Below are 72,089 nucleotides of genomic sequence, written 5' to 3'. Positions count from 1 at the left end.
GAAGACACAAACATGACATGTGACACCTATGTCTCAAACAAAATGATCAATCTCTATATGCTTTGTGCGTTGATGATTCACTAGATTAAAGGACATGTAGACATCACTACCATTATCACAGTAAACAAGAGTTGCCTTAGCAAGTACAGAGTAAAGCTCAAGAAGTAAGTTATGAATCCAACATGTTTCCGCTATGACATTTGCAACACATTGGTATTCAGCTTCGGTACTCGACTGTGATATCGCGTTCTAGGGTTTGGCTGACCAAGAGAAAAGGTTGTGACCAACAAGGACACTATAGCTAGATATAGAACATCACGTAAAAGGACACCCATCCCGGTCGACATCGGAATAGGCAGTCAGAGTGTGACTGGGAGAGGTATACAACCGAAGGCCATGAGATGTAGTACCATGCAATATAACACAAAATGCGTTTAAGATAAGTAAAATGAGGATCTCGTGGGTCGTGCATGTATAGGCATATTTGTTTCACAACATAGGTGATATTCGGGTGAGTGAACGTCAGATACTGTAAGGCTCCAGCTAGGCTGTGATATGAAGTGTGATCATCAATAGGAGGACTAGTCCCATCAAATTTTGCAGATAGATCGGTTAGAGTAGATATTGGTTTGCAATTTCTCATAGAAACTCAGTCAAGAATCTCAGCCTCATATTTTTGTTGAGATAAGAACAATCCATAAACAGATCTACTAGTTGAAACATCCTGAAAAATAGTGAAGATCCTCAAGATCCGACTCAGAGAACTTAGTACTTAGTAAAGAAATAATGTGAGTTAATAACTAAGTAGAGGAACCAATGAGAGCAATATCATCCACATATAATAAAAGATTCTCCATATGAGTGTCGTTCCTATAGATAAACAAATAAGAATCACATCTGATATGAAGAAAACGAATGCAACTGATGAACATCGCAAAACACTGAAACCAAGCGTGAGGTGCTTGTTTGAGGCCATACATAGAGCTTTATAGCAGACATACATGATCTAGTCGATAGGGAACCTAGAAACATGGTGGCTGTTGCATGTAAACTGTTTCCTGCAAATATCCATAAAGAAAAACAATCTTCACATCAAGCTGCCTAATAGGCCACTTATGAGTGACTACAATTGAAAAAATCGTACGTATAGTAGTGGGCTTAACAAATGGACTAAGCGTCTCATCATAGTGAATACAAGGTCGTTGACTATAACCATTAGCAACAAGGCGCACTTTGTAGCGAGTTAAGGGCCTGTCTTCATTTAGTATCTTTTTTGAACAACCACATACAATTAATAATATTAGAATCTGGAGGTCATGATACAAGTACCTGTTGGATTAGGTGTCTAAGCTCATAACTATATTTGGTATGCATTTGACCCGGTTGTAGCATGGTCCTTTTGGGTTGCCTTCACTAGAGCAACTTGAATGGATAAATAATGGAGAAAGAACTTATTATGGTTTATTAATATATTATGTGAATACTATATTAAAAGAGAAATCATATTGGTTAATTAATATTGGTCAAGTATTAATTAAGAATTAATTTTGTGGTCAAAAGATATTATTGAACCTAGGGGACTAGAATTGCAATTATAAGATAATTGGATTTTGGGTTGTGAATCCTTTAGAAAGGGGTGGACGAAATCTAGGGGGAAGCCTACATTGAATTCATCTAAGCCTCGTTTCTGGAAGGTTCCTGTGGACTGCTTAAGGCCTAAGCAATCCAATTAGGGTTTTGACTGAAACCCTAGCAGCTCACCTATATAAAGAAACCTAGGCTTCACATTTTCGGCTACCACTTGAACCCTAGAGATCATAGAGACAATTTTGAGCCTCCTTCCCCTCTCTCCAAGATCATCCAACTTTCTTTGGTGTTTGTGATTCATTAGAGGCATCACATTTGAGTTGTTAGGTTCTTAAGAGCTCAAGATCTTCAAGCTACATTTGAAAGGTAATTTCATAACCTTGGTTTAGTTATGATTTTCGTTTTTTGTATGCTAGAATTAGGGTTTACAAGCTTTGGATGATTTGCATGTACACTTAGAGAAACCTAGATCCAAAGCTTTAGGGTTTCCATGTGCACCATAAGATTGATGTAATGCTAAACACCCATCAGTACTCATGTTTTGTTAGAGATAAGACTAGTATATTCTTCTGTCATTTCATTAAGCCAATAAGGATCGTTAAATGCATGTAAATAGTTTTTAGGGATAATAGCAGAAGTTTCAACATTATGGTTGAGTTTTCTAATTGTATTAAAAACACCTTGTTTTGTACAGGTGACCATTGGATGTTGAGATTGATAATATTAGGAAAAGTAGGAGTTTGAGGTGAAGAGACCGAGGAATTAGAGGACACAGGCGAGGAAGGACTGGAGGGAGATGAGATCGAGTTGAGTGGGCTCAAGGAAGAAGGAGTCTGCTGATGAGAGCTGCGAGGAAGCTGAGTTGGGCCTCTCGGCATAGATGGAGAGGCAGCAGAGATGGGGCTACCAAAGGAAAAGTTAGTACTAAAATTGGTGGAGTGAGGATACAAGGTGGTTTTTCAGAAGCACCATCCATCAATGAGGATGTTGGGGCTAGAGTAGTGAGGGTAGGGTGAAATAAATACTTTTTTTTTCAATGAGTAGGATGGAGCTCTATTTGGTGTCATGGATCCTAAAGGAAAGAACGTTTTGTCAAAAACCAAGTAGTATGATATAATTATTTTATTTCTATTGTGATCAATACAACAATAACCTTTATGATTTGTTGGATAACCGAGAAAAATGCATGGTGTTCATCTTGGAGAAAGTTTGTGTGGGGAATTAATGTGAGGAAAGCAAAGACAGCCAAACACATGAGGATGATCATATGATGGTGATTTATTATAATGTTTGTGGAACAGGGTGTCGTTGTTAAGAGCTTTGGTACAATAGATGGGAAAAAGCCTAGCATGAAACATAAAGTTCGACTAGCATTATTAAAAGTGTGTAACATGAATGCAGATTTACAATTCTGTTGAGACATGTATAGACATGAAAAACAAATTAGAATTTCGTCTTTGGAAAAAAAAAAAAAAAAAAGATGAAATTTGTTGTTTTCATATTCACCTCCATTATCACATCGGAAGGATTTAATGTTAGTATTAAATTATTTATTAACAAAAGATTGGAAATGCACAAACTTGTCAAAAACATCATATTTGGAATGGATTCGGTAGACCCAGACAAAATGAGTGAAATCATTTAAAAATATAACATAATATTTAATTACACTCAAACTTTCAATTGGAGATGTCCAAACATAAAAATGAATAAGTTCAAAAGGAAAACATGAAATACAAGTAACCAAACTAAAAGGAAACTTAACATGTTTGCACATTTCACATTCATGACATAAACTAGAGTCTCTAGCAGACGAACAAGAAATCAGATGATTATTGACTATATACTTTATTATATGATGAATGGGGTGACTAAGATGTTGATGCCAAATTGACGAAGCAGTAGAGATAAAGGCTTGAGCAGTCGGAGAAGTTATAGGGTAGAGGTCACTAGTACTATCACATCATATGAGTATTTTTTTTGTGTAAAAATCCTTCACATAAAATCCAAATGAGTCAAATTCAATGGAACAATCATTTTAACAAACAAAACAGCGAACATATAAATAAATTTTTAATAATGTAAGGCACAATTAAGACATTTCTTAGGGTCAAAGTACGATAAGGGTTAGAGAGCAGAATAGTGGTTTGTCCCATTTTAGTTACATGTGTTACAAATCCGTCACCAACTAATACAGATGAAGAAAATTTACTATTTTCTATTAGAAATGGACTTGAGAATACCTACATTCGGTAACACCCTAAATTTCAAGGCCATAAATTTCGTTTTTAAATAAACTATAACATAAGAACCATTGTTGTAAAAACATTCATAATGATATCTCATGTCACAACCAATGTCTCAATAATCCAAAACATGTCACCACAAAAACCATTTTCTCAAAAGTTAAATAAACCAGAGTACATTCACATGTAACTCCATGCAGAAAACACGTGTGTGTGTGTGATGCACTGCTACACTGCCGACTCATTCCCCTTAGACGAAGACGTACCTGAAACTGTAAGCACAAAGCTTAGTGAGTTCCCCCATCATACCCTTAATACATAATCATTGGTATCTTTCAACCGGTAACCAAGAGCTACCCTCCCCTTCGGTATCTTTCAACCGGTAGCTGGGAGCTACCCTCCCCTTCGGTATCTTTCAACCGGTAACCGAGAGAAATCCTCCCCTTCGGTATCTTTCAATCGGTATCCGGGAGCTACCCTCCCCTTCAGTATCTTTCAACCGGTATCTGGGGACTTTTTCACCCTTATCCCTATCACATATCATAGGTCATAAACATATTGGTTTCATACTAATATACATAGGCATACTGAGTCACATAATGCCATATCATAATCATACTACTATACATGCATGTGTTTTATCCACCCCTTCGATATCTTTCAACTGGTAATCATCCTCGGTATCTTTTAACCGGTAACCAAGGCTAGTGTGCCCTACTACTACTTAACAAATACTCATCACATATATAACAACCAGACAATTATCACATAGATAACCATCTTGAAAATAATCACCTACTTGTAGGCCGACATTGGTGCCTTAGACCCACCCTTACCAAAAGGTAACTCACCTCGTAAGGTTGACTGCTGAAAAGCTTATCGACAGATTTCTGACTGCTGCTCTGGTGATCCTTTGGCTATAATTCCCATAAAACACTTAGTCAGACACTAATAACCGTTCTTAGGGTAAAATGACTATTTTACCCATAACCAAGTCAAAGTCAAAGTCAAAGGCAACTTCCAGTTGACCTGACTTGTCAAGTTGGGCCTTCAACTCATCAAGTCCCTACCCTTCATCTGTCCTTCTTCAAGCCTCTACTCGTCAAGTTTAGCAATGAATCGACAAGTTCTCCTTCTAAAACAATATTGAATGAACCTTCATCCGACTCGCCGAGTTTCATGAACAACTCGTCGAGTTCATCCTTGTCCTACAAACAAGTCCTGACCTTGACTCGCCGAGTTGTATGAACAACTCATCGAGTTCATCTTCAATAGTTGAGAGATTGCCTTGGACTCGTCGAGTCTGCTCATGCACTCGTCGAGTCCTATGAACTGTAAGTCTATGGCTAATTCTAATGCATTGGGTCACTCCCCCAGACCCTTCTAAGGCGATTCTAACACTCACTGTGTTCCTTTGAACCCTAACAGAAAAGGGAAGTCAAGCCTCGGACTCGCCAAGTCGAGGTTGTCCAAGTCTCATTTCTTGATTTCTGATGTACAACACTTGTCCAAATGATAGATCTAGGCTCCTAAGATCGATCTCGCACGTAAAGTTACGAACTTTACGTGCATGCATGGCATTATGATCTAAAACGACACTAAAAGAAGCTCTTGAGTTGCATGAGGCTTTCCATGGGTGAAAATGCAGTCTCTTTCTGCCTTCTAACCCTTTAATGAGCCTAGATCCGAAACCTTAACCCCCACCATGCTTGCAATCATGGTTGGTCACCAAGAATGGCTTATAAAAGCCCTAAATCTCCCCAAAAAGGGATCTAATGCAAGAAATAGCAAAGTGACGATTTTATACCTTCCAAGGACTGTAGATGATGCACAAGTTTGACTCCTCTGGCCACCCTATTTATTCCTCAAGCTTCACCTTCCTTCTTGCGCCCACAAACCACCAAGAATCATCAAAAGGCCTTAGATCTTCACCAAGAACGATTAGGGTTTGATGTGAGGGAGTTCTGAGAGCATAAGGGATGAGGGAGGCTGAATAAGTTGTTTAAATAGGGTGAAAACCCTTGGATTAGTGTAACACCCCGAGTTTAGAAGAGCAAAGTTCAGGGTGTTTAGTGTAAATATGGAAGACGGACTCAGCGAGTCAATGGATGGACTCGGTGAGTCGGGTCGCGAATCTGGTCATGTGATAAGTGACAAACTCGGCGAGTCGGAGGAGTGACTTGGTGAGTTGGTGCTGGGTGGAGAGAACCCTAATTTTCGGGGTTGTGCCCTATATAAAGGACATTATAACCCACCCTCAGCCTCTTTGTTACCTTCCAATACCTAGAAAACCCTTAAATCGTGTATCACCTCCATTGATGAAGAACTAGAGCTTGGGAAGAGAAATTGAAAAGAAAAACATTGAAGATCAAGAAGCTAGCATCTGGATATCATTGTAGATCAGGGATCTACTCCTCCTTTGGATCATTTCTGAGGTAACAATCTGTTACCTTGAGTTCCTTCTTCTAGATTCATTCTTGGTTGCTATTTTGGGGATTATGGTTTGAGTGGAATCAATTTCGAGTTTAGAAGATAGATATGAAGTTGAAACTTCAGATCCAAGCTTGTAATGATCCTATTTGTTGTAAAGGTGTTGTCCTAGAGTGGTTGGTGAAGTCCCTTTGCCTTAAGCCTTAGCCCTAGAGTATTTTAGGCTTATTTCCCCATGCTTTCACATAAAGTTTGCACCTTTAGGTGTGGGGAAGGTGGTAGGAGGTTGGATCTTTGGATTGGAGTCACTGCATGGCTTGAAAGCCACTATATGGATTAAGAACTAGAGGTACATGGCAAGTCACATGGGTGTACTCGGCGAGTTGGATGAAGAAAGGCAGGAACTCGACAAGCTGGAAGAATAACTCGGCGAGTCTGTTGAAGATTGCCTTGGACTCGGTGAGAGTGTTCTTGGACTCGGCAAGTCTATTCGCGAAGTCCTAACCGTTTTGGTTGATGTAGCACCTGGTTTCCGGTATGTGAATTTTATTTGAGTATTTCCCTATTTTAGCCTTGGACTCGGCGAGTCATAGGTCCGACTCGCCGAGTAGGGACGAGACTCAGGACACGTTTAAGTTGGCGACTCGGCGAGTCCATATCTCGGACTCGGCGGGTCACCGCTGCTGGATGAAACCCTAAATTTCAAGGGTTTGCACCCTATTTAAACCCTCATTCCGCCCCAAACTCGTCCCCATTCACCCCCTAGAACTCCCAGCATCATTTATACCCTTATTTCCTTGAGAGATTGAAGTGTTTTGGTGTGTTCTTGAAGATTTTGAGGAGAAAGAAGAGTAGATCAAGAAGAGGAGAAGGAGGCCAGGCATCTTTGTGTTATCTCAATGTTTTCCTTGAGGTATAGCTCGTTTCCCCACTGTTTTCAAGCTTGTAATCTCTTTTAGCTTCATAGGAGTCCTTTTTGGGCTCTTCCCCAAGCTTGTTTGTGCTTTGTGGGTTGTAATAAGTTGTTAGCCTTTAGATCTAGGCATGATTTAGTCCCTGGAACTTGGATCTAATGCCTTTATGGGGTCATATTGCATGAAAGCCCTAGATCTACATCTTTTGGTGCACTTTGAGCCTTAAAATCAATATTGGTGAATATCTACACGTAAAGTTGGAAACTTTACGTGTGATTTGTGTCCTAGAAGCCCAGATCTGTGAATGGCATGGACTAGAATCGAGCAAATCGGTGTATTTGATGGATGCATGGCTGCGACTCGACGAGTCGTATATGTGACTCGCCGAGTCTGGTCGCGAGTCACTGAATTGGTCCCTTTATGATGTATCGAGTTGAGCCGTGAGTCACAGGGGGTGACTCGGTGAGTTGGAAGTTGAACTCACCCATGATAGGACTCGACGAGTCAATGCCCTGACTCGGCGAGTCCAAGGTAATCTTCATAGATCAAGAACAGACTCGGCGAGTTATTCATAGAACTCGGCGAGTCTTAGAATAAGTGTTCTTCGGATGAAGATGAACTCGACGAGTTGTTCATACAACTCGGCGAGTAGGATGAAGAGGTTGAACGTCAGTTTAGAAGATGAACTCGTCGAGTCATAGCCTAACTCAACGAGTAGAAACAGGGACTCAGGACAATCGTCTGATAGGGACTCGACGAGTTGGAGAGCCAACTCGGCGAGTCGGGTCAACTGAAAGTTGACTATGACTTTGACTTAGAGCTAGACCAGGGGTAAAATGGTCATTTTACCCAAAGGACAGTTAGCAGTGTTTGATTGAGTATGTTGTGGGAATTGCAGCCGGAGGATTTCCGGAGCAGCATCAGTCAGTTAGTTCCCGATCAGTTCAGCAGCTACTTTGAGGTGAGTTACCTTCCAGTAGTGGTGGGTTTAAGGCCACAATGTCGGCCCACCAGTAGGAGACGTATGATAGATGATTGTCTTTGTGATATCATCTAGGTTTGCTATTTCCTGATATGTTATATGCTATCATGATACGTTATATGCGATAGTAGTAGAGTTCGGTTGTTAGGACCGCAGGGTAGTCAGACACCCCAGAAACGTTTGACAGTATGTGATGATATGTTTGTATGTTGGCCTGTTAGGTTATGCAATAGAGGTAGCGGGAGGGGACCAGTCCCCGAGGATCGGTTGTTAGGACCGATGGGTAGTCAGCACCCCAGAATGGCTTGACATGGGTAGTCAGCACCCCAGAATGGCTTGACACGGGTAGGACGGCACCCCAGAATGGCCGTATGGGTAGGTCGGCACCCCAGAATGGCCGTACCGGGTAGTCAGGCGCCCCAGAATAGCCTGGCAGTACGTATGTTATGTGTTTGTATGGTATGTGGTACGTTGGGGGAACTCACTAAGCTTTGTGCTTACGTTTACAGTTTTGTTTTCAGGTACCTCTTCACCGAAGGGGAAGGAGCCGGCGCGGTAGCGGCACATCATGCACACACACTGGTTTCCGCATTTACGAGATTCACTAGGATTGTACTACGATATTTTGATGGGATGTATGGTTTGACTTTTTAAAACATGGTTTACGATGTGTTATGGTGTGATCAAACCATGTTTTTTATTTATTAATATTTTCTAAAGTAATATTTAAAACGAAATTTTCGGGCGTGAAAATTGGGTCGTTACAAGTTGGTATCAGAGCCCTGGTTTGAGGGATTCGGACTCACCTTCGGGGGTGTCTGAACTCAAATCTAGGGATTTAAAGAATTTTATTTGGAAATGATTCCGAACAATGAGAAAAGAGTTTAAGAAAGAACAAAAGTGTGTGTGATGTGCGCGACCGGCCAAGCTCAAGTAAGTACTCCCCAAAGTACCCATACCAGTTATGTTATGTTTATCAGCTTTTGTAGAACAGCATGCTAGAATAGGGCTAAGGATCTAGGAATGATGCCTTATGTGCCTGCCTTATGTGTACCACCTATATGTGAATTGCATGCTTGTATAGTGTAGATAGTGGTAGGGTAGCCTGTTAGGGTTTGCCTGGTAGTATAAGCTAACACGGTGTGCTAGTTCAGTTCCTCTCTATGAGAGCGGAATTGTTTGAAGTCGTTTCCCTTGTCCGAATGCTGCTTGCTTCGTGCTACGTGGGACTCCGAATAATGGGAATTAGCCATTAGGCGAATACGTCACACCACATGTGATCAGAGTTGAATAATCTTAGAGTACCGGATTTGATCCTACTGCGCAGCTCTTGTCTGAGTCCAACCGTTGTAGGGACGAGTTGGGTACTCGAAGGATTATCTGAGTCTCGTCGCATGTGATGGTGTTCGGGTGATGGCTAATTGGCATTACAAGGAGGCCTGCAGCATCTGAGGATTGAATCGAGTAGAGCCGAAGATTTCCCTAGGGCGAGCCTGGGATGAGTATAGTAGTAACTAGCCTTAGTGTAAGGGATCTGGTGGAGTCGAGGCAGTCCTTGAAGAAGGTACGGATAGATGTGGAAGGTAGTATGGGCCCGTACTACTGAAAGCAGAGGATCCGTACCTGAACCAAGGAAGGCCAAGACAAGACCAGGGAACTTGTAAGTAGCTATGATTCCTCAGGGAGCACCCGTATATCTAATGATTGTTGTGATGTATTGCAGAATGGTGGTACTTCGATCGAGGCCGGTGGACGGCGGTTGTAGAGAGGGATCAGGTTCGGAGCCGATAGATGAGGGACTACGCGAGTTCATCGCGTCAGAGATCACCAGGGGCATCCTTGAGTCGACTCCCATTATCTTCGGGTCGATCAAGGAAGGGATCATGGAGTTGATGGAGGATCGCCTGCGGGCATTCAGGATCGATTTGGCATCTGGCCAGTCGGGGTCACGCACACTGTCCTTCAAGGACTTCAGGGGCAGTGGTGCGCCGGATTTCCATGGGGTAAAGGACCCCATTGCTGCCAGGTGAGGGATTGAAGACATCGAGTCTACACAGCTGACTAGCTTCTGCCCCGAGGGGTCGAAGGTGAGATACGCAGCGGGGTGTTTACGGGACCGAGCCCGGGATTGGTGGGAGTCAGTGGGTGACTCGTTGGGAGCCTCAGCTATCGAGGCTATGACCTGGTCGGACTTTGTGACCAGGTTCAGGGTAGAGTTTGCGCTGGTTGTCGAGCTTCAGCAGCTGGCCAGGGAGTTTCTGGATATCAGACAGACGACGGAGACTGTGGCGGAGATCACCGCCAAGTTCTGGGAGAGGGCTTTGTTGGTGCCCCAGTATGCTGGTGACGAGGATATGAGGAGGACTCGTTATCACGATATGCTTCGAGCTGACATCCGGGAGCATGTTAGCTTTTCGGCTTGCCCTACCTTGGACTCTATGATCGCCAGGGCAAAGGAGAGGGAGATAGATTTGGAGCACATCCGGAAACGGAAATCTGAGGAGGGACAGGCAGGAGGGGCTTCAGGGAAGAAGCCCAAGGGATCAGATGGGAGGCCGCAAGGCCAGTCAGGACCGAGCCGCTGCAGGAAGTGCGGCAGGCCGCACGAGGGGGCGTGCAGGTTGGGATCGTCAAGCTGCTACAAGTGCGGCATGTTTGGGCACATCAGCAGGGATTGCACCGCTCCTACGACAGTTATTCAGACATTGGAGTTGCTGTGTTTCCACTGCAACCAGAGGGGCCACAAGAAGGCCAATTGCCCTATGTTGACAGTTTCAGCGCCAGTGAAGGCGCCAGCTCCAGCGACCCTGCGGATCACGGATGGCCGTCATGGCAAGGCAGAGGCTCCGGTGGTGAGGAGCCAAGCATTCCAGCTGACTACAGAGGAGGCACGTGCCGCGCCCGATGTGGTGACGAGTATGATTCTTTCCTTCTATCTTTTGTTTTATGTTGTTATGATATTGATATGTGCTCCGTGTGTATATATATGTGTTAGGATCGTTCCATGTGAACGGCATCCCAGTTCAGGTATTGTTCGACTCGGGTGCATCCCGATCGTTCGTTTCTCTTGCGCTTAGCAACAGGTTTCATGAGACTTCAGGCGAGTTAGATTGCCCGTTAGAGGTAGAGATTGCTGACGATCGATCGGTGCAAGCATCAATGGTGTTTCGAGATTGCGTTCTGCGAATGTTTGAGGAGCGTTACCTGGTAGACTTGGTTCCCATTCCATTGCGTGGGAACAAGGTGATTATTGGCATGGATTGGTTGAGCCCTAATGGGGCGGTGATAGACTACGCGTAGCAGCTAGTGCGAGTCAGGGCCCCTAGCGGGGGAGAGTTACTGATTCATGGCGAACGGCCGTAGTGTGGATCCATCGTATGTTCAGCAGCGAGGGCTAGGCGATATCTTCAGCAGGGATGCGCGGGATATGTCGCGTATGTGATGGATACCCGGGAGGCGGGTAAGGCGACCGTGAGCGAGGTCCCGGTGGTTCGAGATTTTGCAGATGTTTTCCCGGAGGAACTACCTGGGATACCTCCGGAGCGACAGGTGGAGTTCAGGATTGACCTTATTCCCGGTGCGGCTCCGATAGCCAAAGCACCGTATCGATTGGCTCCTCCCGAGATGCACCCGAGATGCAGGAGTTGTCTACGCAGCTGCAGGGGCTGCTGGACAAGGGATTTATTCGTCCGAGCAGTTCGCCTTGGGGAGCCCTGATTCTATTTGTGAAGAAGAAGGATGGGTCGCATCGGATGTGTATAGATTACCGAGAGTTGAATAAGGTGACGGTGAAGAACCGTTACCCACTCCCGAGGATTGATGACCTCTTTGACCAGCTTCAGGGAGCATCTTGGTTCTCCAAGATTGACTTGCGTTCGGGTTATCATCAGATGAGGGTCAGGGAGGAGGATACGCAGAAGACCGCGTTTCGGACACGTTATGGCCACTATGAGTTTGTGGTGATGCCGTTTGGGCTCACCAATGCTCCTGCCGCGTTCATGGATCTCATGAACCGCGTTTGCAGACCGATGCTGGATCGATCTGTGATAGTCTTTATCGATGACATCTTGGTTTATTCCAAGACCCAGGAGGAGCATGAGGAGCATCTGAGGGAGGTGTTGGAGACCCTGAGGAGGGAGAGCTTGTATGCCAAGTTCTCTAAGTGCGAGTTCTGGCTGCGCGAGTTGCAGTTTCTTGGGCACCTCGTCAACCAGAACGGGATTCTGGTCGATCCGGCCAAGGTTGAGGCCGTGATGAGATGGGAGGTTCCGAAGTCTCCATCAGAGATTCGGAGTTTCTTGGGATTAGCGGGCTACTATCGGAGATTTATCCAAGATTTCTCCAAGATAGTCGTACCCCTGACACGACTGACAAAGAAAGTCGTGGTCTTTCGGTGGGGACCTGAGCAGCAGGCTGCGTTTGAGATGCTGAGACAGAAATTGTGTGAGGCGCCGATCCTAGCCCTGCCTGAGGGCGTAGAGGATTTTATGGTTTATTGTGATGCGTCCATTTCGGGGTTGGGCGCAGTTCTGATGCAGAGGGGGCATGTTATTGCCTACGCTTCGAGGCAGCTCAAGCCCCACGAGGCGAACTACCCGACACACGATTTGGAGTTGGGGTCCGTGGTCTTCGACCTCAAGATTTGGCGACATTACCTCTACGGGGTTCGTTGTACCATCTACACGGACCACAAGAGTCTGAGGTATCTCATGGACCAGCCGAATCTGAACATGAGGCAGCATCGGTGGTTGGATGTGGTGAAGGATTATGATTGCGAGATCATTTACCACCCGGGGAAGGCCAACGTGGTGGCCAATACGCTTAGCCGCAAGACGGCACCGATCAGGGACGTATGCATGACGATGACCGTAGTGACTCCCCTATTGGAGCGAATTCGGGAGGCTCAACAGGAGGCTATCAAGGAGGAGCATCGGAAGAGCGAGCGCGTGGTGGGTCAGGTATCCTCCTTTGATTATGATAGCCGGGGTCAATAGACACTACACCATAGGGTGTGGGTGCTGTATCACGGGGGCGTCCGCCAGATTTTGATGGATGAGGCGCACAAGTCCCTATTCTTTATTCATCCTGGGGCGACGAAGATGTATAGGGATCTCCGTCTGAACTATTGGTGGCCCTGCATGAAGCCGGATGTGGCATGGCACGTAGAGCGGTGCTTGACCTGCAGGAAGGTCAAGGCCGAACATCAGAGACCGCATGGTAGGATGCAGTCGTTGGACATTCCACTGTGGAAATGGGAAGATATCACCATGGATTTTATTACAAAGCTTCCCAGGACCGCGCGTGGAGTGGATTCGATTTGGGTCATTGTGGACCGACTGACCAAGAGTGCTCACTTTATTCCGATTCAGGAGAGCATATCGGCTGAGAAGTTGGCTGATATCTATATCAGGGAAATCGTGGCGCGACACGGGGTGCCGGTATCGGTGATCTCGGATAGGGATGTACGTTTCACTTCCAGATTTTGGAAGAAGTTTCATGACGAGTTGGGCACTCGATTGCATTTTAGCACCGCCTTTCACCTGCAGACGGATGGTCAGAGTGAGCGGACCATCCAGACTTTGGAGGACATGTTGCGGGCGTGTGTGTTGGATTTCGGTGGTAGCTGGGTACCTATCTTCCCTTGGCTGAGTTCTCCTACAACAACAGCTACCACGCGAGCATTGACCGACCACCATTCGAGATGTTGTACGGGCGGAGGTGCAGAACCCCGATATGTTGGGGTGAAGTTGGCCAGAGAGTCATGGGAATCACCGAGGTGGTGCTAGAGACGAACGAGAGGATCCAGCAGGTTCGGAGCAGACTTCAGACTGCTCAGAGTCGGCAGAAAAGTTACGCCGATAAGCGTCGATCTGACTTGGAGTTCCAAGTCGGGGATATGGTTCTCCTGAAAGTGTCTCCTTGGAAAGGCGTCATTCGATTCAGGAAGCGGGGCAAGTTGGGCCCAAGATTCATCAGGCCGTTCAGGGTTGTAGCCCGGGTGGGCAAGGTGGCGTATAGGCTGGATCTGCCAGCCGAGCTCAGTTAGATCCACAACACTTTCCATGTTTCGCAGCTGCGGAAGTGCCTAGTGGACGATTCAGCGGTAGTACCGTTGGAGGATATTCAGGTTGATGACAGCTTGAATTACATTGAGCGCCCAGTCGCAATACTCGACAGAAAGCCGAAGGCTTTGAGGAACAAGAGGGTAGAACTAGTGAAGGTGCAATGGCAGCACCGCAAGGGTTCGGAATGGACTTGGGAGCCGATGGACGAGATGATGGAGCATTACCCCGAGCTGTTTCAGGATCGAGCAGCAGACTTCGAGGACGAAGTCTAAAATAAGTGGGGGAGATTTGTAGCACCTGGTTTCCGGTATGTGAATTTTATTTGAGTATTTCCCTATTTTAGCCTTGGACTCGGCGAGTCATAGGTCCGACTCGCCGAGTAGGGATGAGACTCAGGACACGTTTAAGTTGGCGACTCGGCGAGTCACCACTGCTGGATGAAACCCTATATTTCAAGGGTTTGCACCCTATTTAAACCCTCATTCCGCCCCAAACTCGTCCCCATTCACCCCCTAGAACTCCCAACATCATTTATACCCTTATTTCCTTGAGAGATTGAAGTGTTTTGGTGTGTTCTTGAAGATTTTGAGTAGAAAGAAGAGTAGATCAAGAAGAGGAGAAGGAGGCCAGGCATCTTTGTATTATCTCAACGTTTTCCTTGAGGTATAGCTCGTTTCCCCTCTGTTTTCAAGCTTATAATCTCTTTTAGCTTCATAAGAGTACATGCAACCCTAATAACCTTGGATCTATGTTTGTCTAATTATCATGCAAAGTTGAATTCCAAGGTTATATTCCTATCTAGCATACATGGGGAACAATTTTATCATAAAGTATAGATAGAATAACTTACCTTGTTGTTGTTTGTGTTCCTTGAAACCTTGTGAGCCTAGCACCCCAAGTGTGATGCCTCAAATGCTTCACACAACACCAAATGCTCTTGGAAGAACTTATGAGAGAACACACACTTCTCAAAATCGGCCAAGCCCTCTTGTTTCTTAGTGTAGCCGATTTTGGGTGGAGAACATGTTACTTATATAGTGTTGACACATCTAGGGTTAAACCCTAATGTGTCATGACTCTTCATTTCCATAACCCATGGGTTTGTAACTCCCATGGAGCATCCATGGAGCATCCTATGGGTGGAACCCAACTTGATAGTCCATGGAGCCTTTTAGCCCACTATACAAGATATGGATGATTTACATAATCAATCCATATATTTAATTAGTTATCTTTTGATCACTTAATTAATTCTAAATTAATTCTTGATCAAACTAATCAAATAATATTATTAATATATTAGAACTTATAATATATTAATAATCTCCAAGCGTTATTTCTCTTATTTAGTTTATCCAATTGCATGGTGCCATGCAACCCAAATGGACCATGCCGGGTCGGGTCAAGTACATACCAGAAATAGTTATGGACTTAGACACCTTATCCAACAGTCTCCCACTTGGATAAGTCTAATAACTATTACTGCAAGTATGACTTCAGGAACCGATCGGCAATCGTAGCTCTTTACAAGGTTTCTCGAAACTGAGAAGATGATGGTACGCCATTTAAGATAAGTGATCCTATAATCCTCTGTTCTAGATATCAGTCGGACAAATACATGGAACAATGTCTTACTTATTGTCCAACAATTTGTTTCCCGATTTCCGATTTGTTTGACAAAGAACTTCATTGAACACATCCATTTTAGTTCTGACCGGGCCCGGTACATAGGTCAAAACAAAATCATCGAGGGGCCCAGATATCAGCTTCTAATCCAAGAAGGAACAGATAAACTTCGACTCATATGTTTGTTCTACTACTCATTGAATTACACACAAGAGCGTGATTTATAACATCGAGTTACCAATGCATTTTTCGTACAATCAATGTATAACCAACTTGTAAGTAACAAATCATATCTCTAGGTTTAAAGACTTATATGATATTACCGTCTCACGATCACTCGAGATAGAATTCCATGAAGTGATTCCAGTGAGCGTGGGTTGAGTCCAATGCTCAGAACTTATGAGCACTCATGATTGTTGTAGCCTTGTCCAAGACCTCTACAACCAAACATGACAGTCTTGATTCATACCTACTTCCGACATATGACCGACTGTGGAGGTTTGAATAATATGTTATACCAAACAAAATTATTCTGGAAGTCAAAACATGCAAAAGAAATATAGTAAACGATCGACAAGAGATAGCAACACTTTACTCATAAATAAAACACTTTTATTCATCATCAAATGTCAATTACACTTTACAAATTTCGAGGTTATCTAACTACTAAATCTAATATCATCCTTCAGCCCTATGCTCCGAGCATGCTGGAGATGCTTAACCCGAGTTAGTCCTTTCGTGAGGGGATCTGCCGGATTCTCATCTGATGATACCCTCTTTGCCACGAGGAGTCCTTCTTCGATCCGATGTCTGATGAAATGGTATTTTCTGTCGATGTGTCTGGATCTCCCGTGATCCCTTGATTCCTTGGCTACGGCAACAGCACTTTCACTATCACAGAAAATTTCCATTGGCTCTTTAATAGCTGGTACAACTCCAAGGTCTCCAATGAAGTTCCTCAGCCATAACGCCTCCTTTGCCGCCTCGCTAGCTGCAATATACTCTGATTCACAAGTAGAATCTGCCACTGTCTCTTGCTTGGAACTCTTCCAAGAAATTGCTCCTCCATTTAGGGTAAAGACCCAGCCCGACTGAGAGCGGAAGTTATCCCTATCAGTCTGGAAGCTAGCATCACTATACCCTACAACTCTCAAGTCATCACTCCCACCGAGGGTAAGGACCCAGTCCTTAGTCCTTCGTAGGTACTTGAGAATATTCTTTACCGCAGTCCAGTGTGCCTTGCCAGGGTTCCCCTGAAACCTGCTAACCATGCTCAGGGCAAAAGCTACATCAGGTCGAGTACACGTCATAGCATACATGATCGATCCTACAGCCGAAGCATAAGGTACTCGACTCATTTGTGCTATCTCAGCCTCAGTGCTAGGGCTTTGTGTCTTACTCAGTTTGGCATTACTCTGGATGGGCAATTCTCCTTTCTTGGAGTCTTGCATTCTGAATCTCTTCAGAACCTTATCCAAGTAGGTACTTTGACTAAGTCCAATTAGTCTTTTACTCCGATCTCTCAAGATCCTTATCCCCAAAATATAGGCAGCTTCACCAAGGTCCTTCATAGCGAAACACTTTCCAAGCCAGGACTTTACTTCCTGCAGGGTTGGAATGTCGTTTCCTATGAGTAGTATGTCATCAACATACAATACCAAAAAGCTAACTATACTCCCACTAGCCTTGACATATACACAAGATTCATCCTCACTCCTAGAAAAGCCAAATTCCTTGACCTTTTCATCAAAGCAAATATTCCATCTGCGAGGTGCTTGCTTTAATCCATAAATGGACTTCTCAAGCTTACACACTCTATTAGGGTACTCGTTGCTGACAAAACCCTCTGGCTGACTCATGTAAACATCTTCAGCCAACTTTCCTTTAAGGAAAGCGGTTTTGACATCCATTTGCCAAATTTCATAGTCATGAAATGCGGCTATGGCTAACAGAACCCGAATAGACTTAATCTTGGCTACCGGAGAAAAGGTCTCATCATAATCCACTCCAGGAATTTGAGAGAAGCCCTTTGCAACCAGTCTAGCCTTATAAGTGTGTACTTTACCATCCATGTCGGTCTTCTTCTTGAAGACCCATTTGCACCCTTCAGTCTTTCGACCTGGTACATTCTCATCCAAGTTCCAAACTTGATTGTCATACATGGATTGTATCTAGCTATCCATAGCCTCTTTCCATTTAGCTGACTCGGGGCCTGCCATGGCTTCCTCGTAGCTGTTAGGGTCATCTTGACTTACTAGTGTCCCATCACTAATAAGTGTCTCACCTTCTGCAGTAATATGGAATCCATAGTAATGCTCAGGTGCACTCCTAACTCTCGTGGAACGCCTCAGAGGTACAGATTCGTCAATTGGCTCAACAGGAGTTTCCTCCTCAAGTTGAGGGCTAGAGTTTGAAGTTCCTTCACCACTTGACTCTTGAATTTCTTCAAGATCAACTTGCCTCCCACTGTCTCCTTGGCTTATAAACTCTCTTTCTCGAAAGACTCCTCTTCTTGCTACAAAGACCACATTGTCACTAGGTCTGTAGAAGAGGTAACCAAAGGATTGCTGTGGGTAGCCGATGAAAATACACCTCTCGCTTCGGGGTTCGAGCTTATCATGAGTCTCGCGTCTCACGAAAGCCTCGCAACCCCAAATCTTGATGTGGTCAAGTTTAGGTACTTTACCAGTCCACATCTCGTGAGGAGTTTTGGCAACTTTCTTTGTATGGACTAGATTCAGGATATAGGCGGCAGTCTCTAAGGTCCAACAAACCTTCACCCCTTTCACACGAGCCTGTGAAGGGTGACTTTGTCATTTTTCCAAGTAAGCATGATTCGCAACTATCATTTGACTTTAGGTCAAACGACTCCAAGACTCCATCCTTTTGGAGTTGGCCTATGCATTTCTTGCTTATATGTCCAAGACGACAATGCCATAATGATGCTTTATCCAAGTTATTATTATTAGTAGAATCAATACACAGAACATTATTTCCTAAGTTATCTACAACAGATACAGCTTCATACACACCATCACAAGGTAATGCTTTAAAATAAAGAACATTATTAAAGAAAGCATTAATCGAACCAACTTCATTATCAAACGAAAAGGTGAAACCTTGTTTGTACAATGCATGAAAGGAAATAATATTTCTTGCCATTTCTGGCGAATAACAACATTTATTCAAATCTAAATTTAACCCACTACTTAGCGATAAAGTATAAACTCCAATCTTGGTAACAGGTGTAACTTTCCTATTCCCCATGATTAAGTTTATTCTTCCTTGCTCCACATTCTCACTTCTTCCTAGTCCCTGCAAGTCACAACAAATATGAATACCACAACCGGTATCAAGGACCCAAGATTTCGAATGGGGTGAGTTATTAGAAATGATAGTGTAAATACCTGCATGGTTGGGTTTGACTTTCCCATCCTTCACATCCTGCTGGTACTTTGGGCAGTTCCGCTTCCAATGAGCTTTTTCATGGCAATAGAAGCATTCAGCCTCTTTTGGGTCAGAAGAAGGAGTAATGAAACCTTTCTTGGTTCCACTTGAAGAAGAGCCATCAAGGGTCCAAGCCTTGGTACCCTTCGAAGATCTCTTTCTCTTCCTCCCTCGACTTTGCCTGATTGCCAAGACCGGAGTTGAGTCTGGAGTAGGAGTGATAGCAACCGACTTCCCCTTAAGACCTGTTTCTGCGGTCTTGAGAAGTCCCTGAAGTTTGCTGAGGGTGACCTCTTCCTTGTTCATGTGATATGTCATGCGGAATTGATCATAGCACGATGGTAAGGAGTGCAAAATGATATCTATTGCAAGCTCCTCAGAGAAGTTCACATTGAGCTTCAGCAAACGATCCACATACCTTTGCATTTTCTGCATGTGGCTCGTGACGGACTCTCCGTCCTTCATCATGGTTGTTATCATGGAGCAGATGACTTCGTACCTCTCTTGTCGTGCACTTTGATGGTATCTTTCCATCAAATCTTGGTGCATTTCATAAGGGTAGAAATCTTCATAAGACTTTTGGAGTTCAGCTGTCATTGTGGCCAACATGATGCAAGCCACCTTGGTTGCATCTCTTTCATGAGTATGAAAGTCAGCGATCTCCTGGGGAGTTGCAGTGGACTCATCAATTTCCTTAAGCTCCTTGTCAAGGACATATTCTTTGTCCTCGTAGCGGGTAATCATCTTGATGTTTCTGATCCATTTATTGAAGTTGGATCCATCAAAGGTGACTTTCCCACACAAACTCATAAGAGTAAAGGAGCCATTAGGATTCGAGCCAGAAGCATTATTTGAAGACATCTGAAAGAGAAGAACAAGTTTAGTATAGATTTAAGAGAGTCCTTAATAAAACACCCAAATGTAATATTAAGGCTAGGATCCAATCACAATATAATATAACTTAGAAGAGGTATGCCGTAATCTAAGCTATACCATATTTGAAAGGTAGGTGAATGACGATTCACCAATTTCCACCACGAAAACCGAAATATTAGATATTTAGTTTTTATTGGTTTTAGAAATTCCTAGATTCTTTGAGATTCAATGAACTTTTCATAGGCATGTTTCAATCTCGAGAGTGCCCTCCAAGTTTTGTGACTGGGATACCGAGGATCACAAAACGAGGTGTGAAGTAACCATGCAAATCACTTGGTACCCTTAAAGTTTATCACTCAATCGATGTGCCGGTAAACCACACACGCTCCACCGATACTATAATAAACCTTAAGTCACCCTTTACCTACCTTGTTAAGTCCAAGTTAGTGTGCCGGTTAACCACACACACTCCACCAACGACTTAGACAAAGTGTAAAGTGTAATTTCATGGATTAGCACCTTATTCACATTTTCCTAAAGTAACTAAGATTGGGAATTTAATAAACGTTTAGTTACTTTATTATATTCATCATACTTTGAATGAGAATTTATAAGTCCTTGTCTTACCCGTTCGGCTAACGACCCTCCACCAGTCAAGCAAGCGGTGGGTGAGAGTAAACACCCATTAAGTCACCATTTTATAGGCAACAACCTTATACCCACCTTATAGACCGGCTTCGTGAATGAGGCGTACTAGCGGTAAGACGACTTTATTCTTATACATATATATAATTATTAAATCATCATAATATAAGTATAAGGGTTGAATTTTAACTTTTCAAATTCTAGGGGTTGGAACTTAAAGTTTTAACTTAACTTTACTTGTTCCAAAACTTGAGGGCAAGTTTTGTAACTTTCAAAACTTTTCATTTCTTGTAACTTATGAGTTTAATAGAGTAATAAAATGAAGACTCTTCATTTTTCTAACTCTTGTATTTGTTTTAATGGTTTTAACTCAAGTGTGACTCTTGGTTTTCCATAACTTAAGGATAAGTTATGGACTCCATTAAAACACATTATGATCAAGAATTAATCTACCACATAGGTTACAAATAATTCCTATGATCATCTAAAACATCATAAGAACAAGAACATGAATATGAACACAATCAAAAATTACATTTAAAACTTTGTAATTTTGATAACCAGTTGTTGTAAATAAATTAGCAAAGACATTACACCACCAAAAACAAGTTTTCAATTACCAAAACAGTTTAGGGTAATGTTTCTAATTCATTTCCAGCAACTAAACCGAAATTCTGCACTCAGTCGACCCTACTCGCCGAGTGCATGAACTCACTCGCCGAGTTGGTTGAAGATACTCATGAACTCGACGAGTCCCCCCTATAGACTCGACGAGTCCATTCGCAGACAGCAAGATTTCCAATTCTTTTTTCAACTTTTAAGCACAAATAAGAGCAAACAAGCCTAGGCTCTGATACCACTAATGGGTTTTGAGCATTCTAACACTTCCTAAGTGTACATGCAACCCTAATAACCTTGGATCTATGTTTGTCTAATTATCATGCAAAGTTGAATTCCAAGGTTATATTCCTATCTAGCATACATGGGGAACAATTTTATCATAAAGTATAGATAGAATAACTTACCTTGTTGTTGTTTGTGTTCCTTGAAACCTTGTGAGCCTAGCACCCCAAGTGTGATGCCTTAAATGCTTCACACAACACCAAATGCTCTTGGAAGAACTTATGAGAGAACACACACTTCTCAAAATCGGCCAAGCCCTCTTGTTTCTTAGTGTAGCCGATTTTGGGTGGAGAACATGTTACTTATATAGTGTTGACACATCTAGGGTTAAACCCTAATGTGTCATGACTCTTCATTTCCATGACCCATGGGTTTGTAACTCCCATGGAGCATCCATGGAGCATCCTATGGGTGGAACCCAACTTGATAGTCCATGGAGCCTTTTAGCCCACTATACAAGATATGGATGATTTACATAATCAATCCATATATTTAATTAGTTATCTTTTGATCACTTAATTAATTCTAAATTAATTCTTGATCAAACTAATCAAATAATATTATTAATATATTAGAACTTATAATATATTAATAATCTCCAAGTGTTATTTCTCTCATTTAGTCTATCCAATTGCATGGTGCCATGCAACCCAAATGGACCATGCTGGGTCGAGTCAAGTACATACCAGAAATAGTTATGGACTTAGACACCTTATCCAACACATATTGCATGAAAGCCCTAGATCTACATCTTTTGGTGCACTTTGAGCCTTAAAATCCATATTGGTGAATATCTACACGTAAAGTTGGAAACTTTACGTGTGATTTGTGTCCTAGAAGCCCAGATCTGTGAATGGCATGGACTGGAATCGAGCAAATCGGTGTATTTGATGGATGCATGGCTGCGACTCGGCGAGTCGTATATGTGACTCGCCGAGTCTGGTCGCGAGTCACTGAATTGGTCCCTTTATGATGTATCGAGTTGAGCCGTGAGTCACAGGGGGTGACTCGGTGAGTTGGAAGCTGAACTCACCCATGATAGGACTCGACGAGTCAATGCCCTGACTCGGCGAGTCCAAGGTAATCTTCATAGATCAAGAACAGACTCGGCGAGTTGTTCATACAACTCGGCGAGTCTTAGAATAAGTGTTCTTCGGATGAAGATGAACTCGACGAGTTGTTCATACAACTCAGCGAGTAGGATGAAGAGGTTGAACGTCAGTTTAGAAGATGAACTCGTCGAGTCATAGCCTAACTCAACGAGTAGAAACAGGGACTCAGGACAATCGTCTGATAGGGACTCGACGAGTTGGAGAGCCAACTCGGCGAGTCGGGTCAACTGAAAGTTGACTATGACTTTGACTTAGAGCTAGACCAGGGGTAAAATGGTCATTTTACCCAAAGGACAGTTAGCAGTGTTTGATTGAGTATGTTGTGGGAATTGCAGCCGGAGGATTTCCAGAGCAGCAGCAGTCAGTTAGTTCCCGATCAGTTCAGCAGCTACTTTGAGGTGAGTTACCTTCCAGTAGTGGTGGGTCTAAGGCCACAATGCCAGCCCACCAGTAGGAGACGTATGATAGATGATTGTCTTTGTGATATCATCTAGGTTTGCTATTACCTGATATGTTATATGCTATCATGATACGTTATATGCGATAGTAGTAGAGTTCGGTTGTTAGGACCGCAGGGTAGTCAGACACCCCAGAAACGTTTGACAGTATGTGATGATATGTTTGTATGTTGGCCTGTTATGTTATGCGATAGAGGTAGCGGGAGGGGACCAGTCCCCGAGGATCGGTTGTTAGGACCGATGGGTAGTCAGCACCCCAGAATGGCTTGACATGGGTAGTCAGCACCCCAGAATGGCTTGACATGGGTAGTCAGCACCCCAGAATGGCTTGACATGGGTAGGACGGCACCCCAGAATGGCCGTATGGGTAGGTCGGCACCCCAGAATGGCCGTACCGGGTAGTCATGCGCCAGTACGTATGTTATGTGTTTGTATGGTATGTGGTACGTTGGGGGAACTCACTAAGCTTTGTGCTTACGTTTACAGTTTTGTTTTCAGGTACCTCTTCACCGAAGGGGAAGGAGCCGGCGTGGTAGCGGCACATCATGCACACACACTGGTTTCCGCATTTACGAGATTCATTGGGATTGTACTCTGATATTTTGATGGGATGTATGGTTTGACTTTTTAAAACATGGTTTACGATGTGTTATGGTGTGATCAAACAATGTTTTTTATTTATTAATGTTTTCTAAAGTAATATTTAAAACGAAATTTTCGGGCGTGAAAATTGGGTCGTTACAGTTGAGCTGTGAATCGGTGAGTCGAGGGACGACTCGGTGAGTTGAGCAGGAAGTGACTCAAAGTTCGTGGGACTCGACGAGTCTTGGGGCGACTCGGCGAGTTGGGTCGCGATATGGGAGTTTTCAGAGCATAGGGACTCGACGAGTCAGCGGGCTGACTCAGCGAGTAGAGTCAGTCAGGAAGTTTGACTTTGACTGAGGACTTTGTCTTTGACCAAGAGTTGACCAGTTGACTTCGAGGTGTAATTTGGTAATTATTGGTATTTATTGAGTTCAGTCTTTTGGTAATATCAGTGGTGGAGTTCGTGTCAGAGGTTGGAGTAGTGTGATCTTATCTTTTCAGTCAGTAGTTGTGAGGTGAGTTATCCTCACTATATCGACAGGGTCTAAGGCACCAAGGTCGGCCCTTTATCGGATTGTAATCTGGGTATTGCTGTTATGTTATTTCTTTGCTATGTTTGCATCCTGGTAGTTAGTGTGGTATATGTTAGAGACGTGGTTAAGGTCGGTATCCTGGTACATAGGATGATTCCATATTAGTGACCGGTTAGGTCAATATCCTGTTTAAAGTATGCTATGTATGTGATCTGCTAGATCGGTTGATTGATGATTAATTGTTATGTGGTTATATGTTATGTGCACATGGTTGGTTGACTAGGGTTGGGTTGAGGCGGGTCCTACTTTGTACTGTAGGCCAACATACCCAGGGTGGACCGGATATTCCGAAGGCCCAGCGAGCGGTCTGGATAGGCTGTAGGCCCCACGAGGGCGGACCAGACGTGCCGAGGCTCGGAGAGTGGACCAGGCCGACTGAAGGCCCGGTGCGGGCAGATCAGTCATACTGTAGACTCAGAGAGTGGACTAGGTGGGTTGAAGGCCCGGTGCAGGCGGACCAACCACATTGCAGACTCGATGGATATGGCTAGACTCGGAGGGTGGACCAGGTGGACTGAAGGCCCGATATAGCGGACCAGTCACACAGTTTACCTAAAGTGCATGGATGTTATGTTCTGTACGATATGTTATGTGTATGGTATATGTGGTTGGTATTTTGGGGGTATCTCACTAAGCTTTTGGGCTTACAGTTGTAGTTTAAATGTTTCAGGTACTTCAGGAGACCGTGGCAAGGCGAATGCGTGATCGTACCGCTCCTCATTTTTATGTTTTATGATATGGTTTCGGGAATACTCTGATAATAAATGTATTGAAAACCTTTTTGTAATAACTTAATGAATTTGGGTTGCTTTTGAAAAGTTTGAATTGGCTTGAATTTTATGGATGTTACAAGTTGGTATCAGAGCCTTGGTTTGAGTGAATTGGAGGAACATTCGTGTGAATCTAGTCTCAAATCAAGGAGAGTTTTCAAAAGAGAATTTAAAATGGTTTTAAAAAATGAGTAAAGGAGGACGCGGAGGTACGATCAGCCGGAGCCAGTAAGTAACCCCAAAATACCTTACAAGTTATTTGTTTATGTGATATGATAGAACAACATGCTAGTACTAGGCTAGGGATCTTCAGGAATTGCATGATAGAGTTTCCTGACTTATGATGCCTGTTAGCCTAGGGTTTCTTTTTGTATGATATTTACAGTGTTCCTCTAGGAGTGAGGGTTGAGTGCTTGTTATGCCTGTTCTTCACTAGGGTGTTGTGGTGATACTTGATATAAATATGGGTAGGTGTGGAATGTAGTATGGGCCCATAATACTGAAAGCACAGGACCCATATGCGTATCAAGGAAGTCACAACCCCTAGGGTTGGGTTGAGAGTCGGTTCCCGGGTTAGTGGGAGGTATCTGATGTTTGCGGTGTTTTTCAGTATAGTGGTTACGAGGTATGCTGGGAGCAGATCTAGATCAGGATTGGGAGCAGGAGAGGGTGGTCAGGGTGGGTCAGCACCACCTGAGGTTATCGGTCAGATGAGCACAGACGAGTTGGATGCTAGGATTCGTGAGATCTTTCATGATGAGGTTGCTGCTATGTTCTGGGCCGAGTTGCTGGAACTGTTTGGGACGATCAATACCGCCATGGTCGAGTATTTTGATGAGCACTATGCAGCTCTTACAGAGACAGCTGACGCGGCAGCTACAGTGGCTGTAGCAGCGGCAGGGGGAGGAGCCGGTAGAGGTTTTCAGGATCGGGACTTCGGTAATACGAAGCCCCTACCTTCGATGGAGTTAAGGACCCAATTGTTGCTATGAGATGGTTGTGAGACGTGGAGGGGTGTTTCTTCACGTGTTCATGCCCTGCTGATCAGAGGGTGAGGTGTGCTCTGAACCTTTTGAGGCTCGGGGCGAAGGATTGGTGGAGGTTGACCACGGGATCGTATTCTGATGCGCAGCGAGCTGTGGTTGCTTGGGATCAATTCAGAGAGATGTTTAGTACTCACTATGTTCCACAACTTGAGATGGAGAGATTAGCTCAGGAATTCCTGGAGCTGAAGCAGGATTCCGAGTCGGTGATGGAGATCACTAGGATGTTTACTAAGAGGGCGATGTTTTGCCATGAGTTTGCTTCTGAGCAGGCCCAGATGTCCCGATATCTGAGTATGCTGAAGAGGGATATCAGGCAGTTTGTGTCTACATATAGGTGCAAGACATTATTGGAGTTGCAGGAAGCCGCTAGGCGGTGGGAGTTGGAGATCGAGTTACAGTTGAGAGAGTAGAGACATGCTCCGGTATAGTCGCAGCTGGTGTCCAACGGTCTAAGATCGTTGATTTCAGTTTGAGCAGTCAGAGTAGCCGCACTTTGTGAGAAGTTCAGGAAGGGTCATGCTAGAGCTTGTAGGTCCGGTGGTGCGTGCCGCAAGTGCGGCAGAGAGAGGCACTACGCGAGGGATTGTCATCAGTTAGCCCCAGTCTAGGATATGAGGATTTGCTATCAGTGTCATCAGGTTGCTCACACGAGGACCAACTATCCTTAGCTGGTTGGGAGGTCGGTGCGGGCTCCAGCACCGGCCACATTGAGGATTACTAGTAGGGGCCAAGGTGGAGCTGAGCCTCCGAGGGCTCAGGGGTGCGCTTTTCAGCTTGCTACAGAGATCAGCGCAGGGCCAGATGCAGCTGCGGGTATGTTTTCATCTTGTTGTCTTGTTATCTTGTGGTTATTGTGGAGTATTGCATATGCTAGTCTTGTTTGCATGATTTATAGCGTTGTATTGTTCGCCTTTTCGTCTGGGTTATCTTTTGGTAGAGGGTTTTATAGCTAGGAGTTGTAGTTGGTTAGTATCCAAGGGATGGATGGTCAGGATTGGTCGTGTGGTCTTGTTGTTGGGTATAGCATTCGCGATATGAGAAGTGTTCAGCTGGGAATCAGACTCCCTTGGGATTCGAGATGTGCAATGTCAGGAGAGCAGTTTTGTGAAGGTTACTCGTTCAAAGGAAACCCGTTTATGGATAAGGAAGGTATGGGATAGAGATGATTGTTCTAGGCCGGATGAGTCAACGGTTTATGGAGGTCAGTGTTCTAAGTGGGGGAGAGTTAGAAGATTCTCTAAAGGATCGACAAGCGTTTAAGTTTGATTAGTTGTGTGAGATTCAGCAGTATTCAGTCAGCCAAGAGTGTGGAATGGTATGAGTAAGGGACAAACAGATGGGACGGGGTATAGACCGGGGTTCCTAGAAAGGTGATCGGTTAATGAGAGGCCTGTGATTAGGCCGGGATCAGAGTATAGGAATGGAGTTAGAGTTCGGAACCCCTGGAGGGCTACAACAATATGTTTGGGAGAGATTCCCGGGAAAGAGAGTTCGATTTGATGTATGTTAGTCTGAGCGGTCCGAGGAGACTGAAGGCCGATGGGCGTACCAGTCAGGCCGAAGGCTCAGAGAACGGTCCAGACAGGCTGAAGGCCCTGGAGGGAGGTCCACAAATGTTAAAGGTTCTGAGAGTGGTCCAGGTGAACTGAAGGCCTGGTAAGGCGGTTTAGTTGTGCTGAACATTTTGTATGTGTTTATAGATCCATATGAGAAGATAAATTGAGCACGTTGCGATGAAACAGGTAGGTCTGACCCCGGGTATTGATCATGTTAATGGAAGGCAGTGCGAGGACCTGAGAGTCCTAGTGAGCAGATTCAGAGCATGTGTAATGCGTAAAGTAGCAATTACTCTACAAGAGATAATGTAGAGTGAGGGTGTGAGCACCGTGGTACTTGCTTGAAGTAGCAAGGTTGGTTGGTAGATTTCCTTGGTTAAGGAAGGGTATGTGGCTCCAGGAGGGAGTGTTGATTCGCGGAAGTGTGAGCAGTAGCGGGAAAGGATAATTGGAAGTATCTCAGGATGGTTATTGGGCATTATGTTGTGCCAATGATATGGAAGTACATCCGGATTGGATGTCAGTTGGAATCACGGAAGGGTTTCCAGTGATGAAGAACCAGAGGAGTTCAGAAGGAATGAAAGGGTGGAGTCTTGGATTCTCAGTATGATTGTGATCAGGAGGTTATGTATGTAGTGGAAGTTCATCCTAGGAGGTGTCTGAAGGTACCGTCAGTGTGTTGGGTTCCCAACCCAAGGATGCTAGAGCAGGGTCAGCACGTTTATGCGATTACGGAAGAGAGCTCATGAGAGTGCTCAGGAGCTGAAGGACGTATCATCCTGTCAGCATGAAAAGAGTAGAGTCGAATTCGGAAAGGAAGAGGGATAAGTCCCAGCAGTGAACTTGATAAGGTTGTGTTAATCGAGGCAAGGGATAGCAGTTGATATGAATCGGTAAGCAACGAGTTGGATCATTTTTGGGATGATAGCAGTGATTTGAAGGATCTGAGTCGGTGGAGATCAGAGGTTGCATTGTGGGGTTATGGTTATTGGAATTGTGTGCTGCAGCAGGCTTCGAGGATGAAGTCTAATTTAAGTGGGGGGAAATTGTAACACCCTGAGTTCAGGAAAGCAAAGTTCAGGGTGCTTAGTGTAAATATGGAAGACCGACTCGGCGAGTCAATGGGTAGACTCGGCGAGTCGGGTCACGAATCTGGTCATGTGTTAAGTGACCAACTCGGCGAGTCGGAGGAGTGACTCGGCGAGTTGGTGCTGGGTGGAGAGAACCCTAATTTTCGGGGTTGTGCCATATATAAAGGACATTATAACCCACCCTCAGCCTCTTTGTTACCTTCCAATACCCAGAAAACCCTTAAATCGTGTATCACCTCAATTGATGAAGAATTAGAGCTTTGGAAGAGAAATTGGGAAGAAGAAGGTTGAAGATCAAGAGGCTAGCATCTGGATATCATTGTAGATCAGGGATCTACTCCTCCTTTGGATCATTTATGAGGTAAAATTTGTTACCTTGAGTTCCTTCTTCTAGATTCATTCTTGGTTGCTATTTTGGGGATTATGGCTTGAGTGGAATCAATTTCGAGTTTACAAGATAGATATGAAGTTGAAACTTCAGATCCAAGCTTGTAATGATCCTATTTTGATGTAAAGGTGATGTCATAGAGTGGTTGGTGAAGTCCCTTTGCCTTAAGCCTTATCCCTAGAGTATTTTGGGCTTATTTCCCCATGGTTTCACGTAAAGTTTGCACCTTTACGTGTGAGGAAGGTGGTAGGAGGTTGGATCTATGGATTGGAGTCACTGCATGGCTTGAAAGCCATTGTATGGATTAAGAACTACAGGTACTCGGCGAGTCACATGGGTGTACTCGGCGAGTTCGATGAAGAAAGGCAAGTACTCAACGAGTTGGAAGAACAACTCGGCGGGTCTGTTGAAGATTGCCTTGGACTCGGCGAGAGTGTTCTTGGACTCGGCGAGTCTAGTCGCGAAGTCCTAACCGTTTTGGTTGAGCTGTGAATCGGTGAGTCGAAGGACGACTCGGTGAGTTGAGCAGGAAGTGACTCAGAGTTCGTGGGACTCGGCGAGTCTTAGGGCGACTCGGTGAGTTGGGTCGTGATATGGGAGTTTTTAGAGCATAGGGACTCGACGAGTCAGCGGGCTGACTCGGCGAGTAGAGTCAGTCAGGAAGTTTGAATTTGACTGAGGACTTTGTCTTTGACCAAGAGTTGACCAGTTGAATTCCAGGGGTAATTTGGTAATTATTGGTATTTATTGAGTTCAGTCTTTTGGTATTGTCAGTGGTGGAGTTCGTGTCAGAGGTTGGAGCAGCGTGATCTTATCTTTTCAGTCAGTAGTTGCGAGGTGAGTTATCCTCACTATATCGATAGGGTCTAAGGCACCAAGGATTGTGATCTTATGTTTTTAGTCAGTAGTTGCGAGGTGAGTTATCCTCACTATATCGACATGGTCTAAGGCCCTTTATTGGATTGTAATTCGAGTCTTGTTGTTATGTTATTGCTTTTCTATGTTTTCATCTTGGTAGTTAGGGTGGTATATGTTAGAGACGTGGTTAAGGTTGGTATCCTGGTACATAGGATGATGCTATATTAGTGATCGGTTATGTCGGTATCTTGTTTAGAGTATGCTATGTATGTGATCTACTAGATCGGTTGATTCATGATTAATTGTTATGTGGTTATATGTTATGTGCACATGGTTGGTTGACTGGATTTGGGTTGAGGCGGGACCTGCTTTGTGTTGTAGGCTAACATACCCAGGGCGGACCAGATATTCTGAAGGCCTAGCGAACGGTCCGGATAGGCTGTAGGGCCCACGAGGGCGGACCAGAGGTGCCGAGGCTGAGAGATTGGACCAGGGCGACTTAAGGCCCGGTGCGGGCGGAGCAGTCATAATATAGACTCAGAGAGTGGACCTGGTGGGTTGAAGGCGCAGTGCGGGCGGACCAACCACGCTGCAAACTCGATGGATATGGCTAGACTCAAAGGGTGGACCAGGTGGACTGAAGGCCCAGGACGGAGGACCAGTCACACAGTAGACCTGAAGTGCATGGTTGTTCTGTTCTATACGATATGTTATGTGTATGGTATATGTGGTATGTATTTTGGGGGTATCTCACTAAGCTTTCGGGCTTACAATTGTGGTTTAAATGTTTCAGGTACTTCAGGAGACTGTGGCAAGGCGAAGGTGTGATCGTACCGCTCCTCATGTTTATGTTTTATGATATGGTTCTGGGAATACTCTAATAATAAATGTATTGAAAACCTTTTTGTAATAACTTAATGAATTTGGATTGTTTTTGAAAAGTTTAAATTGGCTTGAATTTTATGGATGTTACAATTAGGGTATTGTCCATCCAGAGTCTATTTGTCGAGTCATGCCGCCGACTTGAGGAGTCCGCCACTTAACCCCCGGGTCCAAGCCGCTACTACTCGACGAGTTGGGCCATCAACTCGCCGAGTCTTAGTCCAAATTATTAAAAATACTTGAATAAAATACATACCAGGAACCGGGTGCTACACATTCGAGTGAAGATGGGAGGTGGTGTGTACATATATCAGTCGACTTAGCCTAGTGTTGGGTTTTAGCCATAAGAACTTTCCTATGTGCGCATGCAAAACCCTATTGCTTGGATCTAGGCTTTCTATCAAACATGCTTTTGAATCCAAGACTTCTAATGGCTAATTAGGTTAAACAACAACATTAAAACAGATCTAGAATCATACCTTTGAGTTCCTTGTTGATCTTCTTGTCTTGGAGCTTCTAGAGTCACAATTGTCACTCCTCTAATGGCTTACAAACACCAATAGCAAGCAAGATGATTTAGGAGAGAGGAGAGGGGATGGAATTCGACCAGAAGTTCCTTGCTTTAGGTTCTGAAAGGTTGTACACGAATTCCACACCCCAAGGGCCTATTTATACCTTTAGACTCCTTAAGGGTTTCACCCTAAACCCTAATTGGATAATCTTCACTTAAGGCTATCCAAATCCATTCCATAGATATCCTTATGGACTATTTTGAGCTATCCTAAAGCTCTTAGAAACCGTCCAAAGTCCATCCTAATGGATTTATAGTCTAAAGTCTAACTATCAAACAATTGACAGTTTATACCCTCTTATTTAATTAATCTCTTTAAGTCACCAAATTAATACCAATTAATTTATGACTTATATTAATCAAATAGCTAAATATTATTCCTTATAATATTTACTCTCTCTTTAACAAATCATCCTTCAAGTTGCTATGGTGAAGGCAACCCAAAAGGACCATGCACCACCGAATATAGTTATAGCCTTAGACACTATTCCAACAGTCTCCCACTTAGATAAGTCTAGTAACTATACAAGTATAATACGGTTTGCAATCGTAGCTCTCAAAGACGCTGTCAACTCTGATCTAATCAATCTTGTCCTTTAGATAAGGGATCGTACAGTCCTCTGTTAGATATCATGCTGACAATCCTATGGAATGGTTAGTCTAGCATTTAGATTTCTCGATCTCCGATTTATTTGACATAGAACTTAATCGAACACATCAATTCAGTTCTGACTGGGCCCGGCACATAAGTCAAATCAAATCATCGAGTGGCCAAGATATCTCTTCTACCCTCTTAGGATAAAATTTACAGATAAACTTCGACTTATATGCATTTACTTATTCATTAACCAACCATACACAACAATGCGTTTTATAACATCAAGTTACTGATGCGTTTTCGCATTATCAATGCACAATCAATTAACAAATAATAAACCATATATCTAGGTTTTAAGACCATATGATATTATCGTCTTGCGATCACCTTTTATATCGTATTCCATAAGGTGATTCCAGCAAGCGCGGGTTTATTCCAATGCTCAAAACCAGTTCGTAAGCACTCATGAACGTTGCAGCAACTCTTGCTATGTCTAACACCATTTAGACACTCTACACACCAATTCACGACAATCTTCATTCATATCTACTCCCAACATATGAACGATTGTGGACCATTTGAATAATTCGATTATTCCTAATAAACTCAATTATTCTGGAAGTCAAAACATGCAAAGTGAAACAACAGTTAAACAACTAACATGTGATAGTAACTTTACTCATAAATAAAACTTCTTTATTTAATCATCAAATGTTAATTACATTTATCTATTATACGTTTCTAATACTATCTAATCTATGCTAATATCATCCTTTAGCCCAATACTCCTAGCATGCTGTAAGTGCTTAACCCTACTCAGTCCCTTCGTAAGCGGATCTGCTGGGTTATCTTCTGATGATATCCTCTTCACTACGAGTTGTCCTTCTTCTACACGATGTCTAATGAAGTGATATTTTCTGTCGATATGTCGAGATCTACCATGATCCCTCGGTTCCTTGGTCAAGGCAACCGCACCTTCGTTATCACAGAAAATCTCCATGGGCTCCTTTATGGCCGGTACAACTCCAAGATCACCGATGAAATTCTTCAGCCATATTGCCTCCTTCGACGCTTCGCTTGCTGCGATGTACTCTGATTCGCACGTTGAATCAGCTACGGTTTCCTGCTTGGAACTTTTCCATGTCACTGCTCCTCCATTTAGGGTAAAGACCCAGCCCGACTGCGAACGATAGTTGTCCCTGTCGGTTTGAAAGCTGGCGTCACTATACCCTCGCACCTTCAAGTCATCACTCCCTCCAAGGACTAAGAACCATTCTTTCGTTCTCCGAAGGTACTTAAGGATGTTCTTCACCGCAATCCAATGTGCTTTGCCAGGGTTCCCTTGATATCTGCTAACCATGCTTAAAGCAAAGGCTACATCAGGGCGAGTACAAGTCATAGCATACATGATTGAGCCAACTGCGGAAGCGTATGGTACTCGGCTCATTTCTGCTATCTCGGCTTCGGTACTCGGACTTTGAGTCTTACTCAACCTGGCATTTCCTTGTATCGGTAGTTCTCCCTTCTTTGAGTTTTCCATACTAAAATGTTTTAGTACCTTCTCCAAGTAAGTATTCTGACTAAGTCCAATTAGTCTCTTACTTCTTTCTCTTATTATCCTTATTCCCAAAATATAAGAAGCCTCTCCGAGGTCCTTCATAGTGAAGCACTTCCCGAGCCAGGACTTAACCTCCTGCAAAGTCGGGATGTCGTTTCCTATGAGTAATATGTCATCGACATATAGAACGAGGAAGCTTACTACACTCCCACTGGCTTTGACATATACACAAGATTCGTCTTCGCTTCGTACAAATCCAAACTCTTTGACTTTCTCATCGAAGCAAAGATTCCATCTGCGAGACGCTTGCTTAAGTCCATAAATGGACTTCTCAAGCTTACACACTCTATTCGGATGCTTCGGATCCACAAACCCCTCTGGCTGAGCCATGTAAACATCCTCAGCCAACTTTCCGTTAAGGAAAGCGGTCTTGACATCCATTTGCCAAATCTCATAATCATGAAATGCGGCAATTGCTAGCATCACTCTAATAGATTTAATCTTCGCAACTGGTGAGAAGGTCTCATCATAGTCAACTCCGGGAGTTTGAGTAAAGCTTTTCGCAACCAATCGCGCCTTGTATGTGTGTACGTTCCCATCCACGTCGGTCTTCTTCTTGAAGATCCACTTGCACCCTACGGTCTTACGTTCGGGCACGTAATCAACCAAATTCCAAACTTGGTTATCGTACATGGATTGGATCTCGCTATCCATCGCCTCTTTCCATTTCGCAGACTCCGGGCCTGCCATGGCTTCCTTATAGCTATTAGGTTCATCAAGATTTACTAGTGTACCATCACTAATATACGTGTCCCCTTCGGTAGTAATATGAAAACCATAAAACTGGGGTTGAACTCTAAATCTATCGGAACGTCTAAGAGGTAAGGATTCGTCAATCGGTTCAACCGGAGTTTCCTCCTCGGGTTGAACGCCAGCGGTAGAGGTTCCTTCATCTATCGATTCTTGAATCTCTTCAAGTTCGATTTGCCTCCCACTGTCTCCTTGGCTTATGAGTTCTCGCTCTCGGAAAACTCCTCTCCTCGCAACAAAGATAACATTATCTTTCGGTTTATAGAAGAGATATCCAAAGGAAGTTTGCGGGTAGCCGATGAAAATACATCGCTCACTTCGAGGTTCAAGCTTGTCGTGAGTATCTCGTCTTATGAAAGCCTCGCAACCCCAAACCTTGATATGTGCCAACGAGGGAACTTTCCCCGTCCACATCTCGTGAGGTGTTTTGGCAACCTTCTTGGTAGGGACTCGGTTAAGGATATGGGCGGCATTCTCTAAGGCATACCCCCAAAAGAAGATAGGTAGTGAAGCACGACTCATCATAGAGCGAACCATATCCAATAAGGTTCGATTACGCCTTTCTGCCACACCATTCAATTGCGGTGTCCTAGGAGGCATCAATTGCGAAACTATTCCACACTCCTTGAGATAATCGTGGAATTCAAGACTTAGGTACTCTCCTCCTCGATCGGATCGAAGCATCTTGATTTTCCTACCCAATTGATTCTCCACTTCATTCTTGAACTCTTTGAACTTTTCAAAGGTTTCTGACTTTTGCTTGATTAATTAGATATACCCATATCTACTATAATCATCGGTAAAGGTCACATAGAAGCGGTTCCCATCCTTCGTGGTTGATCTAAAAGGTCCACATACATCGGTATGTATTAGGTCTAATAGTCCCTCACCCCTTTCACAAGTACTCGTGAAGGGTGACTTAGTCATATTTCCAAGTAAACAAGATTCGCATGTGTCATCTTCCCTAAGGTCGAATGACTCCAACACTCCATCCTTTTGGAGTTGGGCTATGCGTTTCTTGTTGACATGTCCAAGACGACAATGCCACAAGGATGCTTTATCCATACTAGTGGAAGAATCAATATTCAAAACATCATTTCCTAAGTTATCAACAATCATAACAGTTTCATATATTCCATTACATGGTATAGCTTCAAAATAAAAGACACCATTTAGATAAGCCAAAATAGAACCATTCTCATTATTAAAAGAAAATCTAAAACCTTGTCTATATAAACCATGAAATGAAATGATGTTTCTAGCCATTTCTGGCGAGTAGCAACAATTGTTTAAATCTAAAACTAAACTATTCTTAAGCACCAAAGAATACACTCCAATCTTGGTCACAGGCGACGATCTTCTGTTCCCCATGATTAGGTTGATTCTTCCTTGCTCCACATCCCTACTTCTTTTTAGTCCCTGCACATTAGAACAAATGTGATAACCACAACCGGTGTCAAGAACCCAAGAAATAGCATGATTAGAATCGTTAGATTTTATTGCATATATACCTGCGAAAGATGGCTTGATCTTTCCTTCCTTGATGGCTTGCAGGTAGTCCGGGCAGCTTCGCTTCCAATGTCCTATCTTGTGGCAGTGGTGGCACTCTGCCTCCTTCGGGTTAGAGCAGGGCTTAGAGGGATCAACTTTGGTCCCACTAGAAGAGGAACCATCTCGGCTTTCACCTTTCGATAGTTATTTGAAGAAGCTTTCCTCTTCTTTCCCTTCCCTTGACCAATAGCCAAGACAGGAGCAGCAGACGGATTGGGAGTTGGTGCAACAGACTTGTCCTTGAAATTGCTCTCAGCAACCCTCAAGAGACCTTGGAGCTTACTTAGAGTGACCTCCTCTTTGTTCATGTGGTAGGTCATCCTAAATTGATTATACATTGGAGGCAAAGAGTGAAGCACCATGTCGATCGCCAAGTCTTCGCCGAAGTCAACATTTAACTTGCGAAGGCGGTCGACATACCTTTGCATCTTTTGCAAGTGCACGGTAAGAGATTCTCCATGACCCATCTTAGCGGAAATCATGTTAGTGAAGATCTCGTAACGCTCTTGTCTCGCGTTTTGGTGGTACCTCTCCAACAAGTCTTGATGCATCTCGTATGGATACATGTCCTCGTAGGACTTTTGGAACTCGGAGTTCATGGTGGCGATCATGATGCAATGTACTTTCGTCGCATCTCGCTCATGGGTTTCAAAGGCGGTGATTTCGGCGGGAGTAGCAACTTCGGGGTTGATTTTCTCGAGCTTCTCGTCGAGGACATACTCTTTATCCTCATAGCGAGCAATGGTGCGAATGTATCTTATCCATTCGCCAAAGTTCGTTCCATCGAAGGTGACCTTTTGGCAAAGGCTCATCAACGTGAAAGAACTAGCAGCAGCGTTGTTTGCGTTTGACATCTATAGAAAGGACAAAGATAGATTAGAACAAGAATCCCTAATTATCACCCAATAAGAAAATTAGGGCTAGGATCCAACAATAACATTTACATACTAGAAAAGGGATGCCGTAATCCAACATGCAAATAAATTGAAGGTAAGTGAATGACGATTCACTAATTCTCCATCACAAAACTTAAACTTTTAGTCCTAAGTGTTTTTGAGAATTCCTAGATTCGGATGAGATTCATTGAACTATTCAATGGCATGTTTAAATCTCGATATGCCCCTCTTGTTTGTGACTGGGATGCCGAGGATCACAAAGCGGGTGTGAATTACCATGCAAATTCACATGGTGCCTTCATTGTTACGATCACCTATTCGATGTGCCGGTAAACCACACACGCTCCATCGAACTATGATAAACAATGAATCACCCTTCGCCACCTTCGCTTAGAACCAATTAGTGTGCCGGTAAACCACACACGCTCCACTAACATCTTAGCAAGGTGCAAAGTGTAATTTCATGGGATTGCATCAATTCACTTTTCCTAAAGTAACTAAGATTGGGAAATTTAAAAAAAGTTTAGTTACTTCGTATTTCTTATTATACCTTTAATGAGAGGATGAGGTTGCCCTATCCTACCCGTTCGGCTAACGACCCTCCACCAATCAAGCAAGCGGTGGGTGTGAGTGTACACCCATTAAGCGCCATTTTATAGGCCGCAACCTTATACCCACCTTATAGATCGGCTTCGTGAATGAGGCCTACTAGCGGTAAGACTAGCATTTAGTTATACATATATATATTATTCTAATAATATCATATAAGTATAGGGTTGTATTTTAAACTTTTCAAAATCTAGGGTTTAAAATTTAAGTTGTCTAAATTAAAGCTTTTAATCACAAATTTAAATTTCAAAACTATAGGGTAGGTTTTAAACATTTAAAAACATGGAGGATCAAATAACAAATAATTTCAATTAACAATTAATATCTTAATTATCTTTATTTGATTTATCTTTGATTTCTTTGAGGATAATTACCAAAAAATAATCAAAATAATTAATTAATTATCATATAGGGAAACTAAATATTTAATTAGTTGATAATTACCTTTAACTAGATCAAGATAACACTTATATTTATCAAGAAATCGGATTCATATTGATCTAATTAGTTTATGGAAAGTTTGGATAAGATAAACACAAAGAAATCCCGAATCTGGCCCTTCCTGACGCTTGGACTCGCCGAGTGCACAAGGGGACTCGACGAGTCAGGCCTACTCGACGAGTCCACCATGGAACTCGACGAGTCAGTGACTCATAACCCAAAAAATCGAATTTTGCAGGTTTGTTTCAGTTATACAAGCAACAATTTGTAGAAAACCAATCTAGGCTCTGATACCACTGTTGGGTTTTAGCCATAAGAACTTTCCTATGTGCGCATGCAAAACCCTATTGCTTGGATCTAGGCTTTCTATCAAACATGCTTTTGAATCCAAGACTTCTAATGGCTAATTAGGTTAAACAACAACATTAAAACAGATCTAGAATCATACCTTTGAGTTCCTTGTTGATCTTCTTGTCTTGGAGCTTCTAGAGTCACAATTGTCACTCCTCTAATGGCTTACAAACACCAATAGCAAGCAAGATGATTTAGGAGAGAGGAGAGGGGATGGAATTCGACCAGAAGTTCCTTGCTTTAGGTTCTGAAAGGTTGTACACGAATTCCACACCCCAAGGGCCTATTTATACCTTTAGACTCCTTAAGGGCTTCACCCTAAACCCTAATTGGATAATCTTCACTTAAGGCTATCCAAATCCATTCCATAGATATCCTTATGGACTATTTTGAGCTATCCTAAAGCTCTTAGAAACCGTCCAAAGTCCATCCTAATGGATTTATAGTCTAAAGTCTAACTATCAAACAATTGACAATTTATACCCTCTTATTTAATTAATCTCTTTAAGTCACCAAATTAATACCAATTAATTTATGACTTATATTAATCAAATAGCTAAATATTATTCCTTATAATATTTACTCTCTCTTTAACAAATCATCCTTCAAGTTGCTATGGTGAAGGCAACCCAAAAGGACCATGCACCACCGAATATAGTTATAGCCTTAGACACTATTCCAACACCTAGATCATTTAATGACATGGTGTTGGAAATTTGTAGAAGAGTTGTGGGTTTGAAACCTTGTTGATAAATCTGGTAGGCTTTTTGTTGCGGATATGGCTTATATGGCTAAGGTGATGCGAAAAACTGATGCATCTATTAGTTGTTGTTTAGGCCTGTTTCCATTTAAACTTGGAAGTGCAGGAACACCACTTAGGCCTACAAGTAAGCCTTGTTGAGACAATCCATTTATGAGATGCTGAGGTTGAAACCAGTCATAGGCCCACACTCTATTTGATCCTCATCTTCTTCGTCATTGTCCCCCACCAGACAGATTGCCCCTACTATAATTTCTAGAAAAGTTTCTGCCACCATAGAAATTTCGACCGTCGTTATTGTTCAACTACCCACCGTAGTAATCACCTCCCTGGCCACCACAATTTTTATGACCACCATGACCCCCATGGTAACCTCCTCAGTCATCATAGTTGTTATTATTGGAGGATTGAATAATTAGGGCATACGACGATGATGAATGATTGACATTAGTGAGTGAGACATCTCGTTGTTCGTCAAGAAGCATCTGTTGCTCCTTACAAATTAGGATGGATCGATTATCCTAGAAAGAAGGAAAAAATTCTCTGCATCGAAGGTTTATTGCAATGTATCAGAATTTTTTATACAATCCCTTTATCATGTAAGCCACAAGATTTGATTCATGCACTTTTTCTTCCATATGCTCTAATCGATCAGCAAGTGACTCAAGTTTATTGCAATACTCTGTGATGGAGGAATTTCTAAGTGTAATGTTTCTTAGTTCTCTGTCGAGTTGAATGATTTTTGATGCGTTATCATCACAAAAACCTTGTCAAGGTTTTCATGTACTTCGAATGTAATGGCATGTTTCTTGAATATCACAATGAGAAGAGAAGTAGAGAGTATACCATATAACCATGATTTTACGATTGAATCCATGTGTAACTAGGTATCTTTGCCCGTTACAGATTCGATAATTTCCTTGTCTTTCTCCTTTTCTTTTTAGACAGAGGTGAGGGGGGTTTAGTATGATGCTCAATGCCATAGACAATGCAATGTATTTGAAATACTTCTCGCCAATTGTTGTAATTCATCTAATCCAAATCCAACACAAAAGGAACAACATGCTTTATATTTATGGTAGAGGAAGGCTTATCATATAAGTTGCTTTCCACTCTGGGAGAAGAGAACTGAGGATTGAAGAGATAGTGAAGAAATATATATAGAATCAAGAGGGGGGAAGATATCTAACTAGGGTTCAGAAAAATCCGAACATGTAGCTGTCTCTAATACCATGAAAGTGTCTATAATTCCCATCCTGCGTATTACATTCAATACCCTCAATATATATACATGTTACATGAAACTATCCAAACAACATGGGTCGGACTATATGCTAAAATACAAAATACATAGTAATAATAACATAATATCATTAACAATAAAGAAGTTTAAGTTTGCTTTGGTTTGACCACTCCAAAAAAAAGTTTTGATAACTTCAATGAAGAACCACATTCGAGCATTTTATTTAACTTGTCAACATTGTTTCATGGTTATATGATATACCCAATGCATCAAACATGGATCGTTGTTAAAGTAATGATGTCAATATCTCACCACGAACTAATTTGATCCCAAATAGACCACACCGTAATACATGAAGGAAATATTATCAACTGCCTCCAAGTGCAAATCAAATATATGACTAAGTAGGAAGTCCACATCAATACCACACTTATCCTAGTTCACTGTTGCCGTCATGTTATTCTTACTCACCCAATAAGTTTTATTTATAAGTTTTCAAGTTGACAAAACCAAATACGTACCCCATGTTTCTCAGTCTGAAGACTAACAACTTTTTTAATAAGAGAGAAAGACCAACTGAAGAGCTTCTTTCAAATATGTCCACGATTCCTACTCGCCTCGTCCCCCGTCCATAGGATGTCTTCAAAGACAATCAAGCAACATCTCAAGTAGAAATCTAGATTTTACTACATACACATTATTAGAATCGATAGATAAAAAAATCTAGAAGATCTCACATTCAAAGGTTAATGTAACATCCCAAAATAGGCCTATAAGTTTTTACCCTTTAGTAAAAAAATTAATAATTAAGAAATAGATGATATAAAATCAACATAAACAATTAAATGATTTATCTAATTCATTCATTTAGGCTAGGATTGGACTTGTGTGGTTATGAAACCAAGTACCCAAAATTTATGTTACTTTATGTTGGGTGTAGGCTCTTTAGAGAAGTCACACTATGTCACATATAAGCTAGCTACTTCATATGGACATGAATTATAAATCTATGTCCTTGTTTGATGAGCCACATAGTTAATTTCCATGTTAGTGTTGGAAAATAATAGGTTAGTAGTGTTAGACTGTGAGATTGAAAATGTTATGGGTGTAGAAGCATGAGCATTTTGCATTAAACTTGTTGACGTGTGGCTGTTTTGATGATACTGTTGAATGTGCAAACATGCTCACACTTTCTTCTTCTCATACTTTGTGCAAATTGATATATTGGCTTTATTTTATGTATTGAACTATTTTTGGGGGTTTTATTCCTTCAGTTTGGATGATGCCAAATCGACAATTCTTGAAGTGTTGATCCTATATTTTTTTTCACTAGGTTTTTAAAACCTAATGTCTATATCTGATATTTAGTCATATTAGGTGAAGCTTGAGGCATTGAGTTAGTATGAGCTGAATTGTCTAGAAGACAATTAAATGTGATGGCTACTTGACCCTATTTTGATATATTGATAATATCTTGCACAGTGTTTTGTTTGCTTAAACATTTGAACATAGAGACTAAACTTACGTATTAGATAAAAAAAATTGAACATTTAAAACAATACTTTGATGTTTATTAAATCATTTTCAAATATCACGTGGAAGGGGAGTTATAGACTTCGAACCACCAAGTTAATCAACCCACAAAGTTGATACCATTTGTTAAATCCACCACCATAACATATATAATCTGGAACTGTGTACTACATACAATCATTAATTTATTTGCATTGTCTTTCTATCCTCCACTACAAATAGGGACTCCAAAAAAAACTGATTATATGAACTCATTTTCATTAATAGAACTCGGTATTGAAATACACCGACCTCTGAATAAATTTAAAGATGATAATAAGCTATTTATTTTGTTAGTATGGAATTTCACTTCGAAATATCTTACATTTCAGAATGTACGATTTTCAGTGTAGAATATACGATGTTTGTTCGGAATGTACCTTCTTTTTGTTATGTCAAATTCCAAAATTAGCTTTATGTCATATCTCACCCAAATATCTTACACTTCAGAACACACAATAATAATCCGGAACCTGGTGTTCCGGACATTGTAGTCTTTTTCTAAAACTAAGAAAATTTTGGTTAGTTTTGTTAACAACCTTGTTCCTAATGGTTAGATTACTCAACTATCTCTATGTTATTGTACTATTACAAATAAATAAGCTTTGTTGGACCTATAAATAAATAAATTTTCATAATTTTGATTTGTTGAGTTGAGTAACATGATACAGAATACTTAGCTTACAATCTTTATTTTTTTAGAGCATTCATAATGTTGAGTTCAATAAGAAAGTTGAATTATGTAACAAGTCTAGTTGTCATTGAAGAGAGGAAACTCTACAATACTGAAATGTCATCTTGATATTCAACGGATTTAAAGTCTTCAGTGGGAAAAATAAAAGTTTTCTAATCTTAAAGACATACTATAAAATGACTTTTGTAACTTTCTCTTGAACTTTGTAGAGTTGAATGCATTGTAAGAAAAAATTAATTAAGTTGTATGAAAGGTAGAAAAATAATGTGACAATGTATTGAAGTCTATGGAGTTGAGTGCATTGTGAATCCCTTACTTTTGGGAATTTTGCTGCCAAGAATAAGAAGCATACACCACTGAAGACAAGATTTTAAAATTTATGAGGCCAGAATAGTGCACTTTCATACTACAAGTTCTGTATAGTATCCAACTTTTAATGTTCAACCAAAGGATTGAACAATAAAAAGAAAGCAAATGAAATTCATTACAATTGTTTGGCGATAACGTATGGAAGTAACTAAAATAACTAATTCATTACAATCAAAGACAGCTTTTAGGGATGATAACCCCTGAACTCGAACCAGCAACGTGTTCACAGGTAGATATGGTTGGTCGATTTGGAGTCGTTATTCGTATGTTACGCATTCGGATCCCTCTGCACGGATTGCTCGCACTGCATTCGAACTTCACAGCTTCCACTGTCGTAGATGTACCTTTTATGTTGCTGTATCGCACGTTGCTAACTTGGACTCCAGAAGTCTGCATTTGTTCATTACAATGTTAGTAAATATAATATATATAATTCTATATATGTATAGCTTCCATGGTCAACGCTGGCTCACCTCACGAGGGCACCGGTTACTTGGACAGTAAGTCTGATCGATGAAAATCGGATTGTCCACAGCCCTCATTATGATGTTCCTGAACTCTACATTAGTCGCGTAGCTCTTGCTATCCCTGGCCCATGACTTGATTCGCACTCCATTTTGTGTTTTGGTGAAGATGCTGTCTGTGACTGTTACATTCTGTACCCCTTCTTCATTTAAACTGTTTCCCAAGCTTCCTATGCTGCAACATGTATCGAAAACTTTAAATGGATTGTACTTAGAACACGGATGCCCAGTTGATCATTTAGGCTAGTTTATTACCTTATACCATGGCCAGGGCCACAAGCGATCTTCTGGATCCAAACGTTCTTGGAACCAGGACCAATTGCTATGCAATCGTCACCAGTCTTGATCAGACTGTTCTTGATGGTGACACCAGTTGACGATTGAACGATGATACCATCTGTGTTGGGGCTTCGGCTTGGCGCTACGATTCTCATACGATCGAAGACGATATTGCTGCATCTACTCACGGCAACATGAATGGTTTGGCTGTACAATGAAGTTAGTCCCCTAACCAACACATTGTTCGACCACATGAACGTTATCGACTGCATGCAACATTACATGTGATTCAGAAAAAGTAGCAATGATTATCAAAAGAAGGTGTGCACCAAACATACTTACCCTTACACCCGCTGGACAACGACTCCCGGTCCGTCGACAAGCCCAGAACTGAGTACCCTTGGCGTCAATGGTTCCCCCTTGAACGGTTAACCGAGAAAGCTTAGTAAACAATATCCAGAACCCTGAGTTGCCCATGTCCTGATAATTTGGTGGTGCAACAATGGTGCCATCGTTTTGAAAAAGGATCCTGCTCCTGCATGGTCCGCTAAAAACGACAGGTTTAGTCATGAAAGTGCCCCTGGGGATGTAAACCATATTGGATGAACCGGAGGCAGCGCATGCAGCCTTCCATGCATTGAGGAAAGCTTGGCTAGAGTCGGTTCGACCATTGGACCTAGCCCCAAACCTGACGACATTGTAGGAAGCTGCGTCACAAGAAGATTGAAAGAATGATAGAATGAAGCAAATGCAAGCAGCAGTTAGAAAACGCTTGTTGGCCATGTCGGCGGGAGGTACGAGTATTAGAGGTGTGAGTGGTGTGTGCATATATGTAATAATTTTTGACTGAGAAAATGGCGGGGGAAAAAGTCCTTGGGAAGCATCCAATGTAAATCTAGTCTTTAAATTTAGTGAAGAATCCCGAAAAGAATGCATCTAAGCATTAAAGTCTCTGCAAAGCAAGACTATTCACACATGCATTTCAAGATATCCAAAGCATTGTACGGAAATGAACATGGTTTTAAATGTTGAGCTCTTCGTCATTTCCAAGCATGTGACTTAAATGTGCTCTCTCTCTCTCTCTCTCTCTCTCTCTCTCTCTCTCTCTCTCTCTCTCTCTCTCTCTCTCTCTCTCTCTCTCTCTCTCTCTCTCTCTCTCTCTCTCTCTCTCTCTCTCTCTCTCTCTCTCTCTCTCTCTCTCTCTCTCCTATATATATAATCATTAATATTAATTAGCATTTAAAATTATAAACTTTTTAAATTGTTTATATATATTCAAATTATAAATCTGAATAATATTTAGTTTCCATACATATTAATTAACATTAAAACAATTAAAACTATTGTTAGGGGTCAAGATCTTTAACCTATCCCGGATCCTAAATTTTAAAAGAAACTCAAGATCCTAAAACATGAATAAGGATCCTGGTCATAATCATTATTTCCAAACAAAATTAACAGCTATATTGATTGTTTATTCTTCATTTATGTAGAAAGAATCGAATCAAGACTCTTTAAGTACGAAGAATCGTTTCGATCACACTTAAGACTAGGAAATATCAAGTGAAATACGTGCAAATACTTATTCAAGAGGATCCCGAAAATATCAGACTTTTCGTTATTCGGATTTAACTATAAATACACATGTATAATTCAAATCACATACACACCAGGGCTACTCAAACACTTAATCTCGTTTTCATATTATCTTTTTTGTAATTTGGATTCAAATCAATAAAATCAAACAAGTCAAGTGACCATTATCACCTTCCAAGGTTGTATGTCGAAGATCCTATCAAGGATCAAAGACTTACCTTGTAAATTACTTCTGTTATTTCGATCTCAATTCAATAATCATAATAGTCACAACACCACAACCTATCATACAATTTGATTTATATTCCTTTTATTTATTTTTTACTAAAACAATTTGGTGCCCACCACGAGGCTATGGTGTCCATAATTCTTGAAAATCATGTCTACACAACCAACCCTATCTTCCTCTTCTATCCTCCAATTTCTTCAAAAAGTCTTTCACCACCTCTAAGCGGACCCCCTGGTTAAAGGAACACTTCTGATGCATCGAAAAAGAGCACATCTCTTATCACTAGCCATGGGAATTTGGATCCCTTGGGTCCCAAGATCCTCCTACTTCGATCTCTAATAACAAACTCTTCTCCATGATGAAGATGTTAACGCATCAGGTGACTCGGCAACAGGAAGACAACAGAACACTGCTCAAGGAGGTGGAAAGGATAAGGCTAGAGATCCGTAAAACCCATGAAGCGACACTCTCACTATTGCAACCCAAGATCCTATATTTCGGTAACATAGGTTCCTTAGGGAAATTTTTGGAGACTACAGTTCCAACATCCATTGGTACTCCAACTGGGGGAGTAATCTGAAATAACCGAACTCCAGTGATCCGGGATCTTAACGAAACTTTCACTACTCCATATAACATAAATGTTAGTAACTTCATTGAAAGTGATACTTTTACAAACTCTGTGAATCTTTATATAGGAATAAGTATGGTCATGGTTAAAGAACTTCAGCAACTATGACATATAATCTCAAACATGCTCGAAGTGGTTCAACCTATAGCAAAAGTATCCTTCATAGTTATAGGATCTTAAGATTTATCCCCTCGATAGCCGACCCCAAAGTCCTAAAGTTCTCCCAAACTCCTAGCTTGAAACCTTATGATGGAACCACAGATCCTGAGGAATAAAATAGCACAATATAGAGAAAGAATGAAAATCATTCCCATTCCATCGCATTTAAAAGAAGCTTGTTTATGCAAGAGTTTTGGTTCGACTCTTATAGGATCATCCTTAAAATGGCTTCTCAATGTTTCTCCTTACTCTATTACTTCTTTTTCTCACTTAGTTAATCTTTTAAATAATCATTTTTCATGTTGCATTATATTCTAAAGGGTCACTAGTGATCTTTATCGAGTGGTCCAGGTTCCGAAGGAATCCCTTAGGGACTTTGTAAGCTGGTTTGGCACAGGGAAGCATTGAACATACCAAACATTGACAACGGCATTGCCGTAAAAGCCTTTAAAATGGGTCTGAAGAAGGGTTCTCCATTCTACGAAGATCTTTGATGGCCCCATGCAAGAGAATGGATGAAGTCAGAGTAGAGTGTTAAGGTTGATCAGATTAGAGGAAGACAAAGAAATTCAAAAGCGGGCCATCACTCCAAGTTCTTATGACAGCCCTAATAGGAAGGATGAGTCATCAGCTCAAAGATCCTATAAATCAAAATCGTTCTCCAAACCTGATCATCATAGGGTTAATGCCCTTAACAATGAAGGAAAATAAGACAAATTCCCTAAGATTACTGATTATTGCTTTTTTGTGGATGTTTCATGTAACAACGTAAATTTTCAAAACAATTTTTCATTTTTGCAAACATCATAAACCATCATTTAATATTCTGAAATCACATGTGTAACAAATGTCATTGCAACAAAATACATCCCATGATCATAAAACAGTTCCTTCGTCAGTGTCTACAAATCACGTCGGCGCCTTCCCACGGTCCTCGCTAGTACCTGAAACACATAACACAACAAGTGTAAGCATTAATGCTTAGTGAGTTCTCCAAAATACTACTTACGCACATACGCCTTTCCAGGCCCTAACCTTTCGGTCCATGTGTCTCAGGGGACTTCCGCCCCAACTCGGTAAACCTTCCGGTCCTACCTGCATCAACCTTGCGGTCCACATCACAACGCCTTCCGGACCATAACATATATGCCTTCCGGCCCATAACATAATGCCTTTCGGCCCATATCAAGCATAACATACATAGCACATACAAATGATTAACTTATCCTATACAATGCATACAACTCATAACATATCCGACCTTCCAGTCACACAATAAAACCCTTCCGGGTACAGTATAGTGAGAAAACTCAACTCGTGGAAAGTCTAGAATCTCACGTGCTCGCTCTCTCTGAATCCCAAACGAAGACTCAACCTCTCCTAATCATAACGAATATCATTTTAATTAATATAGACTTCCACAACTAGACTTTACCCCTTATCATCATTCCTCAGAGGGGTAAAAAACAATTTTACCCTTCCTTGACTCAAAGTCCACATGTTGACCAAAACCCTAAAAGTCAACAAAAGTCAACATCTTCAGTACGCGGGGCGTACACACTGATGTACACGAGGCGTTCATCGCCAACCCAAAAGTCGGGGTCTCCACCCAGTACGTTGCGCGTACTAGGAGTTACGCCCAGCGTAATAGTCAGATCTAGACACTCTTCATTTCTGGTCTTAATCGGTTAAGCCACTTCTTCAACTTCCAGATCCGGCTTTATTTAAGCCTCCTTACTCATAAAGTTGAAACCTTTAAGCCTTGGCATGGCTGTAAAGGCTCTTACACTCCTTAACACCTTTCCATTTGAACTCAAGGATCTAGATTTCATGCATGGCTAATCATTCACGTCCAAGATTACATTTTTATGAATCTACAACTCAAATGGACCAAAAATATGATGGATCTAAGCTAATGGAGACCACTTGCTCATAAATTCTCCACCTTTGGGACCAAAACCCTAGAAAATGGTCCATAAAGCATACCACAAGAACTACAAGTCAAGATCCGAACTTTTTACCTTAGAATGAAGCTCCAACCTTTGCTAAGCATGGATCTACACTTGAACACTAACTTCTAGCCTTCACAATGGACTACTCTTCTCCTTTGCTACCTTGAAATGACACCACCAAGCTTAGAACACTCACAAATGAGCTAGGAACGAAGGAACACTCTCTTAGGGTTTCTTTCTGAGGGATGGTGGCTGAGGAATCAAGCCATCTCATTCCTTTTATAGCCAGCCACAAAAATTAGGGTTTTTGGGTCTAGACCAGTTACGCCCAGTGTAACCTTGGGTACGCCTAGCGTACCCGAGGGAGGATGCGTTTAAATGAAGCGCGCGAGTACGCGCAGCGTACTCCTTGTATGCCCAACGGACTCGCGCAACATAAAAGCCCTAAAATGACAACAAATTAAAGATGAAGGGCTAAATAAAAGGGTACTTGGATTTCGGGCTGTTACAATTCCCCCCCCCCCCCCCCCCACTAGAACCAGACTTCATCCCTGAAGTCTTACACTGAAAACAATTCCGGATACTACTCCCGCATATCAGAATTGGACTCCCATGTCAGCTCGGACCCCTTCCGATGTTGCCACTGCACTTGCACCAAGGGTACTTCCTTGTTCCTCAGAACCTTAACCTTTCGATCCCTAATTGCCACTGGTCTCTCAACATAGTTCAGGCCTGCATCCACCTGAATATCATCTAATGGCACCACTGCCGACTCGTCGGCAATACATTTCCTCAACTACGACACATGAAAGGTGTCTCGGATCTGACCCAACTCATCAGGTAGATCCAACTGGTAAGCTACCCTGCCTACCCTAGCGATTACCCTGAAAGGTCCAATAAATCGAGGTCCCAACTTGCCCCTCTTCATGAATCGTATCACTCCTTTCCAAGGGGAGACCTTTAAGAGCACAAGGTCACCAACCTGAAACTCGAGCTCGGACCGACGCCTGTCCGCATAACTCTTCTGGCGACTCTGAGCGGTCAACAATCTCTGCCTGACTTGTTGTATCTGCTCGGTCGTCTGAAGTACAATCTCCATACTACCCATTACCCGTTGCCCCACCTCTCCCCAGCAGATGGGGGTGCGATACCTCCTCCCATACAACAGCTCAAAGGGTGGCATACCAATGCTCGAATGATGGCTGTTGTTGTACGAAAACTCTGCTAAGGGTAAATAGGTGTCCCAACTCCCTCCAAAATCCAAAACACATGCTCGGAGCATATCCTCGAGCGTCTGAATCGTCCGCTCGCTCTATCCGTCCGTCCGCGGGTGGTATGCAGTACTGAAATGCAGCCTCGTACCCAGATCCTCGTGAAACTTCTTCCAAAACCTGGAAGTAAATTGTACGTCCCGATCTAAAACGATCGATGTCGGAACCCCATACCGCGATACCACCTCCCTCACATATAAATCTGCCAACTTCTCCGCAGAAGAGCTCTCACTGATAGCTAGAAAATGAGCACTCTTCGTCAATCTATCCACAATCACCCAAATTGCATCGACCCCTCTCGCAGTCCTTCGTAATTTGGTGATAAAATCCATGGTAATCTGTTCCCACTTCCATTCGGGAATCTCCAGCGGTTGCAACTTACCATGCGGACGCTGGTGCTTGGCCTTAACCTGACGACAAGTCAAGCACCTCTCGACGAACCATGCAACATCCTTCTTCATACAGGGCCACCAATACTCCTTCTTTAGGTCCAAATACATCTTAGTAGCCCCGGGATGGATCGAGAATTTCGATCGATGCGCTTCTTCCATAAAAATAGTACGCGTACTGCCCACAAACGATACCCAAATCCGACCCTGAAATGTCATAAGTCCCCGACCATCAGTAACGAATTCTGATACCTGCCCAACAACCCGCTCCCTCTTTCGGTTTTCTAGTCTCGCAGCCTCAACCGGGGCCCCTCGGATGGTGTCCAAAATCGAAGTCAGCACCGTCAACCTCATACAGATGTCTCGGATCGGGGTGCTCTCCGCCCTACAGCTCAATGCATCGGCTACAACATTAGCCTTGCCCGGGTGGTACAGGATCTCACAATCATAATCCTTCACCACATCCAACCATCTCCTCTGATGCATATTCAGATTTGGCTGATCCATCAAGTACTTCAGACTCTTGTGGTCCGTGTATATGGTACACCGAACCCCATAAAGATAGTGTTGCCAGATCTTGAGGGCAAACACTACAGCCCCCAGTTCCAGGTCGTGGGTGGGATATCTCGACTCATGAGGCTTCAGCTGCCTCGATGCATAGCAATAACGTGTCCCCTATGCATAAGCACTGCCCCTAATCCAGATATAGATGCATCATAGTATACCACAAAATCCTCCATCCCTTCCGGGAGTGCGAGCACCGAGGCCTCGCACAATTTCTGACGAAGGGTCTCGAATAAGGACTGCTGCTTCGGACCCCATGAAAATGCAACATCCTTCCGGGTCATCTTTGTAAGTGGCACGGCGATCTTGGAGAAATCCCTGATAAACCTTCGATAATAGCCAGCCAATCCCAGAAAGCTCCTGATCTCAGTGGGCGATCTCGACACTTCCCATCTCATCACCGCCTCTATCTTGGCCGGTTCAACCAATATCCCCTTCTGGTTAACAAGGTGCCCTAGGAACTGGACCTCTCGTAACCAGAAATCACACTTGGAGAATTTGGCATACAGCCTCTCCGATCTCAATACTCCAAGAATCTCCCTCAAATGTTCCTCATGCTGCTCCCTAGACCTCGAATATACCAAAATATCATCAATGAATACGATCACCGACCGATCCAGCATCGGCCTGGACACCCTGTTTATAAGATCCATGAACGCAGTTGGGGCATTGGTGAGCCCAAAAGGCATCACCACAAACGCGTAGTGCCCGTAATGAGTTCTGAATGCAGTATTCTGGATATCTTCATCCCGAACCCTCATCTGGTGATAACCCGACCTCAAATCTATCTTAGAGAACCAAGATCCTTTTTCTTGACAAAAAGAATCGGCACTCCCTAAGGTGAGCTACTCGGTCGAATAAACCCCTTTCCCAACAGCTCCTGAAGCTGCGAGGATAACTCCTACATTTCTGGTGGAGCGAGGCGCTAAGGCGCCTTGGCGATGGGCGTCGCTCCCAGAACTAGATCGATACGAAACTCCACTTGCCTTTCCGGAGGCACGCCTACCAGTTCTTCGGGAAACACATCCGAAAACTTGCACACTATTGGAACCTCGTCAACCGAATTTGGCCTCCCTGCAGCCACTCGTGTGTCCATCACATAGGCTATGAATCCATTGCAGCCCTGCTGCAAACTCTGTCTCACCTTGACATCCGAACAAAACGTTGACCCACACCGGGTCCCCTCGCCATACACAGTAACCACTCCCCCACTAGGGTCTCGTATAGTCACCAGCTGTCTCTCACAGTCAATGACTGCTCCAAACTTACTCAACCAGTCCATGCCCACGATAACGCAGACATCTCCCATCGCTATAGGAACCAAATATATAGGGAACTTGACACCAAAAATCTCGAGCACACATCCTCGAATCACGTCAGTGGCGTATACCGCTTTCTCATCAGCTATGGAAACCCTCAAGGGTCATGATGGATTGGTGATAACTCTTTACATTGCCAATCACTTTGTTAGAAGGATCTTGGTAGACGGAGGATCTTCAATGAACATCATACTTTTAGATGCTCTAACCAGGATGAACATCCCAGAATCCGAAATAAGAAAAAGATAATCAGTACTACTAGGATGCAGCAGTGAAACGAAGCACACCATTGGAGAAATCAAGCTACCTATCTACATCAAATAGGTAAATTATATGCAATGCTTTTGTGTTATTGATGCTTTGTCTTCATACAATGTTATATTAGGTATGCCTTGGATCCATGACATGAAAGCAGTTCATCGACATACCATCAATGCATCAAAATGCCTACCCTATGGGGGATAGTGAAGATCATCGGTGATCTTAAAGAGTGATATAAGACTTCGATGAAGTCTTCCATAGTACCACGACAAGCATAACAATTAAACCAAAGGGCACGAGACGTGCTAGAAGCAAAACAACAAGACATAAAAGAAGTGCCCTTAAACCTTAAGGATCTTGAAGCTAAAGTCCACATAGGATCCTCAATACCAAAAGAAATCGAACAAGACCTAGTAAATTTCTTAAAGGACAGAAGAAAAAACTTTGCGTGGAAACATGAAGATATGACAGATATAGATAAAGAAGTTATAACTCAAAAACTCAATAGTGATCCGTCTTACAGGCTTATACATCAAAAAAGAAGGAAATGTGCACCCGAGAGGAATCAAATCATCCAAGAGGAAGTTGAAAAACTTCTTAAGACATAAAGGATTAAAGAGGTAATGATTCCAAGATGATTAGCCAACGTGGTGGTAGTACAAAAGAAGTATGGAAAATGGAGAGTGTATTTAGACTACATAGATCTCAATAAGGTTTTCCCTAAGGATCCTTTCCCGTTGCTCTATGATAGATGCCACGGCAGGTCATGAGTTACTAACATTCATGGACACCTCAGATGGATTCCAAAAAATACAAATTATACCATCCGATCAGGAGGATACTGCCTTCATAACACCTACAGGTATATATTATTATATTGTTATGCCCTTTTGTCTAAAAAAATGCAGGTGTAACATATCAAATAGTGGTAAATCGAATGGTTAAGGACAAACTAAGGGACGCCATGTAAGTCTATATTGATGACATGGTGGTCAACTCTAAAAGATCTAAAGATCACCTCATGGATCTTGAAGAAGCCTTCGATATATTAGATGAATACAATATGAAGCTAAATCCATCTGAATGTTACTTTGGAATGAAGGTATGTAAGTTCCTTAGTTACATGGTCACTAAGATGGGGATAGAAGCGAGTCCGGAACAGATCATCCTATATCTTTCAGTATCCTTAAATGTTGTAAGTTTAGTTTTGTCCAAGGATCATGACAAGGATCAACATCATATTTACTATGTATGTAAAGGTCTCTTGGATCCTGAAACTAGGTACTCTCATCTCGAAAAACTAATACTTGCACTAGTTACAGCTTCCACCAAATTAAGACATTATTTTGAAAGCCATACCATACATGTAAAAACTAATTCTCTTATTAAAAATTTAAGAGAAAAACAAAAATGTCAAGAAGAATGGCTAAGTGGTCAGTGTAACTTAGTACATATGACATCATATATGAGCCAAAATCAACCATAAAATCACAAGCTCTGGCGGATTTTTTGGAAGACTTTAGTGATAATCTACATCCTGAAGTAAAATTAAAAACTCAACAACTTCTAAAAGAAGAAAACATGAGAAATGGACACTCTTTATGGATGAAGCATCCAACTTCAGAGGAACATGCCTTAGGATCATACTAAAATCACCACAAGGGGGCATCCTACCCTAAGCCGTTAGCTATAAATTCAACACAACCAACAATGAAGTGGAATATGAAGCACTTGTGATTGGGTTACAATTAGCCAACTAGAATTTTTTGTTAGGAAATTCTATCTATGTATGATCAACTCTTGATTTATCATGTAACTCTAAGATTTATGCTATACGTGTTTTTCATTTCAAAAACAACTATTCAAATCAAAATTCAATCATGAAACCCTAAACCTAATTTAATGCACCATATTCACTCAATGTTGGGTTGTAACCCTAATTTCCCGGTCCAAACCCTTATTGGGCTAAGAATCATTTATTGGGCCTAATGGGCAAATAAACCCTCAGCTTGATTCTTTTGGGCTAAGAAACCACATTTGGGCCCTAATTGGACCCACATTCAATAAGTAATTGATTTTGGGCCACAAAACTCTTCATGGGCCTTAATGGGCCGTAAACATTTTCTTGAACCTCATTAGGCTGAAAACCCATTGTATTTACCTCTCTTGGGTCGTAAACACATATGTGGGCCCAATGGGCTGAAAGCCTTCTTATTGGGCTATAAGAGATCAATTTCTATTCAAACCTAAGCCCGAATGAATTTTCTTTCCTCTCCTCTCTTATTTTCAGATATTATTAAAAAATGGATGAAGGTTTGATTTAGGCTTGACAACACATAATTAACCTTCATGTATCATGGTAATCACATACATCTAGAAGCCTATTATCCTCCATGCAATAATGTCTAATCTCTCTCCTCCTTCTTCTCTACTTACGATGAAGATCCCACACCCTCCTCACTTCACTCATTTTTCCAACACAAAATCCTCTCTAAACTCTTAAGAAATCTCTCACTTTCCTCCTAAAAATTGTGAATTGGTGTGTGCATTCAAGGGGTTCTTCAATAAAGATTCATCCTTGTTGGTAAGTTCTCATCATACTCAAAATCAGTGTTCTAAAAGGCGTGCCATGGCGTGAGGCGTGGCTTCTCCGTTACGAAAAGCTTCATAACGTTACTGTTAGGCGTAACGCGTGGCAAGGCGTGATATGGCGCACCATGGCGCGTTATGGCGTGTTATGGCGCGTGTTTTTTCGTTTGAGACACAATTTTTTTTCTCTTTGTTATGTCTTTTCAAACCGGAGATACAAGTATTGTGGTTTTTGTTAACTTTTTGTTATTAGTTATTGATTTAACACTTCTAAAAAGTAGTTATATTTAATATAAATTTATATTTATGTGGTAATATAATTTTGAATTAATACAAAATCGCCGCCTTACATCACGCCTTGATAAACGTTGTGGCTCGCCATGGCTCGTTAAGCTTGAGGCTTGGCCTTGCCGCCACGCCACGCCTCACGCCATTTAGAACCTTGCTCAAAATGATTTGGATCCCTTTTATGCTAAGAACAGTACCTTACATGGTCTCATTTTGTGTTCTAGCTCTCTAGAACCATCAAGATTCGAAAAACCTCTTCAAGAGGTTAGCTAAGCCGAAATCTCCTTCAGTCTTCTCTTCAAAATCGAATCATTCGCCAATGTGAGTTCATACCCCATTGTTTTCAATTTTTACTATGTTTTGGGGGAGGATACAAGTTGCTTTGTGTTAGATCTATGTATTTATGCATGTATATGTGTGTTTTCATGTTATATGTTGGGATTATGTAATGAAAACATGTTAGATCTTCACCAAACTTGAAATATCTACTAAACTTGGTGATGTTTGTATACTAAACCATCTTATGTGACTTACTATGAAGTTAAAAGGATTAAACATGCTAAGGATGTTGAAAAGTAAATAAAATCGTATAAGGGGCCATTTTTAACAAATAAACAAAAAAGTGAGGTCTTTATGACACTCACTGTTTTAGAGAGGACCAAAAAAGTCAGTTTTTAAATAAAAATGGATCTTTATGATATTCATGGTTTTAAAAGGGCCAAAAGTGTTAATTTTCAAAAGATGGCTTCTATTGGGCCTTCACGGTTTTAATGGGCTAAATTTGCCAATTTTTAAAAAAGTGGGTCTTATTTATAAACTCACGGTTTCATGGGCCTAAAAAGGTAATTATTGACTTTTTTTATGGATTAAATTGTCATTTTAAACAACATGGGCCAAAAATGTAAATTTTCGGTTAAATGGGCTAAAATGCATTTTTATTAAATTTGGGCCAAAAATGTTATTTCTATCAAAAGTGGGTTGAAAATGTCATTTTATACAAAATAAGCCCTTAAAAGTAAACTTTCAGTGTTAATGGTCCTAAAGTGTCACTTTTACCAAAAATGTTCCTTAATTGTAAATTTTCAGCTTAACGGACCAAGATTGTCATTTTTTAAAAAAGTGGGCCTTTTATGTCATTTTGGTAAATAATTGAGTTAAAACAAGCAATATAATAACAAACAGGCTAATTATGTCATTCTCACTTTTATTTGGCATTTTTTACCCATTTTCATGTTTATTGGGCCTTAGCGACCATTTACATGCTTATTGGGCCTGATACATTCATTACATGTTATTAGGCCTTAGTGACCCATTTACATTATTATTGGGCCTGATACATTCATTACATGTTTATTGGGCCTTAGTGACCCATTTACATGCTTGATAGGTCATGTGTACTCCTTATATGTTTATTGGGTCTTGTTAACCCATCTACATGCTCGACGGACCTTGTATACTTATTTCATGCTTATTCATGTACATACACATTGGGCCTTGAAATCTAAATACATATATGGAAACATTATTTAAAACATTAAATAGTGTGTTACAATATTCGCGTAAACATAGTTAAGGTTCTTGTGAGACGTTCTTTCATTCGTACCTACCTAGTGTACAACCTTCAGTTCTGTAGTTATAGCCAGAGTCTTCTGGAGGGAGAGCGAGAGTTTGTGTATATATCTATATAGGGTTGACAGCCCCGCACCTGAGTTGTTCGCTACAGCTAGACTATGTCAATAAAGGGTGACAAATGTCTTACCTTAAACAAGCGACACCTGAAAAACATCATGACAGACAGATCAGTCATATCAAGTATGGTTATAACGACTCACATAGATATTAAATCCACTATAAAATTTACGGAATACGTATACATTTCTGCAGTTACGATACTATATATAAACACCATTTGATGGTCTTAGGGTTTAGGACCACAACACTTTTACAAGTAGGAAATATCGGATTTTCTGGAAAACTTACATTATACATTACCTTCTACTTACAACAGGAAAATATAGGATGTTCATTGAGTACTCTCTTACACATTTTCAAAACAGAAACACACATGGTTTAATACAAGATTGATACACAGCATTCAAACCATTTTAAAAAAAAAAAATATCGGATTTCTGGTGTTTACAAAGTGATACAAACTTTTCATACAAATATGTTTATGAACTCACCAACATTATATATGTTGACCGTCACTACTAGAAAAACAACCTTTTACGACGTTCATTGCGTGTCGTAAAAGGCTCAGACGACGCGCAAATGCGCGTCAAGGAAGGCCCTGTCATAAAGAGAGACGACGCGCATTGACGACGCTCATTTACTACACGCAGTTACGACGCTCGTTTACGACACGCAATGCGTATCAAGGAAGGCCCTGTCATAAAGAAAGACGACATGCATTCGCGTGTCGTAACCTTACGACGCGCGTGTTAATGACACGCAATGCGTATCAAGAAAGGCTCTATCAAGAAAGGCCATGTCATAAATGAAGATGACACACATTTTTGTGTATCATAATTTTAAATGTTTAAAAAAAATTATTTTTTTATAGATTTATTAATTTTCAAATTAAATTTGCATTTAATGCCTCATAATAGAAAATAAAATATCATATACAAAAAAATATAATCCATTTCATAAAATTTAATATCATACAATTCTATTTCTTACAATATATAAATTTACATTCATCTAATTTACTTTCTGTTTCAAACAAAAAATCTATATCATGCGGCTTCTTCCATTTCCTTTATTAGCAGCTTCCATCATCAGTAGAACAACTAACAATTGAAATGAAAAATGCAACACTTGTATATCTGCAAAGAACTTGAAAAAAACAACAAAGATTTAATGTTTATATATAGCAAGAACATATTGAATGCATAAAATAAGAAGCTAATAGGAAATGTAACTTATTTGTGAAATTGTTAAAAATTACAAGTAAAGATTTTACTATTTCTGTAAAATAAAAAATTTAATTACCTTAAATTCCATTCAGCACAAGCATAAGGACCAACTCTAGGATGAACATAGAGTCCAGCTTTCTTAATCAGCTTAATTAACTTCACCAAATCATTGGGAAAGAGAAAAGAAATCTTGAAATCAAGAAAATGATTTAGTAAATTAAATTAAAATATTATTTTATTTCAAGAAATTTTGAAATTAAGAAAATGATTTAGTAAATAAGAACTTCCCAGATACGAAAAGATTTGCATATCTTCTAAAGCTTCAATCTTCCTTTAGGATCAGTTGTGAATATATACCTATACAGTAGTAATAGTTTAAAATTAGCAATCAAATTTTAAGTCAGTATTGTTATGCATATGTCCTACAAACTCCGAAAATACTTTTCACTTCCTATACTATAAACAAGATGATATATTATATGCACATAAGAGTAATGATTAAGGTGAACAATAGTATACATTTTTCTAGGTACTTTAGCATTGAAACCAGTAACAGACTAGTAAAATGGGAGTATAACTTGAACGGTACCTGTTGCCCAAAAACTTGCACCAATAGTATGCAGCCACAAAGAAATATTCCTCAGGGAGCTTGTGAGGTAAAAACATCTCTACAGTCTACACGTTTCATGCTTGATTTCCATATTTTATCAGTTTTAAAAACAAAAGTTCTAACAAGAAACCTTCTTTCATTAATGCAAGTGATGCTCTTGATAAGCTGATATTCGTAAGTATAATGGATCCCTCATTACTTGGAGATGCTAGTGAGCTTGAAATCCGAATTAAACCTGATCCAGAAAAAGGGACAATCACAATATCGTAGGATTACTTACTTTTCTTCATTCTTGAATCTTTCCTCATAAAATACAACTCTAAAAGAGATTTATAAACCTTTTTTACCCTTATTGTAGAGATACTGGTATTGGAATGACCAAAGAAGAACTAATAGACAACCTTGGAACCATTTCTCAAAGTGGTATTTTACCTTCTTTCATATAAATCATTAGCAAATATGTACATTACATTAATCGGTTAATTGTATAAAATGTTGAATCTTTTTGTTTAGGAGAACAAGGATCTTGGAAATGATAACAATTTGATTGGTCAATTTGGTGTTGGGTTCTATTCGGCTTTTCTGGTTGCTAAAAAGGTCCTTAATACCCTTTTCCCATTTTCTTAATTTCTTAATTTGTCAATTAAAAATGATTCTAAATATTTTATAAAAACAGGTGATTGTTTCCACCAAGAGTCCAAGGTCAGACAAGCAATACATTTGGGAAGCAACACTCGAAAGTAGTTCATATGTAATTAGATAAGAAATTGATCCTGAAAAACAGATTCGTAGAGGAACAGAAATAACACTCTTTTTTAAGGTCCTTTAACTCTTACAAAGTTCAATCTTTTTGCTTTATTATAGTGATTTTAAATTCAATTAATATTTTATTTTGTTTTGTATAGGATGATGACAAATACGAGTTCACTGAGCCAAGTAGAGTTTAGGGTTTAGTGAAAAACTACTCACAATTTGTTTCTTTCCCGATTTTCACAAGGCAAGAGAAATCAAGAACGGTTGAGGGTCAGTTCAGGGTTTAGTGATAAACATGTCATCCAGTTATAGCTAAATAACTGAAAGGGTCATTTGTTTTTTACACTCTCTGGCACTGTAGTATAAAAGATGTATTTTTTTATACCAAGTGGCTCTCAGTCTCACTTTACAAATTTTCATGTTTTGGGAAAACAAAATACCTGATTAGGACCCTTAAATATTGAGTCATCAACTACAATTGAAGGTTTCTTGATGAAAGCCCTAATTTTCTTAAAGAGGAAGAGGCGACTAATCCGTAAATGGAAGCCTTTGGATTAGCTAGTCATCCAGTTTCTCTAAAAAATAGAACACCAAAATCAAACAACTATCAGTAAGCAATCAAGTTCCAAAACATTAAGTCACAAAAATATTATAATGGAATGAGACATTTTGAAAAGGTCATTATTTCATGTAGTTATTATTATTTTTTTTCTTTTAACCAATACTCAATATAGGTTATTTGCAAAATTAGCACTTGAAAGATGATCTATCAATCCTTATATATTTGTTACTATCAGGTGTCTTTTTGTGGGATATTTAAAAAAACTGGAGAAGACCCTTTGACACAAACTGCAACCTACAATACCCTGACTCTAAATTATATTTATGTAAACACAGGTCAAAAGTTGAGTTATAACATGTTCATAGTGCCCTCTGTTTCATTCTCTATTTGTACTATCTTTAAATGTCATGTTGGTTATTTATTTGTTTAATTCTGATGGCCCTTCTATAATAGGTTGTCTTAGTCCTATTTATCGATTTAGATTAACTGCATTGGTCATTAGCATAGATATTGTTTGTGACTTCTATTTTCTAAATATGTATAAATCTGAAAATCAACTCCAATTTTCTTTTTTCTGTGTTATAGATTTTTAAATATATTGTATGCAAATCTTGAGCTTGTGGCCTTGGCTGCAACTTTCAGTTCAAAATGTAAAAAGTTTAAGCTTGACAAAATCATGCTTTGTAATATATCAGTTTGTTTGATTCTATGCAATTCATAGACTAATGGAATTGTGTTAGTGTTTCATTCAAGCCTTTCTTTATTAATAATTATGTTATCCAATTGTCTTATAATTTCAGTTTATTTTTTATCAGGTGCTCTGCTAGGCATATGCAAGTCATGTATACATACCAATGGAATCAAGTTCCTTGGTTTCTCCTTAATTAAAAACTTCTTTATTTGCATTTATTTATAAAAAAGTTAACATGGTACTGACTGCTTTATTAAGAACTGGTTGGGTTGTGCTATAGAGCCCATTTAGTAATAGTATTTAGATTATAAATTAACAAACCTTCCACCCGTTTCTGAAAATTATAATTAATTTGTAAATTTTTCACTTAATCTTGCAGTTTTAAGATTCCCAGAAGCTAGTGTAAGGTTTTTACCACCTCAGCATCGCCAGGTCGACGCCCAGCTGTCACAATAGGAATTCACTGGACAAACACAAACATTACATGTAAGCCTTTCTACACATCATTCAAAATCTACCCTGTTATCTATACCATTCTACTTTCGGTTTTATGATTATTATAGCAGTGAAAATTGTTGGGATTTGGATGAGATTGCTATAATTGGGTAAAATTTCTTAAAATAAACAACTAAATACAAGTAGATTTTCTTTATCAACATTGGATAGAAACTAGATAACATATTTTCAAGATTGTAATTGTAATACCTTTCTGGATGCCTTTTCAAAAGCTGCTACCATCTCCAACACAAATGTACCTTTACCCGTTCCTAAGTTATAGACTTCACAGCCTAAAAAACAGATAATGGTTTGATTTAATGTCAAACAGAACAAAATTTCCAAAACTAAAAAATGTCATCTGCAATCAGAAAGAGATACACACCTATTTTAGGGTCCGAGAGTTTCTTCAAAGCAACAGTGTGTCCATCTGCTAAATTTACAACATAGATGTAATCATGTACCTGAAATTTGAGGGTAGAAAAGGTAAATATCAGCATCATAATTCCCAACAAACAGCAACAGGAGGAAAACTCAGTAGAACCTCAAATAAGGTAATTTCAAATTCCAACATTTCCCAATCATTGCATAGTAGACACAATGTTTCAAGTTTTATGAAACAGAGCACATAACACAAAAAAGAAACCAACCCAAAGTATAGATAGATGCAGAAAGCATAAATATTCACTAAAATAGAAATTAAAGATTGAGTTAAGTAAAAGAAAAGGTGTCATACCATCTTGCATTACAGTTTCCTCATGTTATCTAAGACGCATCACAAGGGCTAAGTAAAAGAAAAGATGTCATACCATCTTGCATAACTGTTGAAATTAACATGAACATTAGTTGCACAAAAAATGTATATGATGATTATGGTACACTATGTATAATATAAGGGTGCACCTTGAACTCATAGTTATGTGTTTCTGCGAATATTGTAGTAAAAGCAAGAGAAAGCATAAGGCTCAGAAGCAGGCTGGATCGAGATATGGACATCATGGGGATCTTGTGTTGAGGCTTTGAGCTTGTTTCTGAACACTTCTTAGTGAAGAAGTATGAAGGTTAATTTGTGTTTAGATGACATTGAGGGGTGGATTTATATACAGAGGAAGATGATAGAGAGGAAGAAGACTACCCAATCCCATCTTCTCCCCAAATCACTCCAAACCCTAACCCCCAATTCACTAATTCAACAGTGGGATTAATTTTGTATTTTACGGGAAGATAGAGAGGAATAAGATGAATACGAAAGTAAATACGTACCGTTGAATCTTTTTCTCCTTCTTCATCCTTGACTTTTGAAAACTTCCACATCTTCATCCTCTTACCCTCTTACCACACAAAACAAGTGAGGACGCCAGAGCAGTCAACAATGTTATGTAATTGCTTAACCGTTGGGCCCCGCCGTAAGTTGCAGTAGGGCGTTGTCAATGTGAAGAGTCGCAGACCCCCAATCGCCGGTTCTATGAAGGATTTTGTGAGGTCCGCATCCCTAGTTCTTTGAAGCGGGGTTTAAGAATTATAAGAAGAGAACGTAAGAATGAGGTTTAGATGAGATCGTCGGTGAGGAAAAAGAAGTGGTGATAGAAACTAGGGTTTTTGTGGGAGACGGAGAAGCAAAATAAGAAGTGAGCCTGATTATTTGGTCGCCGATTTTATTATATGGAGCAAGAAGAATATAGCGGCGGGGAAGAAGGAACGTGAATGGCCAGTGGTTATGTCTAGGGTTAGAGAGAGAGGGAGAGAGGGAGGGAGAGAGGAGGGAGAGAATGGCTCTGTGCGAGAGATAAGGCGACCCATAGGATTAGAGTGAGAAGCAGGGTATTCAAAATTTTAGAATTTTAGATCCCTCTTTAAAAACGCGCGTTTAGTTAAAAAAAATATAAAGCAATATTTGTAGACGACACACACTTAAAATAAGCACCCTCTGTGTTTTTAATTTTGTTTTGTTTGACACTAACTGTAGGGCACGTACAAATGTGTGTCCTCTATCCTTCAAATTTTAGAAAACTGACATCGATTTTTAGGGCACACACAAATTCGTATCCTCTATTAGCACGTGTCATTGATTGTGCATCGTAAAAGGTTGTTTTTCTAGTAGTGCGTTTTCAAAATAACTTGTATTCTTAGGAAATCGTTAAGCGGGTTGGTCACCAAGAACACATGGATTTTGTTGTATTTTTGTTATCATCATACACTCATTATTTTGGAATGGAATTTGTAGTCCAGTACACTTATGTAAACAATGATGGTTGTATTATTGTATGTTTGATGATGATGTTGTCTCGATTCAATTATTTACACTATGATGATATTACAAGATAAAGTCACCCAACCCCCGGAAGTTTCCGTTGTTTCCTCGGTTCGGGGGTGTGACATGATCAAATAGCTAGCATGGCAGCAATTGAAGATCCTGATCTCCAATCCCATCATCATGATCCCAATATGTGGGATCATGAACCAAACAATTAGGATCCTTAGCAACAATCAAGATCATGGACACAAACCACTATAGAATACCTCCATAATGGTACTACACCAAGAAAACAAAGATCGAAAAAAACATTCAAAATGAGGGTCTCGTGCTTTGTGATGATCCAAGGGGTGTTATAAAATAAATCCATGGCAAGTTCATATCTACGGTGCCTAGAGGATCGTGAAGCTATGGAAGTCTTGAAAGATATACACAAATGTGATTGTGGCAACCACACTAGGTGCAGATCCCTATGTTCCAAGGCGTTAATAAGGGATACTACTAACCAACCATGAAGAAAGATGCCTTCCTACATGCTCAGAAATGTCATGCTTACTAGGGACACAACAAGATCCTTCACCGACCGGCAGAACCCCCATATCCCATCATTTCACCTTGGTCATTCATGAAGTGGGGAATAGACATAGTTGTTAAATTTCCTAAGGCACCAGGAGGAAAGGTTTTCATGCAAGCAATGACAGACTATTTCTCAAAATGGATAGAAGTTGAGGATTTTGTTCAAGTAAGAGGTAAGGGGTAGTCCCATTCATCAAGCATAACATCCTCACCGGATGCGGATTCCATGTGAAGATCAAATGTGACAACGGATCCCAATTCATAAGTAAAAGAACATGAGACTTTTACACCAGTTAGGGAATCAAAATGATAATGTGCACCACAGTTCACCCTTAAGATAATGGACAAGCAGAGTCCAATAATAAAATCATAGTAATAACTTGAAGAAGAGATTAGGTGAGAAGAAAGGAAGATAGGCCGAGGAACTTCCTTTTGTGCTATGGTCAGATAGGACCACAACTAAAATGACAGCAGATAAAACCCCACACTCCTTAGTATTTGGAGCAGACGCCATGATCCCCATAGAAGTATTAATCCCAACAGCGAGATACCAACTCCAGACTCAATACAATTACGATAAGATCCTAGTTGAGGATCTTGACACTATTGATGAAATAAGGGATCTCGCCAAGATCCGTATTATAGCTCATCAGCAAAGGATCGCTAAAGCCTACAATAGGAATATTAAGATCCGAAGATTCCAAGTAGGCGACATGGTTTTAAGAAAATCATTTAAGAACACCAAGGATACTCCAGATGGTAAGCTAGCACCTAAATGAGAAGGCCCTTATCTCATCGATTTAGAAGCACGTAAGGGGGTAGATTGGCTGGCTACTCTAAAAGGAAACCTCTTGCTAAGATCATGGAGTGTTGTACACCTCATGTTATATTTCGTGTAAGTCAAAGTCATAATATTTCATTATGAAAAGGACAAGGTACGTACATATTCCTTACCTTCACTTTTCCCTTTTGATTATTTTTTCTCTCAAAGATCATTACTGAATTAAGCATCGGAGGGGCCTTAGCCAAGCTAATGCCCACCCCAAGCTAACATTTGCAACATGCAGAAACTCAAGGATCCTAGAAATTACGAATATAGATTGATCATCTCTCCTCCAATCAAGGGTACTTAATCCCCTCTAAGGTTTAAAGAGTTAATAACCTCTTTCATCCGTATTTAGGTTTCCACACCTAACTTGGACACATGATATCTAACTATGGAATTTTATTTAGGGGATCATTTCATGCTTTAGTGACTTGGCAACCCCCTTATTTCTAAACATATGTTAAGATCCTAAAGTGTTAGCCTACGGTTTATAACATTATCATATTATCTTACAATTTATGATCTTTCCCAGTAAAATCCTAAGATGCAATCTTCCCCAATAAACTCTAATTCGGGATCTTCCCCAATAAACTCTAAGTTGGGATCTTCCCTAGTAAAATCCTAATTTGGTGTCTTCCCTAGTAAATCTATGTTGCGATCTTCCCCAGAAAAATCTAATTTGGGATCTTTTCCAAAAAAATACCCAAGTTGGGAGATTCCCCAGTGAATTCCTAAGTTGGATTTTTCTTAGAAGGACCCTCTTAGATACAAGCTTCGAGATCATATAAAACTAAAGAACTTCCAACACAAATGTCTCCTAAGATAGAATTCAAAAGGTCAAGTCCAGATGAATCCTGAGGAAGGATCACCAACTTCTTTCTATCCTAGTTTACTAAAGAATTATCCTTATAAAAAAATCCTCTTATTTTTTAAATCAATGTTTTTCTTTTAAGGATCCTAACTATTTCAAGATCATAATCAGGTGATTAGCAATCTCAGATTTTAAGATCCTAAGAGTTTTTGTAAATCTTAAACTCTTTAGGATCCTGATCATCTATAGATCCTCAGCAAAATCTACTTTAATCCTATTTCTATAACCACATAAAGTACGCATTAGAATAGATAAGAATACAAAGGAATAAAAATTAAAGAGGTTGCCCACGAAGTCCACAAAAAAATTGTCTTACAAACCTAAAATATTAAATTGTTTTTGAAAAATTATAAACGTAATTATAGGTTTGATCACCCCCAGCCAGGGTCCCCTTTATCTCCTTCTTCTTCTCTTCCTCCTCTCTCTTCTTCTTCTCTGTAGGATCCTGGCCAGCATTAACAGGCCTGCCAGTTAAATCGAACAGGGTTTCACGCTAAGCAGCCACATTCTAGGATCTTGCATTCTCCACGTACTCCACTAGCTTGATCTTTACCTCCAAGATGATGTCGACGTCACTGCTTTTAAGATTAACAATCACCTCTTCAATCACCAAGGCATGCTCTTCCTCTTTCTTTGCTTTCTCCTTACTCGGCTTCACAACGGTCTTCTTAAGATCCCTATTGATGCCCTCTTGCTCCTTCAAGGCATGTTCTGCCCCGTTCAGCTTTGAGCTTTAAATCCCTAGTAGATCGAGAAACAAGATCAACAACCTATAAAAGATCATGGTAAGTAAACTGAAGTCAAACAAAAAAGTTCTCAAAAGTACTTATAGATTGTGAGAAAAAGATTAGCTTCATCACCGACTCCTCTACTCCAAGGTTCTCTAGGTTAAGATCTGGGGTCCCAGCTGACTTCCTTTTCTTGGATCCTGGAGTCTTGATGGTTAGGTCTATCGAAGTCCTCTTTAAAGGGAAGGAATATGAGGCCTTTTCCTTCTTGACCGCAAGTTGGCCACCAGACTCAATATTAGCAAGGATAAATCGAGCATTAGAATGTGTGGACTTGGTCCTATATATCACAAAGGAACTCAATAAGTTTGGGATCCTTAAAATAAAATAAAATAGATAAAGCATCTTTACATGTCGACATTGTGGTAATAGCATATGAATTTTCTTGGAAACTTGGTGGTTCGTGCCTAAAGAATTTTCTTGGAAGCTGAGGTTTGCATTTTCTTTTTGGTCACCTCTAATGGTAGATTTAGGGTAACTTATGCCCAAACTTCATGAACAAGTTATACTAAAGTGTATACGTCTTGTACCTCATTTTATAGATATTATTTTGATCATGGGCTATGTATTAGATGGTGATTTGTTAATTGGAATTGGACATCCCAAAATGGATTGTGAGTGCTTGATTTCATGTAAATCTATTTGGAATGACTAAATCTCACGGAACCTAAGTAAACCTATTGGAATAATGTTTATAATCTTAGGTTAGAGGAATGAATGGATCCAAAGTGATTCTAATGAGCTTTAATTGGATTAAAGAGTGTTGTTGAACTATGGAATTTGAACGAATAGTTCCATCATTAATGGGGAGGCTAAACACACTTAGAGTGATGTACAGTTATAGATTTTGTGAATAAATAGTTATCATGAGTATGGGATAAAATACGGATGGTTTCATTAATGTATTGTGGATAGTGTTGTAAATGATGTCCATAACACCTTTTAGATGAGGTTTCACAATGCCCAACATAAAATAATGCACATAATATGGGCCTTTAGGTGCACTAATCCTTAATTTGTACATCAAAGGAGCCTTTATGTGCATTAATGCAGATAAACATTTTTTACATTACGAAATGGAGAATAACCATATATGGGTATTTTAGTTTTTTAGATAACTTTTATTTGAAATCATTAGTTTGTGATTGAAGGATATCAATTCTTGAAGAAGGTTTATCGCATTGCCAACGTTTTAGGTGAGTTTATTGGGAGTATATGTCCTTATATTACTTTCTGTTCGGAATTATTTTGATGATATATATATATATATATATATATATATATATATATATATATATATATATATATATATATATATATATATATATTCATTTGAGACCACCTATATTTTGTGAGACTGTGAGACGTATTTTTTTTTAGTTAATTCATGTTCCGAAAATTATATTTAAAAAACGAATTTTTTGATTTTTCCATTTATTTTGCATTTTAAAATTATTTTTAGAATATGTACAGTGTAATATTCTATTTAGAATATTTCACGTATTTTTCAAAAAAAAATAGATTTTTTTTTATTTTTTTATTTTTTTTTAGTTAATTCAAGTTCCGAAAATAATATTTAAAAAAAGAATTTTTAGATTTTTCCATTTATTTTGCATTTTAAAATTATTTTTTAGAATATGTCACTGTAATATTCTATTTAGAATATTTCACGTACTTTCCCAAAAAAAAAACGGAATTTTTTTTATTTTTTTTTATTTTTTTTATATTTTTTTTATATTTTTTTTAGTTAATTCAAGTTCCGAAAATAATATTTAAAAAAAGAATTTTTGGATTTTTCCATTTATTTTGCATTTTAAAATTATTTTTAGATTTGGTCTCACGGTCTCACAAAATTAGAATGGTCTCAAATGAACCTGAACCTATATATATATATATATATATATATATATATATATATATATATATATATATATATATATATATATATATATATATATATATATATATATATATATATATATATATATATATAAGCTTAGGTAACCAAGCTCACCATAATATGTCGTTTTGTTTGATATATTCATTATAATGTTCTTAAACTTCAATCATTAACATGATTTACTTTCAAGATTTTCAAATTTTTAATATTATCTTCCTCTTACATCACATCTTTTTGACGAACACCTACTAAATTATATATATTATATTTGAAAATGAAAATTATGTAAGAGGGAGATAAATGTGAAATTTATAAAAATCTTTGAATTAAATCAAGTTAGAAGTTGAATTATAAGAACATTAGACAATTACAATGTATATAAAAGATACAAAATGACGTAGTACGGTGAGTTTGGGTACCTAAGCTTATATACCCTTAAGGGTATATTCACTTTTCCCATATATATATATATATATATATATATATATATATATATATATATATATATATATATATATATATATATATATATATATATATATATATATATATATATATATATATAATACCATATGTGAAATGTGTTATACTATAAGTATCATTTGTAACACGAAACGTATTTTGAAATATATTTTAATCACATAGAAACTTGTTGTTTTGAAAACTATTTGGCATCCTTTATGCGCATACATTTAGCATGAGAGATTTTAGGTTTCCATGATTATATGCATGCATGATTTAATGATTAGGTGACAATATAGTGGTGTGTAAGTAGATTTCTAGATAATTCTCACTATGCACAAGCATGGCTAGCTACCCCTTGTGTGGTGCTTATGCGATGGTTCGTAAGTCACCTAGTTTAATTTATTAGAACATGCAATACAAGTGTAATGTGTCGCTGAAACTAGTATATTATCCCTGTTTAACCATCATTGTGATATTAGACTTATTAAGATTGACATGGGAATGAGATACATGCATAGTACATTATTATTATTTGCTGATTCAGTTTTCCTTTTCTATTTTATTGAAGCTTTACATGCTTATTCATTTTATTAGAAAACCATTGCTAGCTTATATTGATTTGTTTATTTATTCAGATTATGTTGAGGCATTGGTTTTAGATTGTGGGTATTTAAACCTTTTTAATTCGAATTTATGTTGACTTTAACTTTGATTTAAGAATATAAAATACCCCTTGGCTTTGTATTTTGGGGATAAAGTACCCTACACTTTCATTTGGAATGTCTCTATGATTTCAATTAAGAGAAATTAAATTGCGTCCTATCTTTTATTCCTACAATTATTTCTACCCACTAAAATTATAACAAATCACCATTCAATTTAATTGTATTTGATATATTCCTAATATAATCTTAATGATTTAGTTTAAAAAATATGGAAAGATGACACTTGTCATAATTTTATTGGGTAGGAACATTTGTAGGCATAAAAAGTAGGAATCAATTTAATTTCTCTTCAATTAATTTTGCGGTTTTTACTCGAAGGGATGATTGTTATCATCACTTACTCAAAATGAGTCAACCTCAAATATTCTTAATAGGAAGTTTCACTTCCTAATTTATTTTGATATATTACCATATTGAAGACTAGATGTGGAGTATAGAATATTGAGGACATTTTAGAAGGCCACAAATTGTGTGGTAATCTTGAACTATGTTTTGATTACTAATTGATTCTACCGCACTTATTTGAAACTTACATATTTTTTTTTGGACAATATGACTATATGATTTTACACAAGTACAACTTCAACTTATATTATTTTAAATCAAATGGTTTAAAAAGGTATTATTAAAAGTACCATACAAAGGGATTTTCAAATTTGGAATCGAAGTATGAGTTTAAGTGAACTAGGTACTAGGATTAATTTTTAGACTTTCTCCAAGTTTATTTGAAAGATTTAAGGTAGTTTGACCTTAGAAGTGGAATGTGTGATTTTATATATAGATATTTCTAAATTTTTACTTATCGTATTAGAACCGACATGTAATAACTCAAGAAAGGTTAAAACTAGAGTTGACCTTTGATATTGGAAAACACTAAGTATGTGACAGAATCAAAAGCCATTATACCTTATCGTGGCAAGAAATTTTGTATCAGACAACGTTAGGGTACACTCAACGACTAATTAATCAAATAGCTTTTGAACTAAAACGAAGGAACGTCAAAACAAGAAAATAAGGCATTACAAAAGATTTCAAAAAACTTTTGTGTGTTAAAAAGAAAAGATGTTGAGGAAGTTTTAAAAGAAAATTATAATCCTTGAGAGAAAAAATGAAAGTAAAATTGAGAATCATATATGGAAAGGATATTAGTACAAAGGTGTTAACCATTATTAATACATTTCCATGAGGGCACCTCAACCGTATCATTAATTGCAAATGAGAATCGTATAAGGGAAAGAGTATCATTAATTAAAAATGAGAATTGCAAATGTAAGTGTGTGTCGAGGTAAGTTGAGAATTAATAGATTTTTGAAAACCAAAAACTTTATCCAACTTTTTTTCCAATATTGTTTTTCAAAACGCTTGACTTAACAGCTTACGATGTACATACAAAAACTCATTCATTGGTAAAATTAAAATATAATTGCAATTTGTATAAATGTCCATTTTCCCGTCAACATACATGCATATTTGCATATCACAAATGTTCATACATGCAACATTTAAAAAAATACTTTTAAAAAAAATCAATATATCACATATGTGCTCAATCTATCCCAACTCATACGTATGTGTATATATATATATATATATATATATATATATATATATATATATATATATATATATATATATATATATATATATATATATATATATATATATATATATATATATATATATAAAAAGCTAATACTTTTCTTTGAACCTCGTGCTTTTGAAATTTCCAAGACTATTCAATTTATATAAATTAATTTATGATTAATTGAAATATTATATATATATATATATATATATATATATATATATATATATATATATATATATATATATATATATATTATAATGCTAGTACTTTTCTTTGAACCTCATGCATTTGAAACTTCCAAGACTATTCAATTTATACAAATTAATTTATGATTAATTGAAATATTATGATTTGTAACTATTAAAACTCTTCAAATCATGCTATTTAATTGATGAGTTAAATGAAATATTTAGCCTATATAAGAAAGTTGTAGATGACATATTGCATGTCAACACAAAATGATAGATTATATTTGTAGGGTTTGAAGAGTTATATGAGTAGTTTTATGGATGTAAGAAAGCAATTGCAGCTTTTGTAAATATAAATTCACGTAAACTCAAATTTGGTGCATGTAAAGTTTTAGATATTAACCAATGTTCAAATTTAGGTATGTTTGTAAAGGTATACTTGAGATCATTTTTAAGTTAATGTGTTATGCATCTTTCCGAAACCAAATTAAAATAATTAAGAGTTTCCAAATACGTTATTTTAATAACTTATAACAACAATAGTTAAAGGTAACATTATATACAAAACTTATATTGTTACCTTTTAAAAAAAGTATGTTTGATGTTTTAAATAATTACAATGATATAAATTAAAATCTTAAGCAAATAAATGTTTTAAAATTAATTAATCATAATAACAACTACAAATATCATTAAATATATTATATCTAATTTTATTCATGAATAATCCACGGGTACACGCCAT

At 39.8% G+C, this 72,089-nt stretch overlaps 1 protein-coding gene and 1 pseudogene across 1 annotated transcript; one reads left to right on the top strand and one right to left on the bottom strand.

The window, feature by feature from the left end:
- Positions 1-43,071: 43,071 nt before the first annotated feature.
- LOC144999359 (polygalacturonase-like) lies at positions 43,072-44,724 on the bottom strand. The gene is made up of 4 exons (XM_078958705.1): positions 44,229-44,724; positions 43,863-44,152; positions 43,557-43,782; positions 43,072-43,473 (listed from the first exon to the last, which is right to left on the bottom strand). The coding sequence occupies exons 1-4, from the start codon at positions 44,712-44,714 to the stop codon at positions 43,255-43,257; spliced, it is 1,221 nt and encodes a 406-aa protein (XP_078814831.1). The 5' UTR covers positions 44,715-44,724; the 3' UTR covers positions 43,072-43,254.
- Positions 44,725-53,242: 8,518 nt separating this feature from the next.
- On the top strand, positions 53,243-61,124 carry LOC145008203 (heat shock protein 90-5, chloroplastic-like; annotated as a pseudogene).
- The last annotated feature ends 10,965 nt before the right edge of the window (positions 61,125-72,089 follow it).

This window comes from Lactuca saligna, chromosome 1 (genome assembly GCF_052625555.1).
Source record: "Lactuca saligna cultivar CGN05327 chromosome 1, ASM5262555v1, whole genome shotgun sequence".
NCBI classification, from domain to species: domain Eukaryota; kingdom Viridiplantae; phylum Streptophyta; class Magnoliopsida; order Asterales; family Asteraceae; genus Lactuca; species Lactuca saligna.
Note: the sequence above shows the minus strand (reverse complement) of the source record. Positions and strands in the feature narration are given on the sequence as shown.

Bases quoted from the DNA above. Each gene is read 5' to 3' on its own strand.
- LOC144999359 (XM_078958705.1), bottom strand. From the start codon at position 44,714: ATGCACACACCACTCACACCTCTAATACTCGTACCTCCCGCCGACATG. The intron at 44,153-44,228 runs GTAAGTATGTTT...TGTTGCATGCAG, and splicing joins GTTGTCCAGCGGGTGTAAGG to TCGATAACGTTCATGTGGTC. The intron at 43,783-43,862 runs GTAATAAACTAG...TACATGTTGCAG, and splicing joins GGCCCTGGCCATGGTATAAG to CATAGGAAGCTTGGGAAACA.